This window comes from Branchiostoma belcheri, unplaced genomic scaffold (assembly GCF_001625305.1).
Source record: "Branchiostoma belcheri isolate BF01 breed outbred unplaced genomic scaffold, Haploidv18h27 scaffold390, whole genome shotgun sequence".
NCBI lineage: Eukaryota > Metazoa > Chordata > Leptocardii > Amphioxiformes > Branchiostomatidae > Branchiostoma > Branchiostoma belcheri.
This window is the reverse complement of record NW_017804010.1, coordinates 25,311-87,892: the sequence shown is the minus strand read 5'-3', so window position 1 is coordinate 87,892 and position 62,582 is coordinate 25,311. Positions and strand designations below refer to the sequence as shown.

The 62,582-nt window shown below is 42.2% G+C and overlaps 7 protein-coding genes across 7 annotated transcripts in view; 4 read left to right on the top strand and 3 right to left on the bottom strand.

The window, feature by feature from the left end:
* Positions 1 to 4,289: 4,289 nt before the first annotated feature.
* LOC109476827 (E3 ubiquitin-protein ligase UHRF1-like) lies at positions 4,290 to 20,107 on the bottom strand. Its single transcript, XM_019777846.1, has 17 exons — positions 19,745 to 20,107; positions 13,947 to 14,126; positions 13,380 to 13,466; positions 12,373 to 12,866; positions 11,752 to 11,917; positions 11,297 to 11,343; positions 10,980 to 11,110; positions 10,254 to 10,440; positions 9,568 to 9,691; positions 9,065 to 9,172; positions 8,489 to 8,593; positions 7,867 to 7,973; positions 7,169 to 7,334; positions 6,552 to 6,689; positions 5,991 to 6,090; positions 5,261 to 5,493; positions 4,290 to 4,457 (listed from the first exon to the last, which is right to left on the bottom strand). The coding sequence occupies exons 1-17, from the start codon at positions 19,898 to 19,900 to the stop codon at positions 4,311 to 4,313; spliced, it is 2,676 nt and encodes an 891-aa protein (XP_019633405.1). The 5' UTR covers positions 19,901 to 20,107; the 3' UTR covers positions 4,290 to 4,310.
* Positions 20,108 to 20,885: 778 nt separating this feature from the next.
* LOC109476830 (delta(24)-sterol reductase-like) lies at positions 20,886 to 28,339 on the top strand. Its single transcript, XM_019777848.1, has 10 exons — positions 20,886 to 21,288; positions 23,171 to 23,326; positions 23,810 to 23,915; positions 24,230 to 24,348; positions 24,653 to 24,814; positions 25,275 to 25,379; positions 25,708 to 25,848; positions 26,065 to 26,262; positions 26,863 to 27,041; positions 27,451 to 28,339. The coding sequence occupies exons 1-10, from the start codon at positions 21,055 to 21,057 to the stop codon at positions 27,602 to 27,604; spliced, it is 1,554 nt and encodes a 517-aa protein (XP_019633407.1). The 5' UTR covers positions 20,886 to 21,054; the 3' UTR covers positions 27,605 to 28,339.
* Positions 28,340 to 30,779: 2,440 nt separating this feature from the next.
* LOC109476818 (uncharacterized protein MCAP_0864-like) lies at positions 30,780 to 35,484 on the bottom strand. The gene is made up of 11 exons (XM_019777837.1): positions 35,278 to 35,484; positions 34,842 to 34,902; positions 34,287 to 34,468; positions 33,876 to 33,957; positions 33,331 to 33,535; positions 32,917 to 32,984; positions 32,697 to 32,773; positions 32,133 to 32,233; positions 31,774 to 31,850; positions 31,356 to 31,562; positions 30,780 to 30,938 (listed from the first exon to the last, which is right to left on the bottom strand). Exons 1-11 carry the CDS (start codon positions 35,368 to 35,370, stop codon positions 30,823 to 30,825), a joined length of 1,269 nt encoding a protein of 422 aa, XP_019633396.1. The 5' UTR covers positions 35,371 to 35,484; the 3' UTR covers positions 30,780 to 30,822.
* Positions 35,485 to 36,059: 575 nt separating this feature from the next.
* LOC109476822 (tripartite motif-containing protein 3-like) lies at positions 36,060 to 37,432 on the top strand. The gene is made up of 2 exons (XM_019777842.1): positions 36,060 to 36,539; positions 36,819 to 37,432. The coding sequence occupies exons 1-2, from the start codon at positions 36,114 to 36,116 to the stop codon at positions 37,257 to 37,259; spliced, it is 867 nt and encodes a 288-aa protein (XP_019633401.1). The 5' UTR covers positions 36,060 to 36,113; the 3' UTR covers positions 37,260 to 37,432.
* A 677-nt stretch (positions 37,433 to 38,109) lies between these two features.
* Positions 38,110 to 40,219, top strand: LOC109476820 (tripartite motif-containing protein 3-like). The gene has a single exon (XM_019777838.1). The coding sequence runs from the start codon at positions 38,386 to 38,388 to the stop codon at positions 39,895 to 39,897; it is 1,512 nt and encodes a 503-aa protein (XP_019633397.1). The 5' UTR covers positions 38,110 to 38,385; the 3' UTR covers positions 39,898 to 40,219.
* Positions 40,220 to 44,490: 4,271 nt separating this feature from the next.
* On the bottom strand, positions 44,491 to 59,483 carry LOC109476826 (transitional endoplasmic reticulum ATPase). Its single transcript, XM_019777845.1, has 18 exons — positions 59,368 to 59,483; positions 57,267 to 57,372; positions 56,751 to 56,882; positions 56,137 to 56,258; positions 55,232 to 55,293; positions 54,584 to 54,714; positions 53,889 to 54,020; positions 53,197 to 53,433; positions 52,461 to 52,596; positions 51,451 to 51,563; positions 50,672 to 50,836; positions 50,121 to 50,243; positions 49,462 to 49,674; positions 49,017 to 49,101; positions 48,453 to 48,676; positions 47,178 to 47,336; positions 46,509 to 46,663; positions 44,491 to 45,953 (listed from the first exon to the last, which is right to left on the bottom strand). Exons 1-18 carry the CDS (start codon positions 59,385 to 59,387, stop codon positions 45,857 to 45,859), a joined length of 2,412 nt encoding a protein of 803 aa, XP_019633404.1. The 5' UTR covers positions 59,388 to 59,483; the 3' UTR covers positions 44,491 to 45,856.
* A 2,143-nt stretch (positions 59,484 to 61,626) lies between these two features.
* The window catches only part of LOC109476825 (leptin receptor overlapping transcript-like 1), a 2,087-nt gene continuing 1,131 nt past the window's right edge, over positions 61,627 to 62,582 (top strand). The window contains exons 1-2 of the mRNA XM_019777844.1: positions 61,627 to 61,695; positions 62,007 to 62,196. Of these exons, the coding sequence (XP_019633403.1) occupies positions 61,655 to 61,695; positions 62,007 to 62,196 (231 nt within the window). The 5' untranslated portion in view covers positions 61,627 to 61,654. The remainder of the gene's footprint in view (positions 61,696 to 62,006; positions 62,197 to 62,582) is intronic.

Sequence of the window (62,582 nt, the reverse complement as noted above, 5' to 3'; positions counted from 1 at the left end):
AGGGGTACTGTGCAGTATCTCCCTATCTGAGTTGGTATAAGGCTTCATTCAGTTTTTGTCACCTTATTCTTTAGAACAGATTGGTCACCTGCACACCCCCGTGAAAAGAATGGAACAGCCGTCATACGCATCTTTCATAGTGTTATTGGGTGAGACCACTGAAGTTTGGGAGTGTGTGAAGTGAAGTCCATTTGAATGTGTTTCATGATGTTATAGACTTTATATAGCTTATAACTAGTGTCGTCCAGGAATGTTGGTTTCTGTGTATGTTCGTCCTGTACCATGCCATTTTTCTAGTAGAAATTAGATTTGAAATTTACCTGTGTTTGAGTCTTGTTTTTTTTATGGAAATGCAATATTCAAATCAGCCTGATGACGATTTTTATTAAGGTCATGAGGAAAAAGGTTGGGGTCAGATATAATATGACAGGATAAAGGTTAAGCTGGTGTTACACCAAAGGGTGGTTATACCGGCTATACAGATGCAGAAGCTGGTGTGTTACGCCGAAGGGTGGTTATACCGGCTATACAGATACAGAAGCTGGTGTGTTATGCTGAAGGGTGGTTATACCGGCTATACAGATACAGAAGCTGGTGTGTTACGCCAAAGGGCGGTTATACCGGCTATACAGAAACAGATGATGGAAGTCCAACCAAGATAAAAATGTGAAGTTGTACAAAGTAATAGTAACGGTATTACCTTCAAAAGACCAGGATCTCCAAGAAACAAGGAAAATAAGACAAAAAAAAACACAAAAAAAGTTACCTAAACAATCTTTATTGGCCAACTCTAACACATAACAATTCCTTCGAAAAATACAGTCCTCCTATATTGCAAGGCAGTCATAGTTCTCTCACACACGCAGCGTGGCATTGCAAAAACCGCTATGCGGAAATGACCAGCATACAAACCACCCACTAGTCCCCTTGTCTAATAGCCTGGGTGCCATCCTCCGTAGTATTCGCCCGCTCCCTTATGTCACTGGCTACAATGGGGTCTGGACTTGCTGACATATATAACGTCTGGTGATGACGTCACATACTAAGCTAGCCCGAGCGGCGCGATATTAGAATAAGATCTATCTTAACGCCGTTTGAAGGTCCGAACGGCTTACCTAATAATTATGTACACACCTTTCCTACAAGAGCCCCCCCCCCAAAAGGGGCTTAGACGAGTAGGACCAATCAGCATGCTCGTTCAAAATCTGAACGAATATGCAGATTCCAGACGTTATATATGTCAGCAAGTCCTGACTCCATAGTAGCCAGCAACGTTAGGGAGCGGGCGAAAACTACAGAGGATGGCACCCAGGCTACATCTCTAATACATTAGCAGTACAGTTACTAGAAGATTCTTTCATCGGTGACAAAGTTGGAAGGATAAGGATACTGACCTCCAAATTTCCGATGGCTATCAGTCCATCTTCTTCACGGAATGGCCCTTATTACTCCGGAGGGAGGCAACAGGGGGTGAGGCCCGGCAGACCGATGCAAGTCTCAGGCCTAGTCTCGCGCTCTCGCAAGATTAGGCCATTCCGTGAACAAGATGAACTGATAGCCATCGAAAATTTGGAGGTCAGTATCCTTTTCCTTCCAACTTTGTCACTGATGAAAGAATCTTCTAGTAACTGCATCTATACGTGACAAATGAATCTCTTCAACGATATTAGCAGTACAATTATCATATAACATGGTACAAAAACTGCCGGCAAGCCAGGACCAAACAAAATATATTTAAACTCCTGAGGTTCAGCCCTGGCTTTAGCGAAGAATAAACAAGAATAAATCACAAAGACTTTTACGAGGTAAAAAGTTTATGCCCTAAAGGCGAGAAGAGCGCGACAAACAAGTCTCCTGCTCGCAAATCGAGAGCTAATTATATGTAAATGCTGCGAACACTGGATCAGCTGATGACATTCTGTCGCTAACACTCGTCAACTGGCAAGCTGATGCCAAAAACGCAGCTGCAATGAATATTTCTCAACTTAAGTGCTTGTCTAAAGCAACCGCTGATGCTGCAATAATGGACAATTCTGAATGCCTAAAGTAGCAATTGTTCCAATTCTGGGTTAATATTTCAAATGTAGAAGAACCAAACTTGGCTATACCCTTCCATACCTTAGTCCTCTGGATGCCCGGTTAGTTACACATGGCAGAAAACTCTGCTCCTAAAAATAGACGTACAAAATTACTTTCCCGTCGTCAAGTCTGCGCTACAGAATGCTCAACATCCAAAAATCGTTCGGTTAAATCTCAAATCTCTCTTTTCTGTTACAATTGTGTACAACTTTCGGCTACATGTTCAAGTCCAAGGCACAGTCAGTTTGTAAAAAATATCTCCTTAGTCCGACAAACTCTACTAACAATTTCCCATTTGGAAGTTGAACTCTTCTTTTTTTTAACAGCCCTGCCTTCTCACGACTTCTGAATTATATTTTATCTGTTCTACTTTAGCTGCTACGTCTTTGGTCGATGCATTTCTATAATCTCCGAGCAGATCTTCGGGTGGCAAAAAAGACAGTATCAAATTGGCCAGGCAGTATCCTGTCTTTTGCCACCCTAGGATCTGCTTGGAGATTAGCATTTCTACAAACCACAGGATTACAACATTATAATAAACACCTGCTTAACTTTCTGCAAATTTAACTACTGATGTACATTTGACTGGTCCATGTGAATGTAAATTTAAGTACATTTCAAGAGTATGATTTTTTTAAAAAGCTGACATGACATTTTAAACAGTTCCCGCTGCATATACACTAATTTCTAATGGCTTGCAAAGTCTAGACAACATTCATTTTTCACCAATTGGACTTACCCAAATGTTTGACTGAAAAAGTATCTTCTTCAAATAATTCTGACACCTGATTTAGAAGACTAGTGGTTTTTCAGTCAAAAGTTGGGAAATTCCAATCTTAAATGTAGGAGTTAAAATCTCAGAAATCTTGTTATACCATTGAATTCTACAAACAGTGATGAACTGTATCATATAAACAATGAGCAATTCCTGGTATTTTGTTAAACTTGTACAACAAAAAAAGCATTTTTACCCTGCAGTAGTTTGGTAGTATAGCTTAATCTTACTGTGCGCGAAATGCTTGATTAACTGTTGCATATTTCCGTATACATTATGTTGATTGTGTTCTTAGATGTTGGAAATTATTTCCTTACATAGCTACATTTTGTAGTAAGTCTCCCATAGCTAAAACCTTATATGCTATGTATGTGTATATTTTTTTCCCATTCACATGAAAATGTTACAGTTTACTGGTACATGTATCTACTATATTGAACGGCAGTATTTGGAATGGTAGTAATTTTACAACTTGTCGTGACGTCATTATACAAAACCTTTCTTGATTAACCTTCTCCCTGCTGCCTAACCCCGTAGTCAACACAGATTTGGTGCTAACAGGTTAACTTAGCAGTGAAGGGTCACCATGGATATATAGATGGAATGGATGGAACTTCAGCTACGAGAAAGTCAGATGCAGAATAAAAAGACTGGAATGTTGAAACAAATTAACCCCTTTCCTGATACTTCTGTCATTACAGGTACTGATTTTGAGCACAGAAACATCCTTAGCAAAATGCAGGTTACCTATAACAAAGTCTTACTTTCTGTCTGAGTGTAAAGCAAGAGTGTGCTGAAACATTCTACAGTTTTGCTGGATTAACAATGTAACATGAAATCGGACAGGAAAAAATGTACGGATAACAATGACAATGGAATTTTTTTGTCTGTCAGCATGTGATGTTTTTAACGATGAGCAAATCTCGCAAATTTTGGACAACTTCTTTTTGTCATCCTCATTTGAGGTGAAGCATGATGTTTTTTCTCAAGTAGCTACTAGTCTCAGTAATACCCTGGTAGGAAGCTAACGTCACCACCAAGTGTTAAAATGCATTGTCAAGTTCTAACTTCGGGGCATTATCAAAAGACACCTACAGCAGTGCTTCAATAACAACCTGGGCAATATCAGTCTAATAATACCCTGGTTTCTCCAATAATGCCCTGGTAGTCTCTAATAATGCCCTGGTTTTCTCCAATAACACCCTGGATGAATTTATGCAATATTTTCTCTGTACATCCTGGAGAATTATTGAAGTTTTAACAACAACCTAGCTGACATTTCAGTAATGACTAGGGTATCATTCAACAACGCCCTGCAAAATACACAATAATAATAATAATACCCTGGGTATGTGTTATGTTTCAATAATACCCTCTGTGGCGGTCTATAACACCCTGCGTATTGCCGTGAGCTGCTGTTTACTTGTTGTGCTGTTTGTTGTTGTTGTTGACTTGTTTATCTGCCTGCGCTGTACCCAGGGAACAGCAGGTTCAGGATGGCCTGGAGCTCCTTGTTGGTCGCCATGCTGTACCCCTTCCCAAGGTCGTGCCGACAGGCGGGACAGCAGTACACCTGGGCGCGGAACGACCTCTGCAGGCACGCCTGAAGGTCAAACAAGGAGGCAAGGTCAAACATGGTGGCAAGGTCAAATATGGAGGCAAGGTCAAACATGGAGGCAAGGTTAAATAGGGACAAAATTTACATGTGTGGATGTTCAGCACCAAGGACAGGCATGTTAGACTGTGTGTGGATGGTGTTCAGCACCAAGGACAGGCATGTTAGACTGTGTGTGGATAGTGTTCAGCACCAAGGACAGGTATGTTTACCTGTGTGTGGATGGTGTTCAGCACCAAGGACAGGCATATTTGAGTGTATGTGTGGATGGTGTTCAGCACCAAGGACAGACATGTTTACCTGTGTGTGGATGGTGTTCAGCACCACGGACAGGCATGTTTACCTGTGTGTGGATGGTGTTCGGCACCAAGGACAGGCATATTTGAGTGTATGTGTGTGGATGGTGTTCAGCACCAAGGACAGGCATGTTTACCTGTGTGTGGATGGTGTTCAGCACCAAGGACAGGTATGTTTACCTGTGTGTGGATGGTGTTCAGCACCAAGGACAGGCATATTTGAGTGTATGTGTGTGGATGGTGTTCAGCACCAAGGACAGGTATGTTTACCTGTGTGTGGATGGTGTTCAGCACCAAGGACAGGCACACTCCGTAGAAACTGGCTGGAACACCAGCTCCAGTGTCAACCTGTGTACATGTGTGTGGGTGCCCGTGTGTGGATGGTGTTCAGCATCAAGGACAGGCATGTTTTCCTGTGTTTGGATGGTGTTCAGCACCAAGGACAGGCATGTTTGAGTGTTTATGAGGATTGTATAATACTAAAAACAACCCTACCTTACAAACATTATGTCCACATTCCGTAGAAACCGGCTGGAACACCAGCTCCTGACAGCAGATGCACAGGAAAGTCTCCTCGACCTTGGGGAGGAAGGAGTCGCCGCCCTTCGCCGCCTTAAGGGCCTCATCCCACAGCTTCTTATTCTTCTCATCCTCCTTAAGCATCTTCTGTACCTCTGCAGAGACTTCTCGCAAGGCACCGCCCTTCTTCTTACTGGGAGTGCCCTCATCTGGGAAAACAAAGACATTAAATGAATTCCTCATATATGAATATTATCCTGTCTATCTATACTATCACCCTGTCTCTTATGTGACTTTCTGTATTCATGTTCGACATGTATCATTATCATCACCTTCATATAAAGGACCAGAGGAAGGAAAGTTGTAAGTGTCAGGCATATTGTGGATCCAGTGGATGCAAATAAAGTCAAGGTGATACCCAACATCTTGTGGCCATTCACATCTGACTCATTCCTATACCCAGCACTACCAATAGGAGCTCAGGATTTAATATGAAAAAAAAATCAGTCCAATAGGAGCTCAGGAGTCTCTATGGAGCTATGGAAACCAGTCATCACAGCCTGAAATATCATGGTAACAGTCAGTTCTCAGTCTGACAATAATTCAATGAAAGAGCTGCTACAAGTGTGAAGAGCATGTAGTTAGGATTGGGGGATGACCAGTAGGAAGGCTGCTAGAAGCTTTTGACAGCAAGTTAAATTCTTACCATCTGACCCCCGTTTCCTCTTCCCCTTGCCCTTAGCTGGTGTCCCTCCTTCCTTCTCCTTCTCCTTGGCAGCCTGAGCCTCCAGGTAGCCATCTGGGTACTGAAACATACAAACAATGTAACATAAGTCCTGCAACAAGGATCTGTAAGAAACCTCACAACATTTGTTTCTTTGTTAGTATGCTGTATGGTGTATACACACCTGTTCTATACCTAAAGAGAGTAGTAAAATGTAGTCAAACTGACCATTCAGGGTACTGATAAAATCTGGTCTATGTGGACAGGTGGTCACTTTAGACAGGATTCTTAATGCTTGTTTTGATGGGAAAATTAGCAGAGGGGTCACAAAAACTATAGGCAGATGCTCCTTACTACAGTATGTACAGATATTCACTTGTACAGGTTTGACGGTACAAGCTATGCAAGGAATTGCAAAATAATTGGTAGTTTGGACCCATCACACACATCAGCACAACTCTATATTGCTAAGTGTGCTGATTTCTTTAACATACTTGACCAGTAGCTCTCCCTAAACAAAAACAGTCTTAAATCTAGCATTACCTGCATGGTGAGTCCGAGTTTCTTGGCTGTTTTCTGTCCCTCCTTGGTCCACGGCGCGGCTTCCGGGTCGTCCCGGCGGAGTTTGTAACGCCAGACCAGGAAACCGGACTTACCCTTCGCTGGCCAGTACTTCACTATCTGTGGGGTGCAAAGCAGAAGGAAGGAGCAAAATTAATCTGAGCAGTTCTTTTTTTGCTATCCTCATGTCCTTAACTGAGGACATGAGGATAGCATGATGCTTTTTCAAGCCTTTGCAAAGAGTAAATAAACGCTCTACAACTGATAACTGCAATTTGTAAGGAGGCTGCTTAACAGATACATGTAAGCTCTTTCATGGTGAAGAAAACCTTCTCCCACCTTCCAAACCATCAAAACTAATGCAAAAACCCTAGGCTACCTAATCATGAACAAGATTAACTGAAAAACTCTTCTTAAAAAAAAAACTCCTGGATCAGAAACTTGCAAACATGTTCCTGGGCAAGATTAAAAGAGACCAATGCTCTAACTTTACTACTAACACTGTAATAACACTGACATACAAATAGTAGTAAAAAATAAAAGCCATAAACTCTATGTCACATTGTCAGGCAAACCTAACATCCATCCCCTTTCCGTACCTTATATATTCCGTCGTATCTGTTGCCGTCTTCAGGCGCGTACTTGGAGTGTTTTCGACCCTTACAGTTCCTCAGCACCCTGACTGGTTTCCCCTCCTGCCACCGGTCCTTACTGTCTGCTCCTTTCTTAGTGTCCAGTGGGGCAGCGCAGTTCCTGGCTAGGGCACTAAGAGGAAGAAGTGTTTTGTTAATTCTTTTTCTGATATAGGTGTACAAAAGTGCCTCTATCTGTATAACCCTTCACAAATATGTAAGTACACCCTAAATGCTTTAGTCAACATACCAGACTGGTTTAGACTCGAACAATGAATTTTGAACTTTTAGTGTAGCAGCTGAACTGATAATTCATTTCATTTTCATTTTTATTTTAATTTATACAGGGTTGGCATGTCGCAATGTAGTTTATAGTAAAACTATAAACTAACTCAAGTACAATGAAAGGGTAGTAATGACAAAAAAAAAACGGAACAGACTAACTGGGCGAACAAGGACTTTCTTCAACCGTTGGCGGCAAAATTTTTGGGTTGATTGACAACATAAATGGTAGATACACATGCTTCTTTTTTTCAAATCAGAAAAATATGAAGGGGGTGAATCCAAGAAGCAAGAAATTTGATTGGCATGGCCTCTTCATGAAAAAAGCCCCCCATTGTTTACAAGTGCCCCCTATTGTATAGCTGTGGTACTGCAGGACTCACAGGTTCATCTTGGTGAGTTTCTGGTCACATGACTGCTCAGCTGTGCGCTTGTTCCCTGAGAGGTCACGACCTCCGCTGCCCGTGTACAGGAACTCCTCCCCATCATCCTTTGGGGCACAAAAAATTTATTTCTTGCAATAATGCCTTAGAGGTCATTGCAAACAACAAGGTAATAAAACAAGAACAAATAGCAAAGTCTCATCAAACAATGGCTCTGACTTCGTCCCCAAGAGACCTTGCCCCAAAGAGGTAATTGTAAGCAATGAGATAAGATCTAGAATAAAATAACTGCAAACAGTAAAGTCTCATCAAACAGCAGTTTTGAATTCTTTTATACTTCTAAAACAGTTAAGTTGTATATCACGAAAGTATCATATTTCATACTACAGCCAAATCTGTCCAAGAAGGCCACCCAGTGGACTGAGGTGAATTGGCATTCTTGGGCAGTTGACTCAATGCTTGAGCCTCAGTATGGGAAAGATATTTTGGGACCACGAAAAAAATCAGCCATTGTGGCCAGGTGGCTGGCTTGAAGAGGTTTAATGATTTTTATAATGATACGTATCAAATTTTCAACCAGCTTCTACCTGACACTGAAACTGTAAGAGGACAGTGCACTAACCTTGTCATCCTCATATCCCCCAGACAGTACGATGGAGTAGGCTCCCTCTGTCTCCCTGCCGTGGATCCCAGACACGTGTGGACGGTGGACACCAGCTTCACTGGCCTGGGGGAGACACAGACAGTCATCAGAAATTTTTTTACCAAGAAGATGTAGATTTGGGCATCCTTAAACCAGGGCTCTAACCAGCACCAGTTTTTCTGTCAATTGCTGGAACTTTGTGGGGTGTTACATCCAATCTGTCAACCTTGACAGAAAAAATTAACAAAAATCTTGGATAAAAATATGAAAACATCTGAAGGACCACTGACAAACACTCTCAACATCATGATTTGCCTCTCAAAATGTGAAAAATTGCATTTTTGAAGGCTTAAAATCCAAAATCCGATGATGGACCTGGGCTGACGGAAAAAAATTTCAAGCTGGCTAGAGCCCTGCCTTAAACATTGTTCATTTCCTGCTATCGTGTGGTTTCACCATGTCTTCTGACAGAAAAAAGGCATGGTATCACAACATAAGGCAGAAAGTTATTAGCATACTGGTATTACTGCTCACGAAGAGAAACAGTTCACTTACCTGTACGCGGAATTTCCACATGGTTCCCACAGGCACACCTGGGATGGGTCCAAAGTGGTTAGGGGGGACCAGGTTGCAAACTTTTGTCCTGCCAACACACGCCATGCCCTGCACAACAGGTGTGGGAGTTGTTAGAGGATAAATCATAGTGCATTTGACTACCATTTGTCAATTCTAAGCAAAAGTTGTACTTTCTTAGGTTGAAAAACACTTTTTCTGCACAAAGGACATTTCAAAATGTATGCTAGCATTTCTCTTCATAAAAATGACTTATGCTTTGACCACTTTAACTATTCAATATCAGTCCAAGATTAACTCAAAGCTACGAAGAAGAAGATATGTCTTCCTGTGCTGACAAAATCTGGAGTCCATGTTATTATGGATTTGATAGGACTTCAATCTTGCTATTTTGTCTGACCCTGACCTCTCGATCGTAATGAGAAGATTTGAGTGTTTCCTGAACAAACAAAGGCTCAAACAAACAAACAAACAAACAAACGCACCTTCCCCCAGTCACGAGTGCTGGTGCCTTTAGCGGACGCCATCTTGGATTTCTTCTTGCTCTCCTTGAGTTTCTCCCCGACCCTCACAATCTCTGACGTGTCGTTACGGCACAGAGGGCAGTACCTGGAGGAAAAAGATTCAGTTAACATTTACATCGCCTCAACAATTTCAAACCCTATCACAAAAAAGAAGTAAACTCCCTGACTCCCACGCCGTCAAACATAAGATCTCAGACGTGTCATTATGACACAGGGGGCAGTGCCTGGGGGCGGGGGAGATGACATTAAACTTCACAAGAAGAGCTATCTACCATCCAAAATTTGTGACCCTAGCATGTCTAGATCATGAGATATAAAACCAACTGTTTTCAAAGTTCTGCTGCAGTACCTAGGAAAACCACCAGGGGGCCCAAAATCTAATCATTTCTAGGTCTTATCAAGACCTACCCACCTACCAAGTTTCATGACAATCCGCCTTAAGCTTTTCTCTTTTTGAGTTATTGTGTTAAACCACACACACATACAAAACCATAAACAAAACAAACACTATGGAAACAACCTTCTTGGCTAACCTTACAGTCCTATGGCTGCACCTGGAGCAATTACTGAATGTATTGAGGTCACTAGAGCAATATGCATGCATAAATCAATAATTTTCCTGACTTAGAGGTATTCAAACTTCTTACCATTCATCATCATCTGGTAGTACTTCCATGGGTGGAGTCAGACAGTACATGTGGAAGGCAGAGTCACACTCATCACACAGTAGCTGTTTGTCTGGGTCTTCCTTCCCTCCACACACGTGACAGTTGCAGTGTTTACACTTCTTGTTCGGGTCGTCCAGACACTGCATACACTCAGGTGTCTTCTTACCTGGAACGGACAGGTAGATCTATGCCTTAGATATCAGTTAAGCCATACTTGTGTGTACGAATGGCATTTGTGAGAGACTGCAAATCTCTGTGTAAAGACATTAACTCAGCTCGTTTGGTTGATAAAGGATGATACTTGTGCATCTTTTAACTGTTGCAGTTTCATGAAAAAAGCAAAACAGATTTGGGCTTTGATGTACATGTATCTTAGTACACAAATGGTTCACAAATTTTGATGAGTACAATTTCACGACAACATCTCATTTTTGGCCAATGGTACAAGGAAAGTCAAACACAATTTAGCATTGCTCGTTTCTTCAGGGAAAATAGGAAACAAAGTCACAGTATGCTTGAAGTTGAACAAATCACATATAAAATCAAAGAATCGGAGTGTTTTCCTCAAAGTTTTTAGCAACAAACAATTTTGAAAGAAACACAAAAAAATTGTGTCCTTTGTTGTGTTGTCCTCTCTGTTATCACTATTCTGTCTTTTTAAATAAATGAAGAAAAAAAATAAAGAAGAAACCATTGTGTCCTTACGTCTGAGGTCCTCCATATCCTCGCCGTTGACCTGGTTGATGTTAACGTTGGGACACTCGCCCGCCTTCTCGATCTTAAAGATCTCCTCCGTGAAGATCAGGCGACAATCCTCGATGGAGTCACCTCTCGAACTGGGGACAGAAAACACAGAGACTTTATTTTTTCAACTGAAACAATTTGCAGACATTATATAAATAGGACAGCACCCAAGCTAATCTTGACTACTAGTCTCACTGTGATTTGCATTTACCATTACGATATGATCATGTGTTAAACTTGTAAGTGGAAGACCTCATCTTGTAAGTAAAAGAACTCACCCCAACAGGATTCTGCCAATCAGTTCCTTGTTGGTTCTCTTGGCCTTCTGCATGGGTGAATTGGGAAGACATGAATCTAAATACATCACCATCGTCAAACTTGTGAACATGAGAACTATTAGTATTACTGCTAAGAGAGAGAGAGGGAGTGACAGAGAGAGGGGAAAGAGGGGGAGAGTGGGAGAGAGGGAGGAGGAAAGAGTAAGACAGAGAGGGGAGAGAAAGAAAGAGAATTTAGCATTTTTCACTCTTACTTTATAATTGTAGGGGTTTTGAAAGGGTGACCTCCCTATTCCTTGGCATGCCAAGAAAAAAGAAAGATTCCTTATAAAACTACCTTTTGATATAAAGAGCACAGAAAAAGTTAAGGTTTCATAAAAGCAAAAAGACTTACTTTCAATGTAATACTAATAAGCCTAGAAAAAGATTCCTTAGAAGACTTCAAACGTCCTGACCTTGGCGACGACCTCTACGTCGTACCAGTAGCCTCGCTCCTTGGGTTCGTCAGGGTTATAGTTCGCCATGACCAGCATGCCTTGCTGCACGTCCTCGAACGGGATGACGGTCCGCGCTCGCGGTCTGATGTCCACGCTCCGGAGCTGTGCAACATCATCCTCGTAGCTGGGACAGAAGGGTGGCAACACCGGGGGGAAAATGCACGTTGGAATATAGACATTTTTTAGAGCTGACTTCTTTTTCATGTTAGTATATCAAAAATCCTTCCTACATAATTTTAGCCATGTAGCTGGGATAGGATGAATTTGGCAACGTGGTTCCAGGGTTAAATACACAAATGTGCAACTTAATACCAAATTTGATTATATCCATTCCTAAAAAGTGTTTGAGTGTTTGCTTCTTTTGATGTCACTAAAATTCCTTACTTGCTAATAAGATATTCGTGGGTGGGAACAATAAAATCCCTTTCAGATTATGTAGGTGAGAACAACTCTAGAATGAACAAAATAACTAAAAACTGGCACAAAACACCTGGTCCAGTAGAAAGTATGTTTCCCATGGTGAAATAAATAAACAGCAATATATAACCAAACAATAAAATTAGAAGACATTGCACCTACTCTTCAAACTTGACGTGGTACACCAGCCCCTCCTCTTCCATCTCCTCCTCTCCCGACCGACTTGCGTCGCTCCCATCTCCATTCAGAACCACATTTTCCGCAGAAGCTCCGTTGGGAAGGCCGTCCACCTCCATGTCTCCACTGTCCTTTTCCGACGAGGTAGTAGCTGGGGCCGTTTCCTCGCGTTGTGAGGTAGTTTTATCGCCGTCGCCCTTCCCTGATTGTAAGGAGGTATCCTCAGAAGATTTCTCGGTGTCCTCCTGTGTTTGTCTTGTGTCTGAGGTACCATTTAAGACAGAATTTGAGCTGCCGTGTGCGGGAATGTCTTGGGTAGCAGCGGCAGCTTCTTGGTCTTTGGACTCGCTTGTTGTTCCCTGAGAATTATCGTCTTTGTGGTTTTCGGAGGAATCAGAAGATGCCCGCGTAATTTTTAGGATCGTGGCCTCGAACCAGGCGCCGATCCGCAAGTCTCTGGCATCTACCAAGTCTCCTACCTGCAAAATAGGGAATAAAACAGAAAATATGTGTCACACAACTTCAGCAACAGTTGAGGTCAATTATAGCAAGTCTCTGGCATATACCAAATCTCCTACCTGCAAAATTAGGCATGAGACATGTGCGGTCAGTTTCAGTAATCTACAAGTGTTTTACAATGCCACATCAATCAAATGACCCACGAGTCAAAGTTTCTTCCAGCACCTATGTAAGCTGCATAGGGCAGCCCCCAATTCTAAAAGATTGGCCAATTCTATTAGACTAGTAATATTAGTATTAGAATAAAACATGGCTCTACACAAAACCTACAGAATTGTAAGAATTTCAAAGATGAGACCTATTCCCAAAGAAAGATAATAATTTCCATACCATAGAGTATTTGTAAAACTAAATCTCTTGAAAACGTCTTGTCACGTACTGATGCACAAATAATATTACATAACATGGTCCATGTCTAACAGGTAAAGTTGTCATCATTTCCTGTCTACAACACAACGTTATAACCCCCTTACCGCGTAGAGTCCTTTGATGTGCCCTGCCTGCCCGCTTGTGGAAGGGTCGGACAGTCCTGTGTCTGAGTCCACATCCCCATTGGTCATCTGGTAACACAGGATACACAAATTAACAGCTGCTAAATTTCAATACTTTCATTACAGTCAAAACTTCCCACTCAGCAGCTCAATAAAATCTGGTCTATGTGGACAGGTGGTCTCTATAGACAGGACTCTTAATGCTTGTGTCAATGACTTTATGTAGGTTCTCTTTGTTTTCACTTGCACAAGTTTCACTACATCTGTACAAAATCCTAGATAGAAACAAACTCTAGATGCCACATTATAAAGATGCCACATTATGTAGGGATGCATGTTCCTTCAAAAGAATCACAACACAATCATGTACATAACTTCCTTTTTAAACCAAGTCATGGTGACAAAAAAAAAAGCTTGTTTTCCATTTTCCATACATACTTTATTACAACCTTTACTACAACCTCCATACTTTTCTCATCAGGGCTCAAAAAACTAAAACTGAGTAATATCTTTATCTGAAATTTGCAAACAAATAAAACAAATCAGTACCGGTGCATCAGGGGTGGATGGTTCTAGCTCCAGCTCTTCCATGGGCTCCTCCTTGTCGGATGCGGTTTCAGTGGCGACTGAGCTGCCTTCTGATTGGCCAGTGTCGGCCGGCCTAACCAGCAGCTGGATGATCTCATTCAGCCCCACGCTGTAGTCAAACAGGGTGTGCCCATCCTCCAGCTCGAGGGTAAACAAAACAGGACAATCATTTAATAAACAAACAAACAAACAAACAATCCTCACCCATACGGACACATAGCTAACGGCTAAGCTAACCCCACGCTGTAGTCAAACAGGGTGTGCCCATCCTCAAGCTCAGGGGGTAAACAAAACAAGAAAATTAGGAAACAAACAAGCAAACAAACAATCCTTACACATACACACTTAGCCAGCCCCACGCTGTAGTCAAACAGGGTGTGCCCATCCTCAAGCTCGGGGGGATAAACAAAACAAGAAAATTAGGGAACAAACAAATAAACAGATGGCAAACTTCAACCCCTTACCCATTCATACCCTTGCTGTAGTATGGTCAAACTGGGTGTGGCCATCCTCAAGCTCAGGGAAGAACGAAACAGGACATTAACAATAATTAGAGATGGCAGACTTCATCCCATTACCCATACAGACACAGCGCTTTGGGAGTAGCACAGCATGGAATTTTGGAAGTACCCAATTAGTTACAACAGAGATGTTATACTAACATTAGGATTTACCAAGTCAACTGTTTATCATTCAAGTACGGGCACACCCTGTCGGCTGTTCCAGGTGTCAATCATGTTACCATGGCAACTATGGCTGGCTGGTCAATTCTCCTGTTGCCCCCCCCCCCAATAGCTGCACGCATAATTACACAAAGCTAGACTTATGATTTGTGAATAGTGTAATCAGGTTGGTAAGTCACTGATCATGAATGAAAAGACTCTTTTTACGCAACCAAGCATTTTATGCAGCCAACGTTTCGATGACCGTCTGTCACCTTCCTCAGGGCAATTCTGGCTGGTTCACACTGCACTACAGCACAGGTGTCGCTGCTACTAGATACACTATTCCATTGGCCCCTCCCTCTCCTTGCATACACCATATACCAGATCTCAAAATTCATTTTGGAACTAGGCTTTGTGGTGCATTTGACATTAAAAAACTGGGGCATCAACGTCACAGATTCTTTCGCCGAGCTACATTTTGGCAACTTGACAGCATGTTCCAGACCAGTCCCAGTCTCCTGCGTAATTTGTACCGCAGTGATTCAGACCTGATCATGAGTCATGTTACCCTGGTACAGTCAGGTACCAGTCATCCAGCAATAAGGCTTACTTAGCTCTGGGCAAAATCAAGTAAACTCCCAGTTTCTGTACCGTAAAGCAAGTTATACATGCAGTCAACTGTCTTGGTGGTAAATATTTGTCATGGATTCATATATGTATGAGGATTTGACATATTTGAATGTAAGAGCAAGAGCCAGTCTTTCCATCCTGACATCTGCTTGGTTTTTGGTTTTCATTCATTTACCTGGATATTGGTATAACTATAAGACACCCAACTAAGGAACAACATAATTTCGGAACAAAAAAACATTAAACTCTGCACAAAGCTAGTGTTTTATTTTGTTCAGGTACAGGCTGTGTTATATTTTGATTCAAAGTGAAGTTTGCAAGTGGACATTTTTTAGCTTTGGAGAATTAACAAAAAGTTTATAATTTTCAAAATGTGCAGGAAATGACCCTGGGATGAAACAACAATTGTCTCTACCGCTGACGTCGCCATTTTGAAACGTTCTTTAAAAACAAATTAGGCTTTGCCCTTTGTTCTGAGTCGCCTGTTCTGGGAAAGGCCCGGGATGTGGATAGAGTTTATCGCGATGTTACAGAATTCCACCAGTGACCACAGAACAATACACAACCTGGATTTATCAGATCACTAATCAAAAACCTTGGTTACCAGCCACCAGGCCTATATACTTGCTTCCGTTGTAATGATTCATATTGTATTACCGGTATTGTAGTCTGCAGGGATTTTTATCGTCAATTTGGAAAAATGTCTCCACTGACTGAAAACAATTTGTAAGTCATGTCGGTGAAGGTTAGACATCCATGAAATAAGATACGCCAAAAAAAGTTACATGAGTCCTATTATTTTTTGGTACCACCAATAAAAAGTTAGAACTAGCCTAGGCTACGATACAAAACAAGAAACTTTCTTTCCACATCACATTTTGGCTTCATACTCATAGATGTTATGCTTTGGGATAGGGTTAATTCAACTTAGTACAGAGTATGTACATTAAAAAAAGACTAGAAAATTGACTTTGAAAGTCCAGTTTTACTATCCTAAAATTGCTTAGCGTGCCTTTAAGAACTACAACTCAGTACAAGTCAGTTTCTTAAACAGCAACCTTGTTCCTTAGCACTTTGATTTAGGAGCAGCTACTCCTACTCGACCTCGCCATGACCTGTAAAGTCCTTCAGAAGCTTCCAGTGTTCCTTGATCCCCTTTTCCTGTTTTGCCACTGATGACTATCACCAAACAGGGCTTAAAATTTATTTTTGAGAATACATACACTGGTGCACCCAACTTAAAAAACTGGGTGCAAAAAAAAAAAAACACTTTTGGTGCATTATGAAATTGTAGAATGTCAGCAAAAAACAAAAATTCCAATGAACCCTAGCCTGCGTTACACAAGCTCTCGGCCGGAGGTTAATGACCCCCACCCCATTAATTTTAGGGGGTGGCAACTTCGGGGCTAAGTTAGATGTGAGATGAATATGCTGTATACTACTAACATTAGTGTGAACCTACAAAAATATTTGGGTACACTGGTATATATACTACTAGTGTGAACCTACAAAAATATTTGGGTGCACCCACAGAAAAAAATTGGGTGCACAGCTGCAATTTTGGGTGCACTAAGGTGCACATGCACCCAGTATTTTGAGCCCTGCTGAATCAGAGGACAAACACGACAACTACTCTCAAATGGTCTGACATCAAGATGGCTGCCAACACATTCCGACTAACAAATTATAATGACATTGGCCAAATTTTCCTTAATACGACAACCTGTAAACTTGCGATTGATTTGGCAAGGGTGTTATTTTGTATGACGATTTTACATGTAGTACTTCTTGCATATATTATAGGCCTTCTCTTACATGTCGATTTTGTCTTTCGTTTTCAAACTTGCCTACAATTTTGACATTCAGGCAGTGGTATACTTTAATTTGGCTGTTATGTTCTTTTAGTGCATTTATGTACCAATACGTCAATACACCAACTATACTGTAGGTACAAAGATACATGTATGTCAAACGTTTTACTGCATTAAAACAGCCCAAGTATGCTTTGCACGTGACCTTTGGAACTACTAAGTAACTTTCTTATGTAAGAGGTACCAATATACGAGAATGAATTATCTAATTCTTTACACTTCTCATTTTTTTTTCAAGAGCCCACGACGAAAGGAAATACCTCAGCTTTAAAGTAACGAAAGCTGATTTGCAGACAATAACAACTACAAAGGCGTTTTGTGACGTTACACTACTGAGGGTAGGGCGAGTGGTTTAGCTGGTTTAGGAGAAAGTGCGAGTGGAAACGAGTTCACTGCGCAAGCCTGACCTAGTTAGCTGTAAACACCCCCAGAATGAAACGTTAGCCAAGGTGTGACGCCATCTTTATGCAAATCGCTGTGGTATTTTTTTTCTTTGTCCATGGGCACATCTTAAACTTGTCTTGCAGGTTGTTTTTTTTTCGTGTGGCTTGGCTCGATTGTCCGACACCGGGCTGATTTTCACGGATCGTTACATATAATCTTTGATTTGAATTAGAATATTTACTGACAAAATGTCACCTACGACGCAAGAGTCACAGGTATTTCTGTCAGGAACACCCACCCACCCCCGATCTCGTTTCACCAACGTTCAATCTTGACAATAAACGTTGCGTTACAACCACGCTAATCACGACAAAAACACAGAAATTCAAACTGTCAGCTGACAATCTAACGTGGCCAAAATCACAGCCACTCCTGAGTTTATAGCTACACTGCGGAGTACAGGGGTTATTTTTTTGTGTGTGAGCACTGTGTGCATGATCTCGTAACATCAACATTCAAGCTTGACAATTAGCGTTGCCATTCTACGACACTGATCACGACAAAAACACATACGTCACACCGTCAGCTAGCCTTCTATTCTAACGTTGGCCAAAATTATGGCCACTCCTAAGTTTATAGCTGCATTTCGGAGTGCAGTAGGTTTTTGTGTGTGTGTGAGCTGTATGTGTATGGAGGGCATCTCTGCAAAAACATGTCGGCCAGCCAGCTTGTGCCAGCGGAGCCATCATTATGCTAATGATGTGTTTGTACTAGGCTGCCATGCTGCCTGGCTGTCCTTCTCACAAATGCAGGGGACGGGGACAGAACCTTCTAGTTCTGCCGACAACCACAATATTTCCCGTTTCCTAACCGTGCTAGTGCAAATGATGGGGTTACGGTTGTCAGTTTTACATCAGAAGGATACATATAGCCTCCGTAGCAGGCTTATAGAACTGGGGGTTTGGTGGTCTTCGGCTGTTTTCTGATTAGCCCAGTTCTAAAATCGGGGGTAATTCAACCAGGCTGGCTGTTGTCTATATGCAATCAGAAAATAGCACATAAAGACCCTGAAGACCCCCCAAAACCCCCGTTTTTGGCATGCTATGGAGCCTAGGATACATGCATGTTCCTGCGTATAAACTGAGAGTGGTACAGGCAAGCCGGCTGGCCACAGGCTTTGTCTGGTGCACTCAGCAAAACGGAGATGCCAGAAGGCAAGGCTTTTCCCCAGAACAATAAGCTCTGTTGTGCCTTTTTTTCCTCCTCCTCTCCCGAAGTTTTACACACATAAAGAAGCCTGGGTTCCGATGTTGTGTGTCGTCATGTGACTGACGGCATACAAACCGAGAATTCCTGGCTTGTCCGGAGGCCCTTTGGGCAGGAAGTTACACTTTTCCTGTCTGATGTTTCCACCGACTACATTTACATCTCAAACATGACACAACCACCACCCTTAAGACTGGTCCTTTATTTTCGATTAACGACCACTACTAATTTTGTCTGCGTATGTGACTCCTAGGTACTTGTTTTTGTGGCAGAATGATGGAAAATGGGCAAAATGAAAGGTAATTTTGACATTTTTTTTTAGCTTGTATCGCAAACATCACAACTACCAGCACCTTAATTCACCCTTAAGTGTGGTCCTTTCTTTTCGATTAACGACCAACTGCAAATTCTGTCTGCGTATGTGACTCCTAGGCACTTGTTTTGATGGTAGAATGATGAAAAATAGGCAAATAAAAAGGTAATTTTGACATTTTTGGGGCTTGTCACACTTTCTGAGACAAAATCTGAGCAAGATCACTTGCCCCCTGGGCACTTGAAATTCAATTCCTGGATGCCGTCAACTCTTCTGGATTAAAAATTTAACAAAAATATTCAGTAATCGGCAATGACAGCTACCAAATCATGCTTCTAGTTAACCTAGCTTGCCTTAAAACCAGCTCACGGGTTAGTTTTTCCTCAGAAACAAGAGTTTTGTAGGCCATCGAGGCGAAGTCTTTTGTTGCCCGGGCCTTTTTACCTCACCGCCCGCCCATGTCAATGCAAAGTGCCCTGGCTGACCCCGTGGGCACTTAGGGCGTTACAATACGAAACCTTACAACACACAAAGACAGCGTACACCCTACAGAGGCTATTCCTAGAGAATCTGGAGGTTTGAGGTCGTATTTCTGAGGAAAAACAGCGAGTTTTCTGAATGAATGAGTACCTGTTTTCCGCGGTAGAAGAGGCGTTGTCTCTCGGGCGGCGAGTCGTCGAAAACTTCGTCCACCCTCCCCCTCAGTTCCTCGATTTTCGTCAGCTTCGACAGGCCGTCTATCTGTACCTGCCTCTTTCCGTCAAAAGTACGGACTTGGATCCACATCTTGGCCGAATTTCTCGGACAAGAGTTCTTCTAGCAGCGTGTCTTTTTATAAGAAAGGGAGCGAGCTCTCTGTAGCTGTGTGTGTGATAAAAGAAGTGAACACAAACGGCTTTAAATATGATAATTTCACCCACGTGTGGGAATGGCGCGAACAAGATCTCGCGAAATCTCGTCCGGAAAAATACTCTTTTTTACAAAACGCAACCCCACAACACTCAACAGAATCATAAAAACAGCCTTAAATATTCATTAGATAGGCTAGTTGTGTGTTGAAACGAACAGTAGTGGGAAATATGAGAGAATATTTTGTGATGATCCAAGATCTCGCGAGAGCAGGATGCAAATACGAAATTTGGCGGGAAAGTTGATGGGTTGATGTGGGAGTTAGCCATGCGTGAACGCAGGCCGCTGTCAACAAAGGACCAGGCGAATCTAGCGTCACATAAAAACAAACAGCATTCGTCCAAAAAAGGGAGAAAAACGGGGTTGAAACTAGTAAATTTCCTCTCAGTAACACTCCAAGTACACCCTTGCCAAATGACCTGTAAAAATGAAACCATGGCATTAAAAATAGCTCAATAAAATACTAGAAAAATGCTAGTGATCGTTGTGAATTTTTAATTGCTTACTCTAAAAGTGTCCCTTGAACTAGAGATTGGGCTACTGACAATGTTGCCAAAGGACCTTGAGTTGAGTGACAGAAAAGATGGACGATTTTTGTGCCAAAGTTGAGGTAACTAACCACTGCCACGCCCACCAAAACAACAGAACAGATTTCAGACTATACCAAATCCTCCACAGGGGTGGAGGATTGAGGGAAGAATTTTTAGAGCACCACCTTATCATTGATGCTTCTTAATAAGTAACCAAATCTTTGCTGTTTAGATAAAATTTCACTGAGGTGCGTAAAAAAGTAAATAAAAGACCGGTGAAAGTCCGTTTAGTGGGCAGAGCTTCTTGTGGACTCACCTGACAACCTTTGACCTATTAAGGCATTTAGGACTTGTCACGCCAGTGGTTGTAAGCGAATAGCAGACCAGCCCGCGAAAGAAACTCCCTCAAACTGCGCCTACCAAACAGATCCACAACGTTTTGAACATCGACGGCATTTTAGGCACCCTTTCCAACATTTCTGACCGCTGTCGACGGCAAAAATGTTCGGTTTCTTGCTTTTTTTGTTGGTCGTTTTCGGTGGCGCTGGACTTTGGGTTCACCTGAAAGGGATAGAATATGTAATGATACACCAACGATGGGTTTTTGTGTGCTTCTTTTTGCTGCCCTTAAGCGTGATCTTCGACATGTACCACTACCTGAGGACTTGGATCGTCTTCCAGCTGCACAGCGCGCCCAAGAAACACGACGACAGAGTAAGAAACATCCAGAAACAGGTAAGACATTTTTCAAGACTTTAGCTAATAAACGCAAGGTCGTTTCGTAATATCCAAGCAGATACGTTGTTGTTTCTTCTTACGTCTTTTGTTTTCGCTCGTTCTGTAAGTCTTCTTTTGGCTAGTTTTTGGCGATCGCTGAAAAGAGGAACTAAATTCAACTATTGTTGTATAATGTCCCTTCTTTAATAAAATCTATTGCCAATCGATGGCGAAGCCCACGAAAACGCGACAAACACCAAACATCTGCTTGGAGAATGCGTTGTCAACTTGCCACCTATGCGCCCTTTCTTGGTAGCGGTCCAGCGGTCGCATTTCTTTCTGTTTATTTTTGGCAGAACATGACCGCACAAGTCTTTTAAAAGGCTACAGTATCGATAATATTTCAGATATAGGAGAAGTCTCCTTTTAATTTTAATGTTTGTGTCGCCGTTTGTTGCCATGGCAACGTAATCACGCCACCTGCCACATAAATTATATACAAAACAATGTCTCAAGCTGGATACCATTTGAACATATGCTTAGCAGCTACCGTAGGGTCTCAAGACCAATTTGTTACAGGGATGATTTAGCTTGGAAAGTATGTTTTCACTAGGATTTCAACAGCAGTATCTGTTTGTTTATAAAAAATTGGTTGTTACATACACATTTAACAACTCAATTTTGAGTAAATTTCTCCAGTTTTTGTGATATGGGATTACATAGGCCAGTGGAATTAAGGTGTTAAATTTTTCTTTGCAACCAAATAGTTTGAATCATGCCAAATGTGAGCTTGTTGAAGGGTTGTGTGGATTTTGTAGTCCATAAGGAACATTTCTATAAAAGTACATAACGTCCACCACACAAAAAACCTGAGTCAATATTGGGCTTCTGGCATATTGGTGATGCACTAAAAAAATCTGCCATGCAAGAGCCAATTTCTTTATATGTACTTAGTATATATTTACAAAAACCCCATGGCCAACATGCTACTAGTAATATTGTATTGAAAATGCTATAACTAAAAGAAATTTAAAGCAAAAAAAATGTAAATTTAATACTTTGTTTGAACAGAAGCCTTGTTTTCTATTGGCCATTTCCTCCACATTCGATGGATAGAACGAGGGTCAAGGACAACATGGCCGCCTGGTGTAAATAAAGATTATTGATTGGTTGGTTGGTTGGTCAGTTTGTTGACCTTTCTCATATGCCCTACTGGATGTTGACCTAGAAAGGTCAGATCCTGACCTGTTGTCTTTTTTTGGACTCCAACTGGCACTGCCACCACAGAAAAACGTTTTAGACACTTTTATTAAAAAAATAAAAAGCATACACAGAGCTCCAGGTAGCTTTTGAATTTTTGTCTGTCAGCCCAGGTGCAATCTAATGCCTTGTTTCTTACAGCCAGGTGCGGCTCCACCAATCAAATGCCTTCAGTTATTTCCTGTACTATAAGACTGTCGGAAAGCCATAACTACATTTTTTCAGAGAAAAGTTTGAGATTCATTATTTCTCTCTCAGGAATGTCAGGAAAGAGAATGGCAGCCATACGCAGATATATGTGGAAAGAAGCATTTTGGAAATCTTGGAACATTGAAGTGTTTTTAATACTCAGGTGTGAGCGTGGAAGGAAGATGGCAGCCGTAAGCCGATGTGCACGGCGCGGCCCGGCTGGCAGACCATGAGTCAATCAAATGCCTTGTTTCTTATAGCCAGGTGCGGCTCCACCAATCAAATGCCTTGCTTTCTCATTCCCCAGGTGCGAGCGTGGAAGGAAGACGGGAGCCGTAAGCCGATGTGCACGGCGCGTCCGGGCTGGCAGACCATGAGCCAATCAAATGCCTTGTTTCTTATAGCCAGGTGCGTCTCCACCAATCAAATACCTTTCTCTATCCCTCCCCAGGTGCGAGCGTGGAAGGAAGACGGGAGCCGTAAGCCGATGTGCACGGCGCGGCCCGGCTGGCAGACCATGAGTCTCCGCGTCGGAAAGTACAAACAGACGATGCAGAACATCAACATTAACCTCATCGACATCCTGGAGGTCGACGTCAACCGACAGGTCAGACTCCACACCAATCAAATGCCTTGTTTCTTATAGCCAGGTCTGGATTGACCAATGAATTGCCTCATTTCTTACAGCCATGTCTGGCTTGACTAATCAAATGCCTAGATTCTTAAACTTCCCATGGAATAACACTTGACAGACTCAGATGCAAGTCTTCTGTTTTTTTTTTGCCAAAAGTTTACTGAAAAATGTCCTAGAACCATAAAATCAAATTTGTTTGGCCTCAAGTTCCCACTCATTTGTGCTGTTTTCCCAGTTGCTCATGTACAAGTGTTGACTACTTCTGTTAGTTCAATTTAGTGATGCTGAAGAGTGATGGATGCCACTCGAAATACCCAGAAGTCACCCATTCACTCACCATCGTCTATTGTTCTCCATCTTCTGAGGGCTAGACGTGCTTGCACTGCACACTACCAGTAACAGTAGAAGGCAATTGTGTACTTGGATGTCTAACCTTTATCGACCTTTGCTTTTTAGGTTGTACGTGTGGAGCCACTAGCGACCATGGGACAGATCACAGCCACCCTGCTGCCGCTGGGCTGGACTCTGCCTGTCCTGCCAGAACTGGACGACCTCACTGTCGGTACGGCTGATTGATCAATGGATTAATTAATCATTTAATTAAGATATTGATTGAAAGATTGGGGATTAAAATATCATTGAACTGTTGATTGATTTATCAATTGAAAGGTTGGTTGACTGAAAAATTGATCGCTTGAAAGATACAAAAACATTGATTTCACTCAAGTTGTTTGTACATGTATGATGACAATCACAAAAGAATGTGCAAGAGGAGAGAGACATTAGATAGTAATCTTCCAACATCATGGCACTAATCTTAAAGGTAGTAAAAGTTAGAGCGGCCTTTGTTAAAAAGACATTGAAACTTTGTTGCAGGTGGTTTGATCTGTGGAGTGGGAGTAGAGACGTCCTCCCATCGCTACGGTTTGTTCCAGCACAGCTGTGAGGCATTTGAGCTGGTGCTGGCTGACGGCAGTCTGGTCAGGTGTACCAAGGTGGGCAGTCTACTGTCTGACATTACATGCAAACTTACTGGTCTCTCTTGGTCCTTTCACATTTGAATCATTAGTCGATTAAAAAAAGCTGGTTGAGTGATCCTGGACTGAAAGCAAGAATCAATACAAACTGAAATTCTTTCTAAAATAAAACAGCCAACAGAAAGAAAAGACTTTGCCAGACAGACAGCTACCAGGCTTCTTCCTTCCTTAGAATACATTTGATGACAATAGGGAGCCCTCATCGTGAGATGCTTCGTGTTATCCTAGCAAACTTTAAGCTAACTTTTTGTTCTGCCCCCAGGATGAGAACCCTGACCTGTTCTACGCGGTGCCCTGGTCACACGGCACCCTGGGATTCCTAGTTGCCGCGGAGATAAAGATCGTCCACGCCGCAAACTTCGTCAAGGTCGAGTACAAACCCTGCCACACTGCTGAGGAGGTCAGCAAGGTCTATACTGAGGAGGTCTGTACATGGGCTGGGTTTTCTTTTCTTTTTTTTTTTGCTGTGCCACGTTAAACTAGCTGGAAAATGTAGAAATTGGCCCAAAAGACCACTAAGTATTAATATACAGGAGTACTGTGGGTGGCAAACTGTACTCCTTCAGTGGACCAAATCCCCTGACAATTGTTATCTGACAGTGTCTTTTTGGTCAATTTCTACTCTTTCCAGCCACTTCCAAAGCCTGGTAGAGGCTAACGTTGTACTGTAGACAACAACAGTAGAGCCATTGAGGGCTGTCCTGTGATAAATTGCATACTGATCCCTCTGAATGCATCAGATTCTGTAGTGGCATGGTTTGTTGAGATTTTATGAAATGGAGGGTCATTTGCCACAAAGATATAAAATAATTTTGATTGCCAGAAGACATTGACACAAACCATATTATATCAGAAGTTTAAAATCTGCAGTTTTTTGTTTCCAGGTTCTGAAGAAGAGTGACAACGACTTTGTGGAGGGGCTTATGTTCAGCGAGAATGAGGCGGTTGTCATGACAGCAAACCTGACCAATCAGGCGGAACCAGGCAAGGTAGGCATGGACACTAGATTTGTTCACAGAGGAAATTTTAACCCACTGAAATGCTATTTCCTGCATTTGGATTAGGCAAATTTTGCTGGTAGACCAAGAAGGTTTAAACCTAATTGGGAAGTTTATTATAAATGTAATAAAATCTCTTTCCAAATCTTTACCAGTCTTTATCAGTCAAAGAGGATGGATTGGGCAAAATTTCTGTCCATCAAATGGCAGAAAGATGGACACTGGCAAGAATACTGCATTACAGTACATGTGAACATTAAGCAACCTTCTTGGGCTTTCAGCCTGTACATGCAAGCAACAAGACTTATTTTATCACCAGGTGAACTCCATTGGTCTGTACTACAAGCCGTGGTTCTTCAAACATGTGGAGACTTTCCTGAAGACCGGCCCAGGGGTGGAGTACATCCCACTGAGGCACTACTACCACAGGCACACTCGCGCTATCTTCTGGGAGCTACAGGTATCTGTATATCTGCATAGCCACCGTGTAACCGCCCTTCTGTGTAACACACCAGCTTCTGTACCTGTATAGCCGGAATAACCGCCTTTCGGCGTAACACACCAGCTTCTGTACCTGTATAGCCGGTATAATCGCCTTTCAATGTAACACACCAGCTTTGCAGGCATTGTTACAGCTATCTAATGATAATGCCTCTACTGTACATTGTGTTCCTAGGACATCATTCCCTTCGGAAACAACCCCATCTTCCGGTTCCTGTGTGGGTGGATGGTCCCACCGAAGGTTTCCCTTCTGAAACTGACTCAGGGAGAGACGGTTCGGCAGCTGTATGAGAAACACCACGTGATCCAGGACATGCTGATTCCGCTGGACAAGATGGGCGAAGCACTCAGGGTCTTCCATAAGGAGATCAAGGTTTGTTTCCACAACTCACAACCTATGTTCTGACAACCCTTTAAACCCTTGTCAGAACATAGGCGATGATGACAAGATGTCTGGGGCACTCTGAGGGTTTTCCACAAAGAGATCAAAGAGACAAGAGAACTCCAAAATGAGATCTTAACCGGGATGAAGAGGAGACAGAGTGCTTCTCGAAAGCTCCCCAGTGTAGCTGAACTTTAGTTGTGTGTTTTGGTATAGATATTTGTCAAAATCAAGTTTTGTGTTGAGGGTGCCTGTTTGGCTGGTTACACCCCTATTGATCCACTTACTATTTGTTCTGACAACCCTGACATCAATTGGCAGAACGTAGACTCTGAGGTGTTGGCTATCCAAGAATCCTACTTTGGCTCCAGTCTGTCACTGGCACTGGCACTGGTTAATATAATATAGATTCTATGACATTTGTATATTAGGCACGAGATTATTCCTGATAGGCTTTGAGTGGCACAGGTCCTATGTAACGGCATGGTAACTGGGATCAAACAGGCACCCTGTATTAGACCATACTGCAATCATGGTAGTGTAGTACAGAAACTGGTTATAACAATCTTTTGTAACTTTAATACTCTGCAGTTGTACCCGCTGTGGCTGTGTCCCATGCTGCTCCCCTCCCAGCCAGGAATGGTACATCCCAAAGGTGACCAGGACGAGATGTACGTCGACATTGGCGCGTACGGGGAACCGAAGACAATGGACTTTGAGGCCGGCCCGACCACCAGGCGTCTGGAGGAGTATGTGCGCAGTGTCAACGGGTAAGGAGTGAGGTTTAAAGTTTAAACTTTTGATCCAACACAAAAAATTCTCTCACCTAGAGCTTTCGACCAGTCTTCATTGTCACTTGTCATGTGGTTTCTTCTTCTTTTCCAAACACATAATATCTGTGAACCAGCCGTCTGTCACCAAGACTCACTATGGTAACTGATGCTGTAGCAGACATCCTGTGGTGTTGGGTTACATTATGTAGCAAGTGGCAGGACAGGATTGGAGGCTGGGCACCATATACATGAATATGTTTGAATAAGAATAAACAGAGCATTAGTTTGTTAGGCTAGACCATGTGAAGGTGAATAAAACTGTCGTGTATTTGCTTTGCAAATGTTACCTTTCTAGTTTGATTCACGTTTTGTTGCCCAATTTGATTCCCGTCTTGTTGCCCACCAGGTTCCAGATGTTGTACGCGGATTGCTACATGACCCGGGAGGAGTTTCGCCAGACGTTTGACCACACCCTGTACGACAAGATGCGGGCAGAGCTCAGCTGTGAGAAGGCCTTCCCCGAGGTCTTCGACAAGATCTGCAAGAAAAACAGGCACTGAGCAGTAAACACTGAGGACAGCCGCACACGGAAACTACCAGTACCAACTGTGAGGCATGTCCTTCAGTGGACACCATACGACTTCCACAAATTAAGTTCCAAAATTTCAAATCTTCTCCAAAAAGACACAGTATGAATTTAAACTGTTGTATCAAAGAAATAGATTTTAAAGCAAAATAATGTCAACCTTGGTTCAAAGAGATAAAATATGCAAATAGGTAAGTTTCTGCTGCTTGTACATGATTGTACTTACCAAAATACCAAGTCTGTGTTTTATGCAACTTGTATAATTGTACTTAACAAAATACCCAAATAGCCATAATAGGTTTTATGCTGCTCATTTAAATTGAACTTACCAAAATACAAAACTGGTGCGCTACACCTTGAGGCAGTTCCCTGATTATTCAGTATGAAAAAACAAACACAATTCTGTGCTGATTTAACCCTTTCTCTGATGATGCCTGCTGTCACCAATACAAATCTGCTGCTTTAAAGCATCCTCAGCAGACAAAGGGTTAACACAATACAATATACAAAACTACTCAATGAGACATACAGTATTCCAATTTTGGTCATCAGCACTCCAAAATCCAAACTGTTATGCCAAAGACATTATTGCCACTGACATTCAGGAACTTTCAGTTTCAGTCCATCTCTCTTGTATCAAATTGAGATTTGCTGTCTGTATTTTCTTCTAGATAATGTTTAATCACTGATTAGGTGTCTGTGTTACCTCACTATACAGTATGTTACAAATGTACATGTACTTAGTACATGGATGTTACATTGAGTAAATACAAGGGTGTTTAAACTCCAAAACTACATTATTATGATTATATTGTGGTTTTTATCTTCTAAACTGATGTGTAGATTTCTTATGACAATCTCCAAACAGATTATTGTTGACTGCAGTTTGGATAGTCAGATTTTGATAATCAACAAATACATACAGTAGCTAATAATCTGAAACAAGTGCTAGTATGCGAACAGTTTTGACTACTGTTACTAGTTTTTACATATCAGAAAATTACATGATTGTGTTTCATGTAGATTGAAATCAAATACATTTGTACTGTATTTTATTGTACAAAATGTATGACTTTCCAATGAGATTTCTAGAATGTGAGTTCCAACCAATACATGTACTAGCTAGTATATTTTGACTCAGTGTAAAATGCTGCTCATAACAAAGTAAAAAACACTGCAGTTTCCTACATCTCGGGGAAAATGACACAGTATTTTCAGAAGTTGATAGAAATGGTGAAGCCATAACAGTGAATTTTCACTGAGTTAGACAAGAATTGTACCACCACATATCATCTTCAAATTGCGCAGCTAGCTATAAAGGTACGAATTGCCAAATATCAGTACAGAAATGTATTATAGATTTGAACACAGTTTTTCTAGTGATTTAGTGTGTATATGTTGTGAGATTCTCTCTTAGATTATATATAATCTCTCTAGTATATATAATTATATATATGAAGTGTGATGTATAATAATTTTGTGATGATTTCAATCTCTTTAGCATGTTGTTCCTAAATGATGCTTTCAGGAATATTACACTTTATAAGCGGAGAGGAACAGTGCTACAAGTTACAAGCATTAAATACAGCGATCTTATATGTATTATGTTGTTGTGAGATTTCAACCTTTAGGGAATATTACAAGACAACACCAACCTAAGATGGTTTTACTATCATTAAAGTTCATCTGTGTTCAGTTTTTGGTAATTACATGTTTAAAGTTAAAATTTTTGGTCCAACACAAAGAAGTTCTCTCACCTAGAGCTTTCAACCAGTCACTCTGGTCTTCCTCAAAGAAGCCACGTGACAAGCCTCACTGGGTCAGTCTACAGAGGAAGACCAGAGTTACTGGTCAAAAGCTCTAGGTAAGAGAACTTTGTGTTGGATCTAAAGTTTTAACTTTAAACAACCAACCTAAGATGTTTTGTTGGTTCTTGTTAGATCTACATTATCCTGTGATTGAGTTGCCATAGTTACGGATGATTTGGACCTCTGCTCTGATGATGTTTTCTAGCAAGACTGAAACTGAAATGAGCAGGGTCATGTCCTATACCTGTGTGGTGAAGTATGATACAAAAATAAAATTATTCTTTGATCAATCAGTGGCTTTAGATTCTTCTTTCCAAGTGTGCAAAAGTTTGCAATAACTTTATCCTGCCACATAGCCTTTTAAAGCAATAGAGAATTGGTAGCCAAATAGCTACTTCAGGTTAAGTGTAAAGTGTATACATGAGAATCAGATGATAGCTGACTGGTCACTTGACATGCAGAAACAACAAGAGCCTTTTTTTTTTCAAATCTCATTTTTCATTTCTCTGCTGTAGCAAAAATCAATATTTTGTTTAGAATAATAAACAACAGATTTTAAACAAAAATAATTACACCAAATAGCAACCCAGCAGCAAAGGCAGACAGAAAAAGAAAGTATAAACCTGAGAAAAGCACTCAACATAGTAAATTAGTAACACCAGATTATCAGCAAATTTAGCAGTTAAAGAAAATCATATGAATCGGATGTTTAGGACACTTATTGGAACACTTCTCAATTTTACCCTTATCAACATTTTTGTCACTGACTTGTACATATTGCTTGAATCAGAAGAGTCAGAGGAACATACAGGACATTTAGAAAACAACAAAGGCTTAAGAAAGGAACTTTTTTAGCTGCCAGTGTTGTTTACTTCATTATCAAATTGAGATAGAGTTACATGTATATACATTACCATTTACCACCATTTGCATTATTGCAGGCGGAACCTCTTTCGAAATTGCAATACAAATTACATACGTAACTCCAAGTACAAAAAGTCACCAATCTTTCCAGTGAAAATATCACTGATTCAAACCACTTTTTTTAAAGTGTTTGAATCTTTCTTCAAACTATCTACTAGTATTTAGTAATTATACAAATCTCACATGGCCTTGGTCCAAAACAAAACTAAGTCCACTGCAACACATTTCATCATCTTGACTGTCCAAAAACTGTCCGGTACTTTCCATCAACAAACATGGACGGAGATGAAAACAACAGTAACTATGGAAACAAAGGTACAAACAAACAAACAAACAAAATTATCACTGTTTTGTTGACAAATTTTTACCCAAGAAGATTTGAGTCCCTGAGTTGAGAAGTCTTCTTGGTCGCTAGTTTCTTAAGATGAGTTCTTGTTTCTTCTACTTCACACAAGGGTCATCATAAGAAGTCATCATCCAAGTCAAGGTCAGAGCTGACATCCCCGGGGTCAAGGTCATCCAGGTTCAAGGTCACGTCCAGGGAGGGGGAGAGGGAGGGGCTCAGACTGTTCAGATCTGGGGAAGATGAAAACAGTAGGAATCATCACACTAATACATGATTCTTGCAGTTACACAGCCATGTACATGTATGGCTTGTTTTAGGGATACATTTGTATTCTAGTCCACAGTTTTTAATGTTGAGCATATTGTAGCAGTTCATGATTTTCTGCCTTATTCCTGGTTCTAGCTCATCTCACATATGCTAAATGTATTACTTCTTTCTAAGATAAAGGCCTACCTGAAAAAAGGTCAATTTCCCAAGAACTAACAAAATGCAAGGACTAACAAAACACCCTAAGCAAAGATAACAGCAGCTATGACCCAGCACTTATTAACCTTAAGCCTGCTAAGGCACCAGCTTTGTATTGGTTACCGGGTTAGGTAGCAGGGAGAAGGTTAAGATGAACAAAGAAGTACACAAGATGAACTGACCATTGTCCCTGTGCCTTGTACTTGTAGCAGGCCTGGGCCTGAGATAGTCCATGTTGTAGGAGAAGTCAGAAGACTTGTGGCTGGCGATACTGGGAGAACTCAGGTCAACATCCGTGTCGATATCGGACGTGTCGAAAACTCCAGTCATACGAGAACCTTTACTGGTGTACGGTCGCCTCTTGGACTTGCTGTTGTCTCTTATATTCTCTGTACAACAAGTTTAACAAGTGTCATGTATAACAGCAACATAATCATACAATGTTAGAGAACCAATATGTTCTTTTCCTGGTCACACACATGCATGAAGAAAAATTCACATCATCTCGCTTTGAATTAAAGGCTAGAAAAAACTTTGGTTCAATCTGATTCTTTACCGTAACAGTTTTATGGACTTCCTACTACATGCACAGGTTCTTACCTGTGTGTCTGTTCCTTCGTTGGTTAGTGTCCCCTTGTGTCCTGTCTATTTGCCTCTGGATACTTCCTACTGAGTTCCTGGGTACAAAATAAATATTTACAGTACTTTAAGTATATGGTTCCCCTCACACCTATGTAGATATATGTACATGTATAGATCAACACATCACAACAAGCAAACATGACTGTATAAATAATGTAAGGAAAAGATCCCGAGAATGTTTGCATCAAGAATTACATACACCATGTACTAGCATATCCAGAGAAGTCCCTTAGTGACAATGGTAAAATGTGGGAAGATGTCATAGTTATGTTATAAAAAAAGGAGTCAAGATTATTGACAATTTCAATGTTCCTTACTTGAGTTCCTTGATCTGTTTGAGAGTCTCTGATTGGTCGGCTGACACCTTGCTTGTGTCATGTGACTGGGATCGATGGTTCTCCTGTAGGGACTTGATAGTCTGGAGTACAAAGAGAAGATACATTGAAATTTTAATCAAAAACAATTTTCACTTACATTTATATCTCCAAGGTGAGCATAATATGCATGATAAGAAGGCACAAAAATAACTTCCAAGCATATGCTACAGGAAAATAGATCACACATACATGTACCTGTGTCCAGATCTTTCAGATTCAAAATACTGGTACGATTCTTTCATTCATCAATTACCTACTCCTTGCAGTTAACTGTTTACTAGTCACTGGTTGCAGTACCACAAGTACATTTGTAACTCACACATCAAACAATTAATCTCCAAGCAGATCTTTTTCAATGGGGTAAGACAGTATCAAATGCATTGGCCAGTCTGTATGCATCTTTCGATGGGCAAATGGATACAGGCTGGCCAATTTGATACTGTCTTACCCCCACCGAAAAAGATCTGCTTGGAGATTACAAACAAAAACAACAATTTCCCCCACCTTGTCTACATGGTCCTGTCTCCTGCTGATGTCTCTTGCTTGGGAGATGGATGTGGCCAGGTCCACTTCTTGTTTTACTGGGGGAGAACACATTACAACTCAATTATACATACTGTACTGAACTGTGTCACAAAAAAAAAAAACTTGGAAATTCATTTCAATACACACATACAATTGGAATCCTAAATTCTACATAGAACAACTTCTTAGAGTGACTCACCGATCCTGGTCTTCATGCCCTCAATTTCCCTTCTGAGTGCCTCACATTCGTCTTGAAGAAACCTCTTACTGTAAGAAGTCAAGATCAACCAGATGTCAATTTAGATGACAAAGTATCTAACAGAGTAAAATTTAAAACAAAATGTCATCATAATAAAAAAAGGCCAACCTTGTTTAGGTACAGGCACAGGCCCAATCCTGTACCTAAACCCTGTACCTGTACTAGCAGTAGCACCTGTATCTAAATTTTCTTCAGGTCCACAGTTCAAGGCCTCCATACACTCGCACTCACTTTACAAAAACCAAACAACCCCAGTGCAACTTTGCAGATGAAAACATGTCTTCCTGGGCCGAGATAATATCATCATATATTATAGAATTGAAGTTGAGATTATGATTGCTAATGCAGTCCCACCTCTCCTGTAGTTCCCGTGACAGCTGGCTGACCCCCTCGCTGACCCCGTACCGTTCCCCATCCCGCGCCCGCCGTACGTTCTGTAGCTCCTGCTGGAGGCTCTGCACCTCCGCCGCGACCTCACGCAGCCACCGCTCGACCTTCATCTCCGTCTGAAGGTCAACCCCGCGCTCCGACAGGCGGTCGTTCACCACACGGAGGTCATCTGAGGACACCAGAACAACACAGGGGTTAATGACATCATCTTAGAATTACCATAGTAGAGCTACTGGGTGCATATGCAGACAGACCATTTTCACCATTCACAATTCATCTGTGGGCAGAGCACTGCAGTGCGCCATAACACATTGCAGACTTTTTCACACAGGTCATCTGGGGACACCACTAAAGGGGGGTCAATGACATAATCTTAACTTTTCTCCAACATGAAATACATATCATATCAATTCACCACCCTTTTGGCTCAAGTCAAGAGCACTAGCCAAAGCAGGGAATACTGGAATATGTAGACAAGAACAGAGACAATCTAAATAGGAGGAACTTACTTTCTAACTCCTTGACTTTTGACCTCTGTTGATCTCTGTCTCTTTCCAAGTTTTCCACCGTCCGCTTCAGGGTCTCGATAACCTGAGATGAACAACACGTAAGTCTGTCTTCACAAAAACTGCAAACTATTTAATATAGCATAAGGAGGCAAATTTATAAATACAATGTACATGTCAAGCAGTTCAGTTGTTGGATCTTGTTAACAGCAAATCAAGAAAAGCTTGTCTTAGTCTCTAGGTTGATTTTTCGCCAAAAAGGAGTTACTCAAGCAACTGGGTATGATTTTGGAAACGGTTTTCCTTGAGTAACTGCTTTTTGGCGTATCGTATTGCCTGGATGTCTAACCTTCATCGACGTAGGTTGATTTTTGTTTACTAAAATTAAGTTTAAAAATTCTTGGAGAATCAAACCTTCGTCTGCAGGTCCAGTTTCTCTGACAGCAGAGTCCACATAGCCGGGGCCTGACCAGAGTCTATATTCTCCTTATTGGACACATGTAAAGGCTCTGTGGACAGGTTGGAGGAATCTGAGAACCGAACAGTCCTGGGCTTGGGTGTGGAGGTGATGGGGTCACGACTAGGGCGGAAGGAATCTGTGGTAAAAACAAGTTCATCAAAGTCAAAACATTTGTCATAACAAGAATCGTTTTGACCAAGTTGAAGGTTAGACTCTGGTAAACGATATTTATGCTGTAAGATAGATCAGGTAGTAACAGTCTATATAATTATACTTTGTCCAGCTGTCGTTGAAGTGTTAAAACTATCTTATAGTATCTGCAAATTCTATATTGTCATATTATTCACATCACAGAGGCAAATGGCGGGCTACCATCAAGCCTCAGCATGTGATCAAGACCGTCTAACCTTTGGCACAGGGAACAACACACAATAAACCGGATAAAGAAGTTGTTATTATTGAAATTTGTTCTAGGAAAATTTATATTTGAGTACAGTTGCAGAACCCACCTCCATGTACAGGGTAGTCTAAGGAAGAACTGGTGGGAGTTCTGGCTGCGTTCAGACGTTCCTGCAAGAAAAGTTTGGTCATCTTACAGCATGGAGTTAAAAGACACACTGAACGGTAGGAAAAACATGTTTTCTGTTCTAGTCTCACCCGGGATTACAAACAGCAAAAAAACACAATTATTTACATTTTTTTTGCACCTGCATGGTTATGAATATGACACCCTTCACACAAAAATGTACAAACAAAATTTTATGCCAATAAAAACGTACTAAGTAACATAAAGGTAATACTTGTTGTGTTCATTGGCTAGTACGGTAGGGACTCAAATCTATGTCGACCAAAAACGTTAGAAACGTCATCAAAACAAACGTGATCTAAAATTTACATAATCAGGAAGTGATCAAAATCATGAATCAGCAACAGAAAAATCCTCACCTGAACTTTGGCCAGATTCGCCTCCGTTTCTCGAACAATTGAAGAAAACTTGTTTTCCCAGTCAACCTGGGAGGCTCGGTACATGCTCGACATTGTTCTCGCCTACTCTCGAGGTATTTCTCTCTTCCTGGACGCCAAAATTGTCAAAATCACGAGAAAAACAAAACTTCAGCAACCGAATGTTCCGCCATTTTGAAGTCGTTTGCGCCAAGTCTCGTAAAATCTCGCAGAAGCAGGAGAGTCGCGCGAGGTTTCCAGCAAGGAGGTTAAAGGTTAAACATTGACCTTGCTCGGTTCTCTTCGATCTGCTTGCCGCATTTGGCATTTTGGGGCCTTCAAAGTAATGATACTGTTTTTTTGTCACCCTAAGATATGCTTGGAGATCCAAATGCGCCGGTTTAAAGGTTAAAGGTTGACCTCCTTTGTTGCTAGGTTACGGCTTCTCGACCTGCTTGCCGTACTTCCGGGTCCTGGGTGTGGTCAAATTATTGACACCTCGTCGTGCCCTAAGAGACTAGGGGCAATTGAGATTATCAAACATAGTGTGTTTAGATAACTAACAGAGCCGAATCGTCCTGGATCTTGGGCCACAACGTACTGGACTTAGGGCCAAAATTTAAACGTTGTGATACCCGTCTTTCTGTACTCTCCAAGCAGAGGTTGTGGGGGAATGATCGTTACCTTTTTTATATGGCCTTTTTTTTTTGTCGCTACCCCCACCGTCGGTGGCCGCGGACCTTCTCTGGCTAATGGATACTACCGGGCCACTTTGATACTGTCCTTTTGCCACCGAGAGGGATCTGCTTGGAGATCAGTCTTTCTGCAGGTTTCCAGCAATGTCTGTTGCGGAAAGTCCGCATAACGTCAGTATACAAAACATGGACACCCCAGTCTTAACCATCAGTGGAAGAGAAGGCAGTAAAGAGGGCGAACTTTCCGGCCCTGTAGATGTAGCAGTGGACAAGGACGGTAACACTGCAGTGTTGGAGAACGGGAACAAACGGGTTCAAGTATTCGATGCCAGGACTGGCCAGTCGCTTCGGTGTTTCCCTGTGGATGGCGAGGATCATTGGGGCATCGACGTGGACTCCGACGGACAGTATATTGTGACTTCTCAAAATTTGAGCGGCACTGGCAAACAAGCAATCAGTGTGTATTCAAGAGAGGGAGAGCTTAGAAAGACCCTGAAACCCGAATTCTTGGGAGATCCACTTGGAGTTGCAGTTCTGAAGGACGGCCGCATGGTGGTGGCGGATCGCACAGTGGGCACAGTAGCAAGCGAAAATAGAGAGCAATCGGTATTAACTACAGAGGATGTTCCCCAGGCTAGCACGTTAATAACAAGTGAAAAGAAAGAGCCAGTGGTAACTATGGAGGATGGTACCCAGGCTAGCAGAGTAGCAAGTCAAAAAGGAGAGCCAGTGGTAACTACGGAAGATGGCACCCAAGATAGGACAGTACCAAGGGAAGAGGGAGAGCCGACTATTAAGGGAACAATGGAAAGGGGACAACCAATGGTAACTACGGAAGAAGGCGCTCAGGCTAACTCCCAATTTTCGTGTCTCCTCCTGCAGCCTGACGGGAGCCTCATCCGGGAGATCGGCAAGGGACAGTTTCTTAACTTCCCGTGGTTCATAGCAGTGGACGATTCACGCGATCTACTGTTTGTCACTGACTTCTATGATCATAAAGTTCATGTGTATGACCTTGAGGGGAACCTGAAGGTCAGCTTCGGTAAAGAGGGGGAGAATGAGGGAGAGCTTCTCAATCCAAGCGGGATAACATTCGACCCGACAGGTAACATCATTGTAGTGAATTACGACAACAACCGCTTGCAGGTGTTTAAAGCTGGCGGGACGTACCTGAGAACTGTGGCCATTGTAAGAGGGAAAGAACCCACAGGAATCACACTGACACCGGATGGTCACATCGCTGTAGCGTGTTTTGCGGGACATTGTGTCGAGTTGTACAGGTACAAGTAGCATGATGATGATGATGAATGGTTTATTGACATACAAATCCATCGCAGCCCGCAGGCAGAATTGCGGATTCCGATTACAAATATTTTCATGTACACATGTACATAAACACCGATTACAAATATTTTCATGTACACATGTACATAAACACCGATTACAAATATTTTCATGTACACATGTACATAAACACGGAAATAAGGAGGAAATAAAGTAGTCAGATGATAGTAACGTTACTGTTTGTTGCTGTTTTCACTGCGTGGGTGATAATCTCCAAACATATCTTACGGTAGCCAAGACAGCGAATTTATCATAATGGATTCAACGTTAAGTGTTGTCGGGACTCCCCATAAAGGCCCCCATGAGTAGACAAAAAACAATTCAAGTGTACTATGCGAAAGATATGGATGTTATCGTATCCAGAACCATGCCTACCTAGTTCTGTGCCTGAATGAGCTATGTTTGTGTGTTATATTAGGCATAATATAGTCTCCAATTGTGCTAGAATATAAATTTGCCTCAGACGTGGTTCCGGATAAAGCACGGTTGGATGCCACAGATCTCATGTAACAGAATTCAGGACTGTTCCGTTTTGTTTTCACACGCTGGACCTTTTGAAAATTTGGCTAGAATATGTCAACCCTTGAGAATTAGCCTTGAAATGCCTCTGACCTAATCTCCAAGTAGATCATATGGTGGCAAGGCAGTGTCAATTGGCCAGAGGAATGTCCATTTGTCCATTAGCCAGAGGAGTTTGTACGGCCACCGAAGGCGGACAAATGGACACTCCTAATGTCTTGCCACGCCCACCAAAAGCTAGGGATCTGCTTGGAGATTACCCCTGACCCACGTCGTTGCCTGTTGTTGTTCACGTGTACGCCACGTGGTGAACATGTGAATCAAGGTGAAAAGGACGAGGTCAATGTCCGATATGATTACTTCATACAGCATATATGGAAACTACGTCACTAAATGCAAACACAAAAGTACGTGAGTAAACACACTTTCAAACTTTGAAACCTGCACTGGGCAGCACAAAACGGTCTGCTCGGTTGGAGCGTGCACTGCTTTAGGAAAGAAAACGTCTTTTTTGGCACAAGCCCTGTACTGACAAACTATCAAACAACACAAAATGGCGAGCAACATTGCAGAAGTCGACGCTGAGGGGAAGAAACGAGACCTACAAGAACTGTTGGGAAAAGTCGAGACGGAAATATCAGAGTTGCCAACATCGGCAGACGCAGCGATCGAAAAGGCCACTGAATATTTCGACCACCTGATGGCCTTGCTTCAAGACAGAAAAGAAGAAGTCGTCAGAGAAATAGGCTCACGTCGCCAGGAAGTCGGGAAATGTCTGGAAGAGCAGAAAGAAGCGATCGAGTTTGAGTTGGCCGGACTGACGAGGGGGTCTGGGTCCGAAGGTCAAGCACGACAGAGGGTCGAAGAGCTGCTGACAACTCCAGCCCGACCGAGTCACGTCGTGTTCTCGGAGGGGACGGCTGTGGCGGAGTTCAGAGAGGCCGTGGCCAAGGCAGGGCGCGTACAAGTCACGGGGAAGGTAGACGCATCTAAATGTTCAGTGGAAGTCAAGCCTGGCGTTTTAAAGTTTTCAAACGTGACCTTGCTCACTACAGCCGACAGCGAAGGGCGTCCGTGTGTTGTTGCTGAAGATGACGTCAAAGTCATTCTAACGGACTCCTTTGGCCGGGCAGTACAAACAAACTTACAAAAGAGCAAGGGCCTGTGGGAAATCTCCTACACACCAGAGCTCACGGGCAACCACAGGTTAGAGGTCACGGTCAAGGGCCAGCCTGTGGCGGGAAGTCCGTATGACGTCAGGGTGCAAGCCAGTCGCAGCCCAGTGTTGACCATAAGAGGAGAAATAGGCTCTCACCCAGTAGATGTGGCAATGGGTAAGGATGGCAACATTGCGGTTCTAAAGAACGGGAAGAAGCGTGTTCGAATATTCGACGTCAAGACCGGCCAGTCGCTTCGGTGGTTCACGGTGGATGGTGAGGATCCATTCGGCATTGACATTGACTCCGACGGACAGTATATTGTGACGTGCCGCAACATTTCCGACACCGGCAAACAAGCAATCCTTGTGTACTCGCCAGAAGGAGAGCTTGCGAAGACCCTGAAGCCCGACTGTTTGCAAAATCCGCGCGGAGTTGCAGTACTGAAGGACGGCCGCATGGTGGTGGCAGACGACACACAGCAGTCTTGTCTCCTCCTGCAGCCTGACGGGAGCCTCATCCGGGAGATCGGCAAGGGGCAGTTGCAAGGCCCATGGTTCATTGCGGTGGACGAATCACGTGGCCTTCTCTCTGTCACTGACTGCGACGGCCATAAAGTTTGCGTGTTTGACCTTGAGGGGAATCTGAAGGTCAAGTTCGGTAAATGGGGTCGGAATGAGGGAGAACTCTACCACCCATCTGGTGTAACCTTCGACCCGGCAGGTAACATCATTGTAGCGAGTTGGGGTAGCAACCGACTACAGGTGTTTAAACCTGACGGGACGTACCTCAGAAATGTAGCCATCGTGAAGGAAGCAGACCCACGTGGAATCGCCCTGACACACGATGGACACATCGCTGTAGCGAGTTGGTTCGGATATTGTGTCGAGTTGTACGGCTACAAGTAGTGTGATAAATGTTCTTCTGATATTGGTCATGCTCTCAAGTGCCAACAAATGGTAGAACAATTTAGACGTTTTAGTACCATACCCCAACTATAGGCTCTGAACTTCAGCGAACAACCTGTGATCATTTTCTTAGGTACACTTCTAGCAAGAATGAGGCACATTCAAAGACCAATATGCTATATAACTTGAACTTTTCAATTAGTAGATGATAAGCTTGTTGATGTTGATAAATGATAGCAATATTGGTTGACCAGCTACATGTATTACCATAAAGAGGTGTGCTGCAGAATACTAAGCGGAAAATTCTATTTGTACTAGAGACAATTTCACATATCTTTTTGTTTAAAAGCCATTGCATTGGGCATGTAATTGTATTTCATGTATTAATTATAACATTTAAGTTATGTAGTAAGCTCAGCCTATGGATGTGAAATATTTTACTGAAATAAACCAGTCATAATAGGAACATTGCTGGCTGTTGTTTTTCACTGCGTGGGTGATGCTTTGGATGAAATATAATCTAGTATCTGTTCTCATAGACTGTCTGTGAAGATTCTTCTTTATGGTCTTACGAGCGGCCGATGAAATGCCTACTATACTGTCTGTGCCGCTCAGTGCTTGCGTAACTGGTCACAGTAGACCAATCTGTGTGTGCATCAATGTTTACTCAATTTTACACACAACACAGTCACGTAACTCGTAGATTGAGTCGGGGTCTAAAGGAATTTCACGTGTGCACTGCTTATGCATACTGCATATGTGGTTGAATGTTGGGACCTACGCAAGTCTTTTGTTAGATGTCTTTAGAATTCAGCGTAACGCCACTTCTACTTCACAATCCTTATTATTTTAGTCCCTTGCTAATAGAAAATAAGTCTCATTTACATCTGTCCAATAGGCTTATTGTTTTTACAAGTTACAATTACACATACATCATTGTCCAAGAGTATGCTTAACGTCACCCATAAACACGTTGCTAGCTAATTGTTATTGAAAACTAGGTGTGCTCAATCATTCTTAGAACTACTGTCAAATAAACTTTAAAGTATCACTACGAAACCTTGAGTAAAAGTTGTTTTTATAAATGTATCATTACCAAAGAAGAAAGAAGACATTACATGTATGGACGGTTTGAGCAATTTCAGTTTATGATAACTTTAGCGCTAGTTACCTCATTCAGAGTTTTGAGAGTATAAGGTGTTTGTGTCGTTCTTTACCTGTCCAGGTGCATAGACAGGTGAGTTTTGCGTCGTGACGTCGGTTCCGTACGTTTCGGAACCTTCCGAACTGTCACCGGCACGCTCGCGATCATACACGTCGAAAACATGACGCGACTTCGCGTAAGGTACAACTGCGTCAGGTGAAGGGTCACGCATGCCATTGTCTGAGTTTGGCGACTGAGAATCACCTTTATCGCTATCTGAAACTTCCGCATTATCATTGGTAGGTTCAGAGGCCTGTGCGTCTGGACCAGTTAAGGTGCTGAGATCTTCTTCCTCCTTACGACTAGTTTCGCCTGCTGTTTCGATTTCTTCAATGTGATATTGGGGGACATCGAAAACGTACGGCGAGCTTGCGTAAGGTTCGGGTGACGTGTAATCAGGTACAGTTTCGTACTCGTGGGCATCCGAGTCTGAGTTTGGAGCATTGCAAGAGCCGTCCTGTGCATCTGCTTGGTTTTTCTGATGGACTGTAGCCGCCCGATGGTAGAACATACTGCTCACAACCTGGCCAGCGCTAGTCGCCATGTTGTTCGCCCGAGCCTGTTCCTTGCCTATTGTACAATACACGGCTAACATGACAAACCACAGAGCAACGATCGACCCGACCACTGACCCCGTCACCACCCAGCCTGTTGCCACGGCAACGGCGGCAGGGGCTGACGTCACCGGTGACGTAGACAGAGTGTGTGTTGACGTCATCGGAGTCTGTGACGCAGGCAGAGTTTGTGTACTGTTACACTTCTCTGACATTTGTTTAAAAGTTGTAGACGGCACCTGACTGGAGGTTCTATCTGCCACCGAGACACCGATTGTAGCAGTTTCAGATATCTGATACATTTCGGAATGTTGCAGTTTCTGTTTCTCAGTCCTTAGTGCTGAACTCCTGGTTGTTAGGGGCAACATGGCTGATGACACGATTGCGTCAGACGGATTGGAAGGGCACACATTGTTAGGGTCACAGCGCTTTTCCATGCGAAATTTGCTACTAACGCCTTTTGGATCCCAACTTAAATAACAGTGTGACATATTTTCGTTCAAACTGCGGAGTTCGACGTTCTCTAGCGCAAGTGGCATTTTGCAGCGAAACAAACTCGGGTTATCGTACATGGCGCGCACGATTTCGTTGTCCCTCATAAACATTTTGCATCCCAGATCTAGAGATGCTTTCTTTCGGCACGTTTCGACATTTATCGCCTGATCAAAGATCCAGGTTATGTTGCAGTCACAATGGAAAGGGTTGCCGGCAATGATAGGCTTATATGACACAACCTTTCCTTCAAACCCGAGATCGCACATAGACAGTGTCTTAATATCATTGAAGGAAACGTCCACAATTTTTAAGCTGGGCAAGAAAGATATCACAGGGAAGAGGTTGACGCAGAAGAGCTTATTGTGTGACAAATCCAAAAATCCTAACCGTGGCATATTTTTCAGACATGTCCATGGAAAGTAAGATATGGAGTTGTTTCGGAGGCTCAACCAGCGCAGATAGGGCAAGAACAGGCAGGGACATGAGGTCAGAGCATTATTGGGTAGATGGAGATTGAAGAGATTTTGGGGCAGTTGTTTGGGAACGTTCGTCAGCCCTTTGTTGTCACATTTTATCCGCGGTAACTGAGAGTTCCAGATATAAAAATAATCAACATAACAACCTTTCGAGCGCAGTTGTGAAAGTACCGATGCTTCGCAACTGTACGGTACTTTTAGAACCAAAACCAGAACAACTATCATGCTGAAAAATTTGCCTTTGCACCGCATGTTTGCCGCCTTCTCGGTTGTCTTCGCCACCCCTTTTCTCTGTCTACGGGCCAGAGGTATCAGATCTTTGTCACAAACAGCCTTCCTCTCGTCTGCTAGAAATTGAAAACAATATTTTAGAATTAGCAATAACTAGGCATTACGCTGCAGATGCGTCTTTTTTTCAATTGTCGTATCTGATAAAAGCTCTGTTAAATCATTATAGTATTAAGTTATGTAATGGCAGTTGAGTTCTCCTCTATATGTTGAATGTATGTTGCCGTCCACTGCAACATAGCTGTCCATGCCATATTTCTTTGGTTCTGTGCATGAAAATTGATGACGAACGTACAAGCTAAACCCACGAAAAAAAACATCTAAACGTGAATAATATCTAATCATGCCAGAACTAGAAGCAAGAATGGTTTAAATTCATGGACAGGAATGTTTAGAACCGACACATACCTTTACAAAGCACAGCTGCGACTATGTCTGGGAGAATGCGTGGCTTCTGCTGTAACATTTCACCTGTGAAGGCGCAGGAAAATGAGAAAGCTTGATTGTCTGCTTCTCTGTTGGATAGTTGATGAGAAAGTGGGCGTTTGATCAGTTGTGTAACTATGATGTTCACGTTCACTATCTGTACTTTCAGCATTGGCTGCTGACATGAATGGATAAATGAATGTTTAATGCCCGTTTTCGTCTGCAAAATACTAGTAACTATTCTTTTACATTTTACAGACAAAATATATTTTCGCCTTTTTTGGTAAAACTAGGCGAGCGCAACATACAATGTGTGCACGCTAACAATCCAGATGTTTTCACACTTGCTTTAAACTCCAAAATTTCCCTCTCCTAACTTCTTCCCTTTAAGTACATACAAGTTTCTTCTGTTACGGAAATATACTACTTTTGGTGTAAACCAACTTCCTACAAATTTGAAGAACTCGGCTTACCTTAAGGAAGTTTGTAAGATTGTTTCTCAGATGTTAACTCTTGATCTTACTCCTGTCTAAGGCGGAGTGAGAAAAAAACAATTCGTCTGTCATAACATCACCCTAGCTAGTCATTTGATGAAAACTTCACCAATCTTACTACTGCATGCAGACTTAATATTGTCTCAAAAATTAGTCTTAGAACTTTTTTTCAATCTAGTGCGTGGGCGAAAGAACGAGAAAGACTTAAGACCCAAAACTTTAAAAGGTGACTGCAACTTACCATACGTTCCCTGAAACATCAGTAGTGCAAATACAATGCCGGTCAATCTTCCCACCCAAGTGCTGTCAACCTACTCTCATGCTCACCATTTCCCGATTGACCTGACATCATTCTGCCTGTCAATCTTCCCCCACCCATGTGCTGTCAACCTGGTCTGTCTAGACAGATACATGAACCCACTAATCTCCAAGCAGATCCCTCTCGGTGGCAAAAAGACAGTATCAAATTGGCCAGGCAGTATCCATTAGCCAGAGAAGGTTGCCAGCAACCAATGGGGGTAGCGACAAAAAAAAAAAACGGCCATATGTAAAAAGCTAACGATCATTCCCCCACAACCTCTGCTTGGAGAGTACAAACCCACATCACGGCCACCCAAAACAATACTCCCGAAACATAAAGATACACACACAGTTGGTTTGGTACATTTCAAGCATCTAATAAGAACGTCCATAGTATTATACATATAAGGCGATAGTAACTCTTCACAGGGTTGTAACAACAGAATGGAGACAGTGACTGTAGCCAAATTTCGCTACATACAGAAGAATCCAACAGTAGAAATCCACAAATCATTCACATATTACCTACTATTCCATATGAAATGAGATATGCTTCATTTTTCTTATTCTAATAGTTTGACAAGAAAAAGACGAACGGAAAGTACATAGTGCACTAATAACATCACATAGAATTGTATTTTTCATATTCCAAGTTTAATTCTGCTCTCAGAAACAAATGTATAATAATAACTTGAAGAAGCAGTTTTATTATTATTTCATCACAATTCTAATCACAGATCTTTACCCATTAAATTGTAAACTACATACTCATTCTTTAAATACTTAAATCCTTGCTACAAATACAATTCCCCTCAACAATATACTCAGTACATGTCTGGTGCAAAACTTGCTACAATCCAATGACTTCCCCGGTACCATTTTCCCATTATGTTGTCTATTTCAGAACCAAGTTTTTCCCCACCATAGGTTATGAAGTGCAAGCCAGCAGCTACTATAGTACTTACAACATCCTCTGAACTTAATTCTGTTTGGTTTTGGTTAAATGTGACTGTTCAAAGGAGGAAATGAGGGTCCTGGTTGAGTTTAAGTTTTTAAGAGAGAGATTTGGTTTCTCTACCCCAAAAACAACCCAGATGAATGTTTCGATAGCAAGAAACTGACAGGAAAAAGCAGTTTCTTTCATGGAGGAAGCTCTCTTCTTGTTCTTTGTTGAAAGTAGAGGATGGTTACCGTATGCACTCGAATAACAGCGCACCCAAAAATATTGTCTTTGCAGTCAAGAAGTGGATATGGGAGTTTATACACAGGTTTAGATCAAGGAGGTTTTCAAAACCTTGTTTAGATTCAACCCATGCCTGTTATACTAGCACTGCTGCGAAAGAGAAAATTCTTCCCCCAGTATTTCTGTAAATACATTTACTTTTGCAAAGGTTTTATTTTGCAGTATAAGGCAAAAAAAAGAGGTTTTCAAGGTGTTTCTTAAGTTTGCATATTGTACTGTGCAATTCAATAGTACAGTACAAATACAAAACATATGTTTGCGGTGTTTGTTATGATTTGGCCAAAAAGGGTTGCTGCAAAAATAACACTGCCGCGAATATTTCACGATTTACAGCAAGTGTTGGTCTGCATTTATTGGAGAAAAAAGGCCGCAAACGTTTCACAAATTTACAGTAAGTGTAAGTCTGCGTTTATTTGAGCAGATACGGTAAGCTGGCTGCTGCTGTAGGGGGTGGGGGAGTGAAGGATGGTGGGAAGAGTCTAACTGTACAGATCGTCGTCGCCCTCCTCATACAGGTTGTCTCCACCGGTGCCACCGCTGCCCTGGCTGCCGCTGGGGCCAGCCTGGCCGGGGAACCTGGGGGGAAGAAAGGGGAGAGTTCTTATCGTGTTGTGGCAGTATGTGAGTATATCTCAAAGGCTCAAACAAACAAGAAAGGCATAATGTTTACCATCATAGGTTAACTACTGCTCTGTTTATTCTTGAGCAGCCCCTCTGACCTGCAACTTGCTAAATGATGTGATCAAAGTAAACAAAGGCTCAAACAAACTAGGAAGGGATCATTTGCAAAGCAAATGTTTACCATTACATGGTCTCACTCGCACTCACTATCCAAGACTTGATTATTCTGCTGCTGGTGTCCCTGCCACAGGGGTTGGCAGCACTTGGCTAGTAGTACTGGTCTTCACTTCGCATCTCTAGGCAAACTATTGCTCTGTTTATTCTCAAACACATTCATGGTGACCAGCCCCTTCAACTATCCTGCCATTGCTACATAACTTTCCTACATTGCTACAGAGTGTCTACTACAGCACAAATGACTGTGGTGACAGCCATCCTGTTTAAAAGAAGAAACAGAGCAAAAACAATATGTTTACCTTTGCAGGGAGTCAACATAGCAAACCAACGCACCTGAAGTTTCCGCCGAAGCCTCTGCTCTGCTGCAGCGTCTGTGCGAACATCTCATACTTCCGGATGTCGTTATCCGACACCGATCTGCGCGCAAACTTCATCGACTCCTCAAAGTGGTCCCTGCGGATCTCCGGCACGGGGTCGTAATCGTCCTCCTAGCGAACGCAAACGGTATTGCATCAGAAACTGCTTGTGACACTTTAGATAATGCTTTATGCAGTGTTATACTGTCTCAAAGCAACATGATTTTTGTTGCTTAACATATTCTTCAAGAAGGAAATAATATTAAAAGAGAACAAAATACAGATATATACTGCTGTAAAAGTTTGCTGTATATCCAAGAAAAACATTGAAAGTTTGGAACATTTGGAAATTACTTCTTAAATTTGAAACAGCCCTGCTTTACATGTTGAGATTTGGGTTGTCCTTCCTAAAACCACTACACCTCAGTATAACAGATTTAACACTAGAAAAGCATACAGAGAATGCAAGCATACGCCAAAAAGTGTAAATGAAACCATAGATTGCTGTTACGGCCCTTCTCACCATGTCAAGATCTGGGTTGTCAACAATTGCTGTATCCTTGTAGCCTATTGCTATGCAGCTTGTACAAAACTGGTGTCACACCTTAAGGCAGTTATGCAAAACTAAACAAGAAGCCCAGCTCACCATGTCGAGATCTGGGTTGTCCTTCCTGGCCTTCTCGTTCCTGATCTCCTCTTCGATGGCTTCCCGGATCGCCAGTTTGCAGGCGCGCTGACAGATCTCCGTCAGATCTGCACCACTGAACCCATGGGTCACCTTAGCCAGGTAGCCCAGGTCAACATCCTACAGAGGAACAAACAAACAAACATAAATAAGAAGCCAAAACATGTCAGATCTTCGATGGCTTCCCGGATCGCCAGTTTGCAGGCGCGCTGACAGATCTCTGTCAGATCTGCACCACTGAACCCATGGGTCACCTTAGCCAGGTAGCCCAGGTCAACATCCTACAGAGGAATAAACAAACAAATAAATAAATAAGAGCCAGTTTGCAGGCGCGCTGACAGATCTCCGTCAGATCTGCACCGCTGAACCCATGGGTCACCTTAGCCAGGTAGCCCAGGTCAACATCCTACAGAGGAATAAACAAACAAATATATAAATAAATAAGAGCCAGTTTGCAGGCACGCTGACAGATCTCCGTCAGATCTGCACCACTGAACCCATGGGTCACCTTAGCCAGGTAACCCAGGTCAACATCCTACAGAGGAACAAACAAATAAATAAATAAATAAGAGCCAGTTTGCAGGCGCGCTGACAGATCTCCGTCAGATCTGCACCACTGAACCCATGGGGCACCTTAGCCAGGTAACCCAGGTCAACATCCTACAGAGGAATAAACAAACAAACAAATAAATATGAGCCCAAACAGGGCAGATCTCAGTCAGATCTGCACCGCTGAACCCACGGGTAACCTTAGCAAGGTAACCCAGGTCAACATCCTAGGGACAAGTTCATAGACGAATGAATTCTGAAGCAGCTTAGGGTGGAGAGATGTTATACAGTAAACCTAGATAAGCCTGATTTCTACTAAATTCTAGCCTGCAAAATTGCAAGTTAACTTTTTCTGCAATCTCAGAACTTTTTCTGTCAGCAAATTGCAGGACTGAGGTGAGAATTTTCAGTCATGAAAACTCTTAGTCGTCTTTGATACAGGCATTAATCATTTCTTTTGGCCAAGGCCAACTTACAACAAAACTTGAAGAGTCTCTTTTCCAATCTTGAATGCTCAAGTTTTGAGCCAAGACCTGAAAATTGGCAAACTTTTACCTTTTCGATTTCAGATTGATTTCTGATGAAACCGGTAAACAGTCTCAGCCGTCATCTTTCTGACAAATCTTTGACTATTTTTACCTTTAGAGATCATACCCCATTCATAGATACAAACATGCTGCTCCTTACCTTAGCGACGGGTGACTTGCGGAGGTTGGCCTTGAGGATAGAGATGCGCGAGGGCTCGTCGGGAAGAGGGATGTAGATCAGCTGGTCCAGACGGCCCGGGCGCAGGATGGCCGGGTCGATGATGTCCGGACGGTTCGTCGCGCCGATGATAAACACGTTCTTCTTGTCCGTCATGCCGTCCATTTCAGTCAGGACCTGGTTAATCACACGGTCTGCTGCGCCACCTAGTAGGTTCAGAGGGAAATGCAGGTTGGTCATGGACCAAAACAGGTATATCCAGAACTAGTTCTATGCCTGGATGGGTTAGGGTTAGGATCAGGCACAGGTAGATTCCACGTATTCAAGAACATAGATTTGCTCCAGGCAAAGGTTTGGATACTATCCAGAACTGTTCCTGAGCATAGTCTTGGGTAAAGCATGATTTTGAATACAAGCTGACAGTCTTTGGTAATACCTAATTGTTTCCCTGCCACACTTATATCTAGGTATTAGTTGTTGATAGTATTCTTAATATATTGGCACAAAACTGTTGTCTGAGGCAAGTCCAGGAAGGGTAATACACACCTCCGTCTCCCACATTGCCGCCTCGAGACTTGGCGATGGAATCCAACTCATCAAAGAATAGAACACAGGGAGCTGCCTGTCTGGCCTGGAAGGAAAAAAACAACATTGCTCAACACTTTTGATTCTCAAAAACAACACCCTGGTATATTATAGATCATTGTATTACTATGATAAGCAACTATGTTTTTCATATGATCAAAATGTAATGCCAGGGTTGTTGAAGGACTACTGAAGGGAGGTACATATTGACATATTGTAGAAAACATTTTATGATTGATTTGTAATTTGGCAAATTAAACAGATACAACTTAGTATGTCAATCAAACATTGCCAGAAAACATAAGATAGTATTTTGAGCCATTCCCTAGCTGTAATGTATGATTACAATAAACCATTCATTCAAGTGCAAATTCATTCATGAAAAAGAACCCAAGGAGTGCCCCACCTTGTCGAACACATCCCTGACGTTGGCCTCCGACTCTCCAAACCACATGGTGAGCAGCTCGGGCCCCTTGATGGAGATGAAGTTGGCCTGGCACTCGTTGGCGATGGCCTTGGCCAGCAGGGTCTTACCGCAGCCAGGAGGTCCGTAGAACAGAACGCCTCGCGACGGAGTCATGCCAAACTTCAGGAACTTGTCGGGATGCTCCACGGGGTACTGGAAACAGGAAACATTTGTAATTAGAAAAGTTCTCTTCAGGAAATAGGAACAGGAAATAGGAACAAGTAATAATTTCACTAAGTCCAGTATTGTTTCAGAGGGACCTGTGGAAGCCAAAGCAAAGATGTCACACTAATCAATGTACAACACTAGTAACAGTACTGTAACACAAAGTTGAATGTCAACAAGATTGCTTTGCTTGTTTGTGAACGTTGTCCTAAAAAGCTACATGTTTACTCTAGATTTCAGGTCCTATCCTAAGTTAAATGTGGTTGAATTTGGGCCTCCATGGTAGCTCTCTTAACCATGCAAATCTTGAGAATGCTATGTCCATTTAACAGAAATTTAACAGATATCACCCACTTGAGCAGAATCTCTTTTGAAGTAAATCTATCCTTTCATTTAAGTTATGACTGCAAACAACATAAATCCATGGGACTGACCTGCACGAGTTCTTGCAGCTCCTTCTTGACGTTGTCCAGCCCGCCGACGTCCTCCCATGTCGTGTTGGGAACCTCCACCACCGTCTCTCGCAGGGCGCTGGGGTTGCTCTGGCCCAGGGCATACTGCAGGAAAGACAGGACAAATTAAATATTAGTACACTAAAGTTGCCATTAGACTACTAATCCTCTATTGCAGTACTGGTTACAGAGTTAAGCAGGAAGGAGAAGGTTTATGGTAGAGTGTCTAAATCTCTGAGGTTGCTCTGGCCTACAGCATACTGTTCAACAGATACCACAAATTAATCACTATTAACAGTGTCACTGAAGTAGCATAGCACGTCAGCAGAACGTTTCGTTCAAGGTTGTATTCGTGTAGTTAAGGATGACATTCTGTCTATAGTTTTGGAATGTTGTGTCAGAAAAGGTATTGTCTGCAACAGCAAATTTCTGAGGCAACGTTGACCAAACATCCAATGAAAACCATTAAAAATAGAAAAAAGATTTTGTGCAGGCCCAGTATATTTTGTGATGATACTTTAATTTAACCTTACCCTGAAGTTCTCCATGGTAACAGCCAGAGAGTCCAGGACCTCAGCGTCGATGTTCTCATCCTCCAGGTCGATCAGGTCCATCTTCTCTCTGATCTGCTGCAGGGCGGCTTCAGAGCACAGGGCAGCCAGGTCAGAACCTACGTGGCCATGGGTCTCAGACGCAACCTGGGGCAAAAACACACACACGAGTCAGCACATAAACACACATACATGTACACATGTCACTGAGCACAGGGCAGCCAGGTCAGAACCTACGTGGCCATGGGTCTCAGACGCAACCTGGGAAAGAATCACAAAATATCTTTACAACTGTGACACCAGTAGGGTTCTCAGTGCAGTTGAGTGTAGGGGGTCCCTATGCTGTGTTTTTGCCCCCTAAACTGTTTCAATCAGTGTAAGGGCATTTTGTGTTGGTGACAGATTTTAAAAAAATGTCTCTTAGCTTCTAAAGTAGAGCTATAACAAAGATATAAACTCTACATGGTGTTTCAGAGGGATGCCCTACAATACTCACACCTCATCATGCGGCTTTACTGTACTAGGTCCCAACTACGCTGTGAAAAAAATCATTGTGAGAACCCTGACAATTAAGAATCTTATCCCTTAAAGCTTCATCCTGTTCTAATCTTCTTTATTTACAAAAACAGGGCTGCACAGAAACGTGATTTAGCAAGAAGCCAACCCACCTTGTGTGACACTATAGGATATTTTTAATGGACAGAATAGCAACTAACCAACACAGAACGTACTTGTCACAAATCCAGAGAAGAAGAACTGACCTGTTCGAGGTCCACATCATCGGCCAGCTTCATGTTCTTGGTGTGGATCTGCAGAATCTCCAGTCGGCCGGTGGCGTCCGGGATCCCGATGTCAACCTCACGGTCAAAACGCCCTGGACAACAAAGAAAAAATAATATTTTAGAGAACTTTTGTGTTAAGTTTTGTGTCATGTTAAAGCTATAGCCCTATGGCCAAGTGGGCTGAATGTAAATGCTTTTTTTGTAGCTGATTGTGCAATGTTGTTTCAGCACAGATTGTACCTACAGTCAAGCACGCAGGAACTATTAGTACAGAGACACCCTATCAAATGTCCCATGCTCATATGTTCATATGTTCACTGCTATTACTTGAGCAATAACACCAAGAAGTGATAAAGTCATGGTAACAGCAGAGTCTTTCTTTCCCTCCACATAAATGCAGCAAATGGTGCAGTTCCCAAGTGCTGGGTAAGGAATGGAGGGGACATAACTTTTAGACTAGTACAATGAACAGTGGACCACAGCTTAACACTCGTCCTAAGACTACAACACTTTACAGAAGCTTGCATGTCGGGTGACCAAAAACAGCAAGGATTTGAACTCCTAACCTCTTGGTCCAGAAGCTAAATCAACCAAGGCAAGGATTCAGATGTTCAATAACTTATTCTTTCCTAGAACTATCGCAGAGTGGAACTCTCTGTCACCAAGTACAGTAGGGGCATTATCATTAGATAGCTTTAAACAATTTTTCGAGTTAGATATTCAAAGGTTAGGCGTAACAAAACGCCACGTGCCTGTGAAGCTGGTATGTTACTCTGATGGGCGGTTATACTGGCTATAGAGATACAGAATCTATTGCTCACCGAAGCGCCTGAGCGCAGCATCGATGGAGTTGGGTCTGTTAGTGGCTGCCATGATGACCACGTGAGCGCGCTGCTTCTACCATGTACAGTATCTACAGGTTCATTGTACCAGGGAAACCCCCTGACTATACACATTACATACAGGACATTAAGGGCAGGGTTGCTCACCGAAGCGCCTGAGTGCAGCGTCGATGGAGTTGGGTCTGTTAGTGGCTGCCATGACGACCACGTGAGCGCGCTGCTTCAGTCCGTCCATCAGGGTCAGCAGCTGGGACACGATTCGGCGCTCAACCTCTCCGTGGGTCTGCGGAGAAAGATGTTCTGATTAATTTCTGCTCAGTGGCTTTAAGTTCTCTCTTTTACCATCTTTTGCCTTTACCTGGCTCTACAAATAGCTTCACACTTCAGCTATTCTTCCTGTGGTCCTCACATTGATATATAAAACCACCTAAGAGACACAGTGGCCACAAAATAACAGTCATACATGATACATTACAATAGTCATAATCAAAATACAGAAACCTAAGGAATCCAAGACAATTCATAGCCTGGGAATTGGAAGACTTGAAAATATTTCTTACAAATGTTACTAATACTAGTCAAACTTTCTTCATACCAGCTAATTTAATCACAGCAGGGAGAGTTTTCCATGTGTTACCTTATCCTGGCTATGGAAGGAAAAAGTCATAGCCTTATGTCTTCTTAAAGATGAAGACGATAAGTAAGTTAGTCAGTACCTTGTCTCTCTTAGGAGCGATGGCGTCAATCTCATCGATGAAGATGATCGCCGGGGCGTTTTTCTCAGCCTCCTCAAAAGCTTTGCGCAGGTTACTCTCACTAATAAATATCTACTTGTTTATGTATGTCTTCTTGTGCTTTTGTAATAAGAGGAAACATTACCAACCTTATCTCTCTTAGGAGCGATGGCATCAATCTCATCAATAAAGATGATCGCCGGAGCGTTCTTCTCAGCCTCCTCGAAAGCCTTGCGCAGGTTACTCTCCGACTCTCCAGCGAGTTTGCTCATGATCTCTGGACCGTTGATGAGGAAGAAGAAAGCTCCCGTCTCATTGGCCACGGCTCGGGCAATCAGAGTCTTCCCCACACCGGGCGGGCCGTACAGGAGGATTCCACGGGGAGGCTGGGGAGGGAGGGTTTGTTAAAAAAATTGTTTAACCTTCTTGCTGCTGTTGAATCTCTCATAGACAATACAAAATGGCTAACCTAGCATGCTAAAGGTTTAAAAAAATGTCTTCAAGAATAGACCTACACCACTCTTCGAAGAATATCTGGATTGAGTTTCCTGACTCTACTGGTATTACTCTGAAGATATTTGGGCTTTTTACAACAGTAAGTGATACAAATGCACTATGAAACTGCTAGCCTTTGTCTTCCTATAGCTCATTAATGAATGTACAGAAATGTTCTTTAAACTTCATTTAACAAAAGTTACAGAGATGCTCTGTTCTAATGTCAACAAGATCTTAAAAATCCTCAGTGTCTTTCCAACACTTTACCAACAAGTTTTCCTATCTTACTTCTCTTATTTTGGTGCACATGCACCCAGTATTTTGAGCCCTGCTTTCTCCACCTCACCTTGACTCCGATAGCCTTGAAGAGTGCAGGGTGTCTGAGGGGGAGCTCCACCATCTCCTTGATCTGAGCCAGCTGTTTACGGACTCCCCCAATGTCGTCATAACCAACCTCATTCAGAGCCTCTTCCTCATCCTAGGGGCAGAAAAAGGTTTCATGTCACGAAACTCAATCTTGAGTTATGTAAGAAAGGGTCTTGTACTTGTAGGAGACCAGTGTTAGCGGCAAGCATGTTAAATGGCATTTCAGCAATGCTGATCAATTTGTGACCAGACACTTGTCTAAATTTATGTCTGATGGCCAGAATTAAAAGGCAACTGCAACATATTCTCTGTTAGTTTTATGCAGGGCCTACAGTATTTCTGTGTTAGCCATGTGTTTGAAGAAAAGATGGAGCAGAGATGCTTATTGACTTTCTGAGACTCTTTAGATTTGCTAAAAATGTGGTTTCTTCAGCTTTTGAAATTTGAAATATAAAAAATGACATTTCCTTGTGTTTTGATGATGAACCACTATTCAATACTATGGCATTGGATGCTCAACTCTTGTACAAACCACCGTTTAAACAACCCCCCCCCCTGCCCCTGATGGTATGAGCTGCCCTACCTCTCTCTTGATGGGCTCTCCCTCACAGTGGATGACAGCGTCAAACCACATTACAACCCCCCCCCCATGTCTAATGGTACAACCTGCCCTACCTCTCTCTTGATGGGCTCTCCCTCACAGTGGATGACGGTGTCGGGAGCCACGATACAGTACGGGGACGGGTCCGTCTCCACAACCTTGAAGTCCACAGGTCGCATGGCCGCACGGACCAGGAATGTATCACCTAGGAACCAGAGAGGGGAGTCAGTTTGTGTCCTTCTCATATTGAGAATCTTCAAAAACTTTACTTTCAAGAACTATCGTAGAGTGGAACTTGTTGCCACCAAACACAGTTGGGGCATCATCACTAGAAAGCTTTAAACAACTCCTGCAATTAAAAGTGCAAAGATTGGGTGTAACAGGTTGTTAGGTACAATGTAGCTGGCTGTTGCCGAGCCACATGCCTGGAAAGCTGGTGTGTTATGCTGAAGGGCAGTTATACTGGCTATACAGATACAGTTTGGGTCCTTAGTTCAACCCAAGGGAGTGGTGTGTTGTTTTTGGTTTTTATGCCTGTCCATCTGTAAATATCTGTTTCTCTGTCTGTTTGTACTTCCATCATGGTTCAAATTATCAAAGGAGCAAGCTTCCCTGTTAAGTATAATATCTCCAGTCAATCCTAAATTGACAACATAAAATAAATCAAAAGGAAACTCAAATTATGCTTTTTTCAAGTTTCTAATTAAATGTTAGATCCTTACCTTTGTGCACAGGTCTGTAAGCCTCTAGGAAGTAGGGCTTCAGGTACACTTCAAACAGGTTCCTGCACAGAAAATACATGGATCATGAGTTGGATGATAGTATACTATTGATAAAAAGGTGGCACACATCCCTGCTGACATTTGAGCATTTTGAGCCCATTTCCTGGGAGATAATCTTACTTAAAATTTAAAACATGAGGAAAAATATTCAGCTGAAAAATTTATTTTGGCAATCAGTATGATGGAGGTGGGGGGAGCATCATTGTTTCATCCTTAGGGTCATTATTGTATGTGTATGTTCTCTGCTGCTACTTTAGCCATCACGCTGTGAGGCGTCATCACCATAGTAACAGCAGAGTTTCCATTTTCCTCCACATAAATGCAGCAAATGGTGCAGTTCCCAAGTGCTGGGTAAGGAATGGAGGGGACATAACATGTACTAAAAGCTGTCTGTATAAATTGGAAAGAAATAGAAAGCATGTTTGAATTGAGAAACCACTAATATGGAAAGACAAGCAAATCAGCTACAGTTACTCCTATTTCCCTCAAACAGTCACTCAGGGATTGGAACAGGCTTCCTCAGGTCATAACAGAAATCTCAGAGCCTTACACCTTCAAGGAAGCTGTATTCTTGCACCTGAGGAAACAATATTAGGGTGCAGCGCACTCCCCCGTGTGTCTTACCCTAACAGAGGGATGTTGCACAGTAACTTTTCCAGAACAAGAACAACTTACCCTGTAATACCCTCCACGGAGTCATCAATAGGCAGGACGTGGATCCTCTTGCCGTACTTGACGTCGGGACAGGCCTGTACGCTCCCAAGTTCAACTTCGACTCTCCTACACAAATTTTCATGCTTTTGTTTTTCACATTTTTATGACAACAGAATAAAGAGACAACTTACCCAGTGATGCCCTCCACAGAGTCATCAATAGGCAGCACATGGATCCTCTTTCCGTACTTGACATCAGGACAGGCCTGTACGCTGACCACGTCTCCCAGACGCACACGCAGGTTGTTCCTCACCTGGAAATAATGTGTGTAGTTCATAATATATGTAACAATACTACAGGAAGGGTAGTGGTTGTGTTGTCATTAATTGGAGGCAGGCTTTTAGCTAGGAATTTTTTGTTGGGTGTCAAATTTTTTAACTGTATGCTATGCACAGCGAAGCCTAGACCCTGGGGAAGAACACCAAAGAGGTGGAAAGACCAGATTCAGAGTGGCACAGGGCTTACCCTAAGGGAAGCAGAGACTATTGCCCTTGATAGAGCTGGCTGGAGGAACTTGATGGAGGGGAGCAAGGGGCCAGTACCTGGCCTGCGCATATACATGTAGGCAGGCAGGTAGGCACAGCAAGGCCGGCAGTGAGAGGCGCAAGCACAAGGGGGGGCTTTTTGAAATTCGTAATGCTCTCCAACACTACTTCCTGCATTTTGAGGTGCAAATTTTGAGGAATACAGACTGCAGCCAAGTTTTATTAAATAAACAAACAAACAAACAAACAAACAAACTCACCACGCGATTGATGCGGATCTTCTCCTTGGGGCAGGTGTCGTCGGACAGCACGATGCAGACCGTCTCCCGACGCTTCTTACCCTTCAGCAGAACCGTGTCTCCTCGGAACAGCTGCAACTCGTCCATCTTAGCCTGGTTTGGTTCAACGTGGAAAAAGAATGTTTTCTTCCATGTGCTAAGTAAATGGTATGGCATACCCAATAAAAAGACTCTTTCTGTGACTTGATGAAACTCTTCATGTATATGGCATATCATTAGAATCATCACTGTGATTCTCTGTAATGTTACAAACAATTAAACAAACTTTTGTGATTTTCATCAGGTAGGTAGATCAATGTATCCTGGGTTTTTAGCTACACAACCAGTCATTTTCAAAACCTTTCACCACACACTTCAAATCAAATTTGAGTGGTGTTACTACAGTTGTTTCATCTACAAAGTCCTTAACATATAAAGTCCTCATAAACTGAAACAATCTACAGCAGCACAGAACAAGACAAGGCAAGGCATGTTTACCTGTGAAAGAGAGACGACACTGTTGTCTTCATTCACTGCCTCCTCCACCAGCAGACGGTTGGGCTTAGACTTCTGTTTCAGGATGGCTGTCGACAGCTCATCTTGGCTGGAGAGGGGACAAGATAATTGTAATGTTTCAAGTTAAAACTTTGGGTCCAACACAGGCGCACGCACCTGGACGGACCAGCTGTCCACCGACATCCAGGACTGGACATCACTACCGCCTGGGTGGCAGCCAGAGACAGACAGACCTGGAGGACCAGATGCTGAGGCACTATGCCCCCCAGGGCATGCGGAGCTGAGTGAGTGAGCCCAACACAAAGAATTGTTCTCACCTAGAGCAGGGGTCTCCTTGACAAAATTTTTTTTGGAGAAGTGCTCTCTCTGTTTTTTGTGGGCATGCAGCCATTCTTTGTGTTGGAGCCAAAGCTTGAACTTTAAACATGTAACTACTGACACAGAATTATGAACTTTGATGACAAATAAGTCAGCTATCTTGTGATGCAAACTTTAAAGAGTCTGACCTGTTAGATACAGGACAGACTAGACTAGTATGGATGGCCTAGATGCCACACTGTTCCTTCCTAGGGCCAATACAGAGGTCAGTCTCCAGTTACACCTGTTCTTCAGGGTCTGTGGCAAAATTTCCTTCGGGACAAGTTGGCCCTGGAGCTGAGGAGCTAGCCTGTATACTGGTCCTGCGAACAGTCTGGCATCCAGGCTACCCCTGGAGCCAAGGAGCTAGCCTGTATACCTGCCCTGGCAACAGTCTGACTAGGGCTGGCTTTATCAAAATTGCAACAAACTCAAAGGAGCACTAGGCGGTAGATTTAGCTGAAGTTGTGCTCCACACATTATAAAAACACGCTGCAATAGACTTGAGCCCCAACAGTTTACACTAGAGAAATTTATTGGGTGATTTTTTAACTGCAACTTCCCTGCTTACAAAAACACCTTGTCCCTCAGGTGTTTGTCCTTGTTTCTGTATAATTACACCAGTTTTTGGACCAAGGCAAGACTACTTTATTTTTCACTTTTCCAACAAGGACGTTTTTGTCACCTTCAATCTTTTGAGAAAGTGTTGTGTCATGATAGTTGGTATGTTTTGATGTATTTTTCTACATCATACTTGTTAATTAAATGAATCTTATTTGTCCAGTGTTTTAACTTGCTTGAAGACACACAAAATCATTCATTCATTGGGTTCTACTTCTACATGACAATTTTTACACAAGATTTCACCATTTTCTGGGGAAAGGAAAATCTGGATGACACAGATTTCTTTGGGCCACTTCACTCTACCAATGGAACGCTGCCGAATCAGCTGATACATGACGTCATACCAACATGTAAGACCGGATATGGACGAAGATGTCAATGACGAATGAAAACAAAAGAAGACGCTATCATTTCTGAGAACAAGAAACAATTTTCCTTCAAAAGTTACCTTGTCGTTTAATTCCTACCAAAATCCATGAGTGTAAGCATATATTTTGGCTACAAGGGAAAATACCCTTGTCATGATTGCATAACTTGGTTTCGGTTTTTGTGCCACGTTCTTTTTGATGGACAGAACAAAAGGATCTATCGGTCAAGTTGGCTTCCGTTTTCTTTGAAATGCTAAGGAAGCCCTTTGTCGCTTCAGAAAATGTCGCTTTAACCTGACAGAGACTTATTTTGGTCAGCAAAGGGGCATTTGGGTCGTCTGCTAGCCAAAACACACAACCTGACGCGATCGGGAAGAATATCGTCTGATCCAAGATGGCGCTGACCAAAAATTGAACCGTCACCACACGACTCACAAAGGACGACCGTTTTCTACCGTTTTTGCCTCAGAAATTTGAAATCTTCACTTGAGAATATGATTCTGGATATCCATTCTAGACGAAACCTTTTACGTTGTCGACAAAATCCAACGATTTTGCCGAAAAAAACACTCGAATGTACGCAACGGGCGACGAATCTAAACACATGTTCGGCAGTTCAGTTCATAATGAACTGACCAACAAAAACGGCGAAACACTAGCCAACTGACCGAGATCCGCTGACCTACATTCTTCATATTGTCCTAAATATGTACAGATGATCATACGGCTCATACCTTGGTTGTGGTCCTGCCATTTTATAGCTTTTTATGTCCTCTTCTCTCAAAAGTTTCGGTTGAAATCTGCCCGGCTACGCACTACAAAACTCAATATGGCTGCCGGTATATGCAAATTAGCTAGTCTCGTCCATTGAATGATGGTGGATGATCAAAAAGTATGTTTACTTCGAACTGTTTTTATTTTAGCTTAAAAGGAATATATTGATATAAAATTTTAAAAACTTCTCCAGTAAAGGTTTATTAAAGTAAAACTCATAGGTTAAATTGTTCAATTTATTATTCAACACACTTCTTTTACTTGCTCAATAAAAAGTTTACCCCCATTACGGAAAAGTGTTACAGTCCATACATTACACGTGTCTTCGGAACTTCCCGAATATTACCGAACAGTCTCGACCAAGTCGAGGATGACGTCATCCCGTTAAAAATATAACTTGTTGTCAATAGTTGAAAACACCCTGTTTTCTGGTGACGTCACACGCTTATTAGTCATGAGACTGAACTACTACGTCTATTGACTTGTTTTTCTAAACTTTTTTTCCAGATATATTAATAATACTAGTACAAATGTACCTTAATTTCATTTATAGCCTAAACCATGCCTTTTGTTTCAAGGAGCTTTTGGTCTACGATGATAAGTTACAGAATAGAAAACAGAAAACAAGTTGAATTGACTTAAGAAATTCAACTAGAGTGATTGTTATTTTTCCATTGACAATGTGACAATGTTTCTTTACTTTCAACTTCTTAAATCCGTTGTTTCTTCTTCATTTCTCTATTTTCTTCCCTTTCTCCCCCTTAATGAACGTTCTTTTCTTTAAATCATTAATGCATTGCTCTTTCTGCTTCTATTTCCTTTCATTCCGTCTTTAACTTTTGTCTTTCATATTTATTCCCTAAAAGCAAAGCAGAGAAAACGTTAGGAAAGATTTTTTTCGGTGACGTTTTCAAGAATAAGAATCAAAACAAACACCATGTGCTTTTGGAAGCTGCCAAAAGCCAAAGAAACCCGCAAAACATAAACACATTAATATTTTTCTGCTGCGTAACTCTGCTAAGGATCCCCCCTCTGTTCACTGATGGAATAGTCCATTGATGAATGGTCACATGATCCAAGATGGCGGGCATCAAAGGTTTGGCGATGGTTTTTCTTGTTCTTCATCAATAATTTTCGATCTTTGCGCTTTGTTTTCCTCAATCACCGATTGCAAAGCAATATGGCATAGTTTACAATCTAAACACTATTCAGAACTACTGTCTTCTTTGTAAATCAAGGCTAGATGAAACTACGGATTCAGTAAACCGGAAGTAAATTTTTGATATTTCAGCATAGCATTCACGTCAGATTTGCAGCGTTTTGTGATCAATTTTGTGCCAAATGCACCCCCCAAATATCGCTGAACACGTCTGAAGTGTAGTACACTACTGTGTAACAGCAAAAGAAAAAGAATAATATGTGCCTGTTTAAATTTTCAAACAGAAAAATAATATTTACATTTTTATGACTCACGTGTATGTAATTATACTAGTGACAGATTGTCACATGTCTTCAGCCGATGCCAAAATTTTCTTCATTTTTTTCACGCCTGTGTCTTCCCTACATTTCTCCTGGTTCCAAATGAATAGCTTGAAATGTAATTTGGGTTCCTATGATCTGAATGGTTTTCCGTTGATTGTATTGTATGTAACACAATCGCATATTGGCAGCTGTGAGGTCGATAACAATCAAATCAGGCCGGCAGCACAGAGTGATTGGAAACATGGCGCAGATTTATTTCTGTGTAATACCATCAACTAGATTTGAGGTCAGGTCGCATTGGAAGACAAAATATGTCATTTTCATAACATGGATGCCTTTTGTATTGTAATTAGGATCTTAAGAGCAATTTATTTTTAGAAATTAGGACATTTCTTACCTAATTAAATGTGATGATATTAACTGAATGTTTGTATCGCTTTTTTCTCGTGTCCACCACATCTGCAACAACAACAGCGTGAGTGCAATTTCTCTTACAATATACTAGTAGTTAAATTTGGTTGCTTCAGCCCGAATGTATTTTTAGTGCCAAATAAAGCATATGAAGTTATATTGATACATGTAATAAAGAATAATAGAACAATTGTCAATTCTACACATATCAGTCTTGGAGAAAAACATTTATGAATTTACTACAATGCACCTGAAGCTTGTGATCTCTCTTGTTCAATTGTATTCTTGCTATTTGCTAACCCATTGATGTTTCCTTACAGTTTGATCGGTTTGGCTTTCTTTGGTGCCATCGGGATGACATTTGTGGTCCTGGCCTGTGCACTACCGCAGTTCAAGTAAGTCAGATAATTTTCCCACAAAAGCCAGGTGGTCCTTATGTACTTAGCACTTTAGCAGTGATTAACAGTACAGGTCAGCAGTATCATGTGGTCAATATCTTGAAAGTTCATCTGTATTGCTAGAAGTCATTATGAACAAGATTGAACTGTAATTGCGAAAATTGGATTGCTCATTCCTTGACAAAGACTGGAGTTGTACAGTCAAAAATTTGGGTGAGTCCAATTTTTTGTCTTGGCCATTACAGTTCAATCTTGTTCATCACTTGGTCAGTAGCCTTCTTATACTGAAATGACTTTGTTTCCTGCAGTCTGTGGTGGCCGTTCTTTGTGGTGATGTTCTACATCCTGGCACCGATTCCGTGGTGCATCTCTCGGCGTTACATGGAGGAAATGTCTGACTCGGCCAGCAGCGCCTGTACGGAACTGAGCATCTTCCTGACTACGGGGATTGTCGTGTCAGCATTTGGGCTGCCGATCGTGCTGGCAAGAGCAGGAGTAGTAAGTTATTGATCCCTTTCAATGATCACTCAGTAATAATCTGTACTAGCGGTAACTGTGCTTTAACTTTTTGCTTCCATGGTTCTCAGTATCATTCTGATTACCACAGGCATCCGATTGGACTGGTAAAAGTGGGAGTAGTGAGTCTTTTTTTTTTAACAACATCAAAATACCACCTCTGGGCACTGAACTATACATATGACTCCATGTAGGTATAGTTAGACTATGCTATGATGGCAGTTAACATTGTACTCAAAGGCATTACCCCAGGTATTGTGGCTCTGCCTTTAGGCTACCCATTGTACTGGCAATTCTATGCTAGATGATTGCAGTGCATGTTGGATTGATTATTGTAGTGAGATATGTGTATTGCATGTGTGTATTAT

Coding starts and splice junctions, on each gene's coding strand:
- LOC109476818 (XM_019777837.1), bottom strand. CDS start 35,370: ATGTCGAGCATGTACCGAGCCTCCCAGGTTGACTGGGAAAACAAGTTT. Junction 33,536..33,875: donor AAAAGTCAAGGAGTTAGAAA/GTAAGTTCCTCC, acceptor TGGTGTCCTCAG/ATGACCTCCGTGTGGTGAAC. Junction 32,985..33,330: donor TCACGGGAACTACAGGAGAG/GTGGGACTGCAT, acceptor GACTTCTTACAG/TAAGAGGTTTCTTCAAGACG.
- LOC109476822 (XM_019777842.1), top strand. CDS start 36,114: ATGTCTGTTGCGGAAAGTCCGCATAACGTCAGTATACAAAACATGGAC. Junction 36,540..36,818: donor TGGTGGTGGCGGATCGCACA/GTGGGCACAGTA, acceptor GAAGGCGCTCAG/GCTAACTCCCAATTTTCGTG.
- LOC109476826 (XM_019777845.1), bottom strand. CDS start 59,387: ATGGCAGGACCACAACCAAG. Junction 56,259..56,750: donor AGATCCGCATCAATCGCGTG/GTGAGTTTGTTT, acceptor CATTATTTCCAG/GTGAGGAACAACCTGCGTGT. Junction 49,102..49,461: donor TCAGGGATGTGTTCGACAAG/GTGGGGCACTCC, acceptor TTTTCCTTCCAG/GCCAGACAGGCAGCTCCCTG.
- LOC109476820 (XM_019777838.1), top strand. CDS start 38,386: ATGGCGAGCAACATTGCAGAAGTCGACGCTGAGGGGAAGAAACGAGAC.
- LOC109476830 (XM_019777848.1), top strand. CDS start 21,055: ATGTTCGGTTTCTTGCTTTTTTTGTTGGTCGTTTTCGGTGGCGCTGGA. Junction 24,815..25,274: donor GCAAGGTCTATACTGAGGAG/GTCTGTACATGG, acceptor TTTTGTTTCCAG/GTTCTGAAGAAGAGTGACAA. Junction 26,263..26,862: donor TCTTCCATAAGGAGATCAAG/GTTTGTTTCCAC, acceptor AATACTCTGCAG/TTGTACCCGCTGTGGCTGTG.
- LOC109476827 (XM_019777846.1), bottom strand. CDS start 19,900: ATGTGGATCCAAGTCCGTACTTTTGACGGAAAGAGGCAGGTACAGATA. Junction 11,918..12,372: donor TACCACGTCAAGTTTGAAGA/GTAGGTGCAATG, acceptor CTTCTGTCCCAG/CTACGAGGATGATGTTGCAC. Junction 8,594..9,064: donor TGTGGAAATTCCGCGTACAG/GTAAGTGAACTG, acceptor TGTCTCCCCCAG/GCCAGTGAAGCTGGTGTCCA.